The sequence below is a fragment of the Hypanus sabinus genome, chromosome 10 (genome assembly GCF_030144855.1).
Source record: "Hypanus sabinus isolate sHypSab1 chromosome 10, sHypSab1.hap1, whole genome shotgun sequence".
NCBI lineage: Eukaryota > Metazoa > Chordata > Chondrichthyes > Myliobatiformes > Dasyatidae > Hypanus > Hypanus sabinus.
In genome coordinates this window covers 26,845,441-26,917,529 of record NC_082715.1, presented here as the reverse complement: position 1 = coordinate 26,917,529, position 72,089 = coordinate 26,845,441, and the positions used below count along the sequence as shown (strand labels likewise).

The window sequence follows — 72,089 nt, the reverse complement described above, 5'->3', positions numbered from 1 at the left end:
TAGTTATGGAAACTATGATGATTAAAGAAGAGGAAGTACTGGCATTTTTAAAGAATATAAAAGTGGATAAGTCTCCAGATCCTGACAGGATATTCCCTACGGCCTTGAGGGAGGTTAGTGTAGAAATAGCAGGGGCTCTGACAGAGATATTTCAAATGTCATTAGAAACGGGGATGGTGCCAGAGGATTGGCGTTTTGCTCATGTGGTTCCATTATTTAAAAAGGGTTCTAAGAGTAAACCTAGCAATTATCGGCCTGTAAGTTTGACATCAGTGGTGGGTAAATTAATAGAAAGTATTCTGAGAGATGGTATATATAATTATCTGGATAGACAGGGTCTGATTAGGAACAATCAACATGGATTTATGCGCGGAAGGTCACGTTTGACAAATCTTATTGAATTTTTTTGAAGAGGTTATGAGGAAAGTTAACGAGGGTAAAGCAGTGGATGTTGTCTATATGGACTTCAGTAAGGCCTATGACAAGGTTCCACACAGAAGGTTAGTTAGGAAGGTTCAATCGTTAGGTATTAATGTTGAATGTGGATTCAACAGTGGCTGGATGGGAGATGCCAGAGAGTAGTGGTGGATAACTGTTTGTCAGGTTGGAGACCGATGACTAGTGGTGTGCCTCAGGGATCTGTTCTGGGTCCAATGTTGTTTGTCATATACATTAATGATCTGGATGATGGGGTGGTAAATTGGATTAGTAAGTATGCAGATGATACTAAGATAGGTGGTGTTGTGGATAATGAAGTAGGTTTTCACAGCTTGCAGAGAGATTTAAGCCAGTTAGAAGAGTGGGCTGAAAGATGACAGATAGAGTTTAATGCTAATAAGTGTGAGGTGCTACATTTTGGTAGGACTAATCAAAATAGGACATACATAGTAAATGGTAAGGCATTGAAGAATGCAGTAGAATAGAGAGATGTAGGAATAATGGTGCATAGTTCCCTGAAGGTGGAATCTCATGTGGATAGGGTGGTGAAGAAAGCTTTTGGTATGTTGGCCTTTATAAATCAGAGCATTGTGTATAGGAGTTGGGATGCAATGTTGAAATTGTACAAGGCATTGGTAAGGCCATATTTGGAGTATTGTGTACAGTTCTGGTCACCGAACTATAGGAAAGATGTCAACAAAATAGAGTACAGAGAAGATTTATTGGAATGTTACCTGGGTTTCAGCACCTAAGTTACAGAGAAAGGTTGAACAAATTAGGTCTTTATTCTTTGGAGCATAGAAGGTTGGGGTGGGGGGAACTTGATAGAGGTATTTAAAATTTTGATAGAGTTGAAGATAGAGTTGAAGTGGATAGGCTTTTTCCATTGAGAGTAGGGGAGATTCAAACAAGAGGATATGAGTTGAGAGTTAGGGGGAAAAGTTTAGGGGTAACATGAGGGGGAACTTCTTTACTCAGAGACTGGTAGCTGTGTGGAACGAGCTTCCAGTAGAAGTGGTAGAGGCAAGTTCGATATTGTCATTTAAAGTAAAATTGGATAGGTATATGGACAGGAAAGGAATGGAGGGTTATGGGCTGAGTGCATAACTAGGTGGGATAAGGTGAGAGTAAGCATTCGGCACAGGCTAGAAGGGCCGAGATGGCCTGTTTCCATGCTATGATTGTTATATGGTTATATATTACTTCAGGAAGGGTAAGATGAGGGGACACACACCAGTTCTCATCGAGAGTTCAGCAGTGGAAAGGGTGAGCAGTTTCAAGGCCCTGGGTGTCCACATGTCTGAAGATCTATCCTGGACCCAACATATTGAAGCAATTACAAAGAATGATGCCATGTGCCTGCAATGCTGCTGCAAGTAAGTTTTTCATTGCATCTGTGCATACACATACATTTCCTTTAACAATATTATTGTAAATAAAACTTGACTTTGACTTTGAATATCTTTTCCCGATGATTGGGGGTTAAATCTATTTTTATCAAATTGGCCATTGTAGATAAATATGTTTTTAACTTTTATTCCCATGGATAGCCGCTATCCTAGAGCAGACTCGAGGGGCCGAATGGTCTACTTCTGCACCTATTGTCTATTGTCATCTTGAAAGCCACTCCATGAAGAATATTGCAATCAAATGCTGGACAAACCCTATATTCCACCACATCTCAAAAAGCCCTTAGGTACCACTTGGCCTCTAAATTAGCATGAAACTCAATAGTGGCATAATGCACTCTTGACTGGACACTCATAACAGCACCTGTAACATAAACCAGACTGTATCACATTGTAATGGGATTACCGCAGACATGAAAAATAATCAGATCGATTGGGACAAGAGTTTCATATGTAAAATATCTCCCACTTGTTTCCTTCATAAAAATTAAGCAATCTCCACTCACATCTGACCAGGCAGGTGGACAAGCACATTATCCGCATGATTGTTCTTTACCCTGATGCCCTACTGTTAAAGATACCAAATCATTCCTTCACTGATATCTCAGATTACCTCTTTCAATGAGCTCCTACTTTATACATTCACTTTACTCAGCCTGATGCCACGTTGTGCGTGTAAGGTTAATAGCCTAATGTCATGATGGTGATGTAGTGAGGCTAGTGTGTGGAGGAAATGAATTCAAGCAACCTTAATGTACGCTCAACCATGAAGCTATATTGTAATGAAACAATAATGATATGGTGGCCCAAATATAATATTATGTTTGTTAGCACTTAATTTACACTTAATTCATACCTGTATAAAGCAGTCTTGAAAGACATTGATAACAATAATATTGAATTTAAAGAGTTAGGACAGTTTGTGGATTCTTTGCATATTTTGAAGAAAGAAATGAAAAAGGAACATTGCCGAGCTAGTCTTATACCACAAACATATAATCCTATCTATATTCATAAACAGAACTTAAGCCTTGCCATGTCTAGAGGTAATTTTATACTACAATGACTATCAAAGGTAATAAGACCATCTCCTTGTCTTGCTTTCCATTGACATTTCCCTTTTCCTCTCCAAATCCATTTATTTCTGGAAAATCCTCTCTCTCAAATCACTTCCCCATGCACATATAAATTCCCAACTGTTCAATTGCTGATCCTCTCTGATTATCATAACATTTCTGCAGCTACAAATCAACAAAACCACACTCTTCCTTCTGCCTTTAATACACTTGTCACCATGGCAACCATTCTTCTCTCATATCCTTGTCTATCCCGTCATTTCATTTCCTTTGACCAGTTGATACAGACTTGATAGATGGACTTAATTATTCAATACGGCTGCCCTTTGCTAAAACTGGAATGCAAAGACCATTTTCATTTATAATCCCCATCATAAGCCAAATTCTTAAAACACCCTTGTATACTTCCTTTACACTAAGCTCCAGAAATAAGTGCAAGGTACTCATGGAAATATTATTTTCCAAATCATGACTACTCATTGAACTACTTCAGCTTTTGAGAGCCATAAGACACAGAAACAGCCCCTTGGGCAAACCATGTCCATGATATCAACTGGATACACATCTATATTAATCTCAATTGCAAGTATATAGTCTGGGCCCTTCAGTGCCTTAGTGATTCAAAGGCCCATTAGGAAAGTCTGAGTACATGCACTTTGGTAAGAGAAATTTAAATAATGATTCTTATCTAAATGGAGAAATAGAAAATGTAAAAAGTACAGAGGAATCTAAGTGTTCTTGTGCATGAATTGCAAATATTAATAGACAGGTGCAGCAAGTGGTTAAAAGGCAAATGATTTATTGGCCTTTATTAAAAGTGGCTTCAATTCTTGAAGTAGAGAAGTATGCCAGCTGAGGCCTAACCAATTTTTATAACATTGTACCATAAGCTCTCTACTCTTTTATTCTATACCCTAGTTTACCTGTAGTTACTTTCCTATTTCCTGTTGAGCTCTCTTCAAGTTCATGTTGACCTCCTGGCCTCCCCATGGTGCAAATGGAAATTGTGAATGGCTTCTTCTTTTCAAGTACTGCTCAACATCTCTTTGAGTCTGGTGTCATCAGTTCTTCCTTCAAATAAATCCCTATATCCTTGCTAACTGCTACCTGAATTCTAAACACCTTTTCCCACTAATGATCTTAAGCCTGCTGTATCTTTTAAAATGTGTAACTGTATTCCCAATTTCATTTTTAATGATCATTTCTGAGTTTTCAACAGTATGGAAACAAAGATTATAAAGTGACATTCTATCCATTTGTATCTGTGCATGTCATCTTTTATCCTGTACGCAGTCTTTGATACAACTGATCACACCTTTCTCCTCCCGTGCCACTCCTCGATCTTCCAGCAGGTGGAACTGAACTTCCCTGGTTCTGCTCTTGCCTATACACTAAGAAGCAAAGGATCATCTACAGCTGTACAAGCATTTCTCTTACTGATTCCATGCCATTAGCAGAAATATCTTCCAAGGACTCCTTATACTTTTCATCTAAAACTGTCCCTTGACAAAAACACATGAAGTTCTCTGAATATTTGAACAAAAGTTTGTTTTATCTTTCTGTGACATCCTTTGACAATTCAACTGCCTCTGATTTGTCGTGGAGCATTCCAAATATCAGTACTTTTCAATAAATTAATAGTAGTTTGAGGACAATCTGAGGCTGATCACTTGCAACTTTGGTGATGAGCTTTGGGCCACTTGCCCACTGTAGCAACAAGATCATTTGTTTTCACCCCAGAGACTTGCTCAACCCAGATAATGATCCTACCAAAGTCTTCCAGTTTCTGAGGCCATAATCATGCCAATGTTGCCTCCAAATTTGTTTGATCTAATATTCTCCTGCTCGCCTGCATTTTTTAACCTGACGTTAATAATGGCCATCAGAACTTCAGTACCCGTATTGCGCCAAATCCCATTCAGCCACCATTCAGTGTTTATTTACTCTCACATTTTCGGCCCTGCAGTGCCTCAGTTCTAAAGTCCAAATCCTAGCTTTCAGATTCCTCCTCCCACTTCTATCATCTCAACCATCTCTGTACTTCTGCCACATGAATTCCTGTTTTTTATTGTTTCACACCTGATGACTATGCTTTCAGCAGCCCTAAACTCTGCATCTCACTTATAATTAAACAGAAAATGCTGGAAATATTCGGCGGGTGTTAAGACTCATCTTTGACCTGTAACATCAACTCTTCCCACAGATGTGGTCTGATCTACTGGGTACTTCCAGTTTTTTCTGTTTATTTATATCTTAGATTTCAAGCATTCTGCTTCCTTTGTCACCTGCTAACTACTTCTACACAGAAGAATTTATTAGTGAGTGGCTTTCAGAAGGTTAGGGGGATGTAGTTATCATTGGTAGAACAGTATGTGTGAATTATGAGTTATGGGTAAGAGATGCTTGTAATCATTCCTGTGTGTGAGCACGAAAAGAATGAGTTCCAGGCAAACCTAAGATTGGTTCTGTAACAAATATACATATAGAAATATAAATGCATGTAAATATAATTAGTGAAGACATGCTCCGAGTGTCATCAAGGCTGCAAGGCCAAGAAAAATGAAAAGAACAATCTCTGCCCAGTACCTCTCAAAGTTGCCCCTTCTGTTTCCCTACAACAGTGTGTAAAAAAATTGTACCACCAACTCACTTCCTCCTTCTGCCATTTATTTATCAATTAATGTTTTGTCACTGTTGACTAAAAGTCACTGACAGACTAACTGTTTTTACAGACACTAATATCACCAACATTCCTGCTGTCCAGAAATGGCACATGCTTCTTGCCTTCAGACTACAATACAAGCAGTACCCATCTTACCCCTGCACACCTACTTCTGAGCAAAATTGGGTTTCCAGGCTAGATATTTGTAGCTTCAAGTGTGGGCCGCCAGCTGCCCGTCTGGCTGATATATGAATTAATAAAGTAGAAGGAATATAAATAACTTGCTTTAAAATTAAGACGAAGATCCACCGTGCTCCCTTCATCACAGTAAGTCATGTTCCTTGGTTTCTGGTAGTGTCTCCTGTGCAGAGTTGAGGGTGTCCATGATCTGTGGCTTTCTCCTGTAATCAGAAAGAATGGAGTTACAGGAAGCCTGAAGCGGTTGAAAGTTATTACCACTCAACTGCGCAGCTCTTGTCTTCTTTGTGTGCGGCTATGAACTGGTGGCATGCATGGTCACTTATTTTGGATACTGTCATTTATCTGCTTTGTGCATTGTAGGGTAAAGGTGTGTCCTCCATCTCCCAACTAAGATGAAGCACGCTTGTCAAAAACATAATCAAGAACTTCCAAGATAATTTGATGTCATTTCCAGTACCGAATTGCAAAGGAGAACAAAATAATTGCTACTCCGGATCTGAAGCAGCACCAAAAATTACAGTAAGATAAAGAACACAATAAGTAAAAAAAATACGATAAATACATAAGATAGCTTATATATGTAAAGGGGGTTTCTTTTTTCCTTTTGTTACTGTTGGGAAAGGGTTTCTTTGTTTTGTTAAAAGCAGGAATGTTTCTTTGTTGTGAGAGAGTGCTGGGAGAATTGTATTCCTTTGTAAACCAAATGGGGATTAATATTCTTTCTTCTGAGTCTGTAAGCTTTTGTTGACGGGCTTTTGGGCAGATCGGTGCGAGGCGGTCGAGAGAAAGGACGCAATGCTGTAAGCTGGGCGAGGATCGGACCCCAAGCGGGGGTCCGAGGCCGGGAGGTACTCCGAGGAGGGGGGATGAAGCTAGATGTGCTTGGTTGACCTCTCGGACGGTCCTGAGCTGCGAGTCAAGGAGTTTGGAGGGGATCGAATGGTGGCCAGAAGACTTCAGAAATTGAGCTCCAACGGTTGTGCACAAAGTGGTTTGGATTTTGATAAGTTTGGCACCTTTTCTTTATTTTTCTCTTCATATATACTGTATTGTTATTAATCACTTAGTTATAGTAACCTTTATAAATTGTACTCATTTAATCGCATATGGTGTACTGTCTGTTTTTGGGCGAGGCGAGGACATCACACAGCATCCACACCAGCTGATTACCCAGTTTGGCGGGGCCAAAGGCTGCTCCCCCTAGATGAGAACAAGTGTGAGCGAGCCTGAGGCGACCCAGGGGGTTACATATACATAGATTGACTGCAAGTCCATGGAGTGACAATAGCACGGGAGCATCTGTACATAAGGTGACGGATGGGAAATGACGAAGTAGTGATAGTGGGGGATATGGAGAGATGGGTTAGTGGGTGGAGGTGTTGATCAATCTTACTGCTTGAGAAAAGTAACTGTTTTTGAGTCTGATGTTCCTGGTGTAGATGTTATGTAGACTCCTCCCTGATGGGAGTGGGACAAACATGAGCAGGGTAGATGAGATCATTCATCATGTTACTGGCCCTTTACTGGTAACTCGCTGTATACATGCCCTTGATGGTGGGTAGGCTGGTGCCAGTGATGCATTGGGCAATTTCAATGACCCTTTGTAGGGCCTTTCTGCCCGCCACAGGGCAGTTTCTGTACCATGCAGTGATGCAGCATGTTAGGATGCTCTCTACCTCACATCTGTAGAATGACGTGAGTATAGATGTGCATAGAATAGCTCTGTTCAGCCTCCTTGGAAAGTAGAAGCATTGGTGAGCTTTCCTGATTGTGTTAAATATGTTCTGAGAGCATGAGAGATGTGCAGTCCCAGGAGTTTGAAACTGCTCACTGTTTCCACTGCTGTGTCGCCAATTTACAGAGGGGTGTGAGTGGAACAAGTGCTCCTGAAGTCGATAACAATCTCCTTTCTCTTGTTGAAATTGAGGAAGAGGTTACTTGCCTGGCACCAGGCCTCAGCTTCTTCCACCCCCTCTCTGTAGGTTGTCTAGTCGATGTTGGTGATGAGCCCCACCACTGTCATGTCATTGGCGAGCTTGACTCGGGTGCTTTGCTGTGCAATCATGTGTGAGCAGACGGTACAGCAATGGGCTCAGCACACACCACTGGGGGGCACCCATGTTGCGGATAATGGGGAGAGTTGTGCGTCCTGACTATCTGGTCTATTCATTGTGAAGTTCAACACCCAGTTGCGCAGTGGTGTATTTAGACCAAGGAAAGGGAATTGGTTCACCAAGGTCTGTGGGACAACAGTGTTTAAAGGCAAAATGAAATCCAGAAATAGCATTCTGGCATAAGTGTCCTTGTTTTCTAGGTGTGTCAGGGCCAGGTGCATGATAAATGCTATGGCATCTGTCATAGAGCGGTTAAATAGATTGATACGTTATTGATCCCAAAGGAAATTACAGTGTCACAGTAGCATTACAAGTGCACAGATGTACAAATATACAAATATTAGAAGAGAAGTAAGAAAGAATAAAAAATAAGTTTCCTCAAACAGTCCAACAGGAGCAGGGTTATCACTTCCCCGGCTATCGGTTGACTCATTATTGAGCTTAATGGCCGAGGGTAAGAATGACCTCATATAACGCTCTTTGGAGCAACGCAGTTGTCTTAGTCTATTACTAAAAGTGCTCCTCTGTTCAGCCAAGGTGGCATGCAGAGGATGAGAAACATTGTCCAGAATTGCCAAGATTTTCTGTAGGGTTCTTGGTCCTACTTCAGCCTCCAGTGTGTCCAGTTTGTCTCCTATAACAGAGCCAGCCTTTCTAATCAGCTTATTGAGCCTGTTGACATCACCAGAGCTGATGCCATTGCCCTGGCACACCACTACATACTTTACTTTTATTGTCACCAAACAATTGATACTAGAGCATACAATCATCACAGTGATATTTGATTCTGCACTTTGCGCTCCCTGAAGTACAAGTCGAAGTAAATATAATAAAAATTTAAATTAGAAATCATTAGAAAGGCTAACTTTGAGGAGATGCGAAGGGATTTAGAGAGAGTGGATTGGGTCAAGTTGTTTTATGGGAAGGATGTAATAGAGAAATGGAGGTCATTTAAGGGTGAAATTATGAGGATACAGAATCTTTATGTTCCTGTTAGGTTGAAAGGAAAGGTTAAAGGTTTGAAAGCACCATGGTTTTCAAGGGATATTAGAAATTTGGTTCAGAAAAAGAGGGATGTCTACAATAGATATAGGCAGCATGGAGTAAAGGAATTGCTCAAGGAATATAAAGAATGTAAAAGGAATCTTAAGAAAGAGATTAGAAAAGCTAAAGAAGATACGAGGTTGGTTTGGCAAATAAGGTGAAAGTAAATCCAAAAGGTTTCGACAGTTATATTAAAAGCAAGAGGATAGTGAGGGATAAAATTGGCCCCTTAGAGAATCAGAGTGGTCAGCTATGTGTGGAGCCGAGGGAGACGGGAGAGATTTTGAACGATTTCTTCTCTTCGGTATTCACTAAGGAGAAGGATATTGAATTGTGTAAGGTGTGGGAAACAAGTAAGGAAGTTATGGAACCTATGACAATTAAAGAGGTGGAAGTACTGGCGTTTTAAGAAATTTAAAAGTGGATAAATCTCCGGGCCCTGACAGGATATTCCCCAGGATCTTGAGGGAAGTTTGTGTAGAAACAGCAGGAGCTCTGACGGAGATCTTTAAGATGTCATTAGAAACAGGGATTGTGCCGGAGGATTGGCGTATTGCTCATGTGTTTCCATTGTTTAAAAAGGGTTCTAGAAGTAAGCCTAGCAATTATAGACCTGTCAGTTTGACATCAGTGGTGGGTAAATTAATGGAAAGTATTTTTAGAGATAGTATTAATAATTATCTGGATAGACAGGATCTGATTAGGAGTAGCCAGCATGGATTTGTGCGTGGAAGGTCATGTTTGACAAACCTTATTGAATTTTTTGAAGAAGTTACAAGGAATGTTGACGAGGGTAAGGCAGTGGATGTAGTCTATATGGACTTCAGCAAAGCCTTTGACAATGTTCCACATGGAAGGTTAGTTAAGAAGGTTCAGTCGTTAGGTATTAATGCTGGAGTAATAAAATGGATTCAACAGTGGCTAGATGGGAGATGCCAGAGAGTAGTGGTGGATAATTGTTTATCAGGATGGAGGCCGGTAACTAGCAGGGTGCCTCGGGGATCTGTTTTGGGCCCAATGTTGTTTGTAATATACATAAATGATCTGGATGATGGGGTGGTAAATTGGATTAGTAAGTATGCCGATGATACTAAGGTAGGAGGTGTTGTGGATAATGAGGTGGGTTTTCAAAGCTTGCAGGGAGATTTATGCCGGTTAGAAGAATGGGCTGAACATTGGCAGATGGAGTTTAATGCTGAGAAGTGTGAGGTTCTACATTTTGGCAGGAATAATCCAAATAGAACATACAGGGTAAATGGTAGGGCATTGAGGAATGCAGAGGAACAGAGAGATCTAGGAATAACAGTACATAGTTCCCTGAAGGTGGAGTCTCATGTAGATAGGGTGGTGAAGAAGGCTTTTGGAACACTGGCCTTTATAAATCAAAGCATTGAGTACAGAAGTTGGAATGTAATGTTAAAATTGTACAAGGCATTGGTAAGGCCAAATTTAGAATACTGTGTGCAATTCTGGTCACGGAATTATAGGAAAGATATCAATAAATTAGAGAGAGTGCAGAGACAATTTACTAGGATGTTACCTGGGTTTCAGCCCTTAAGTTACAGAGAAAGGTTGAACAAGTTAGGTCTCTATTCATTGGAGCGTAGAAGGTTGAGGGGGGATTTGATCGAGGTATTTAAAATTTTGAGAGGGATAGATAGAGTTGATGTGAATAGGCTGTTTCGATTGAGAGTAGGAGATATTCAAATGAGAGGACATGATTTGAGAGTTAGGGGGCAGAAGTTTAAGGGAAACACGAGGGGGTATTTCTTTACTCAGAGAGTGATAGCTGTGTGGAATGAGCTTCCTGTAGAAGTAGTAGAGGCCAGTTCAGTTGTGGCATTTAAGGTAAAATTGGATAGGTATATGGACAAGAAAGGAGTGGAGGGTTATGGGCTGAGTGCGGGTAGGTGGGACTAGGTGAGATTAAGAGTTCGGCACGGACTAGGAGGGCCGAGATGGCTTGTTTCCATGCTGTCATTGTTATATGGTTATATGGTTATAATTAGAAAATAGAAAAGGGAAAGTAAAGTAAATCTGGGTCAGGATCTGTTCAGCAGTCTTATCACAGTTGGAAAGAAGCTGTTCCCAAATCTGGCCGTATGAATCTTTAAGCTCTTGAACCTTCTCCCGGAGGGAAAAGGGACAAAAAGTGTGTTGGCTGGGTGGGTCGTGTCCTTAATTATCCTGGCAGCACTGCTCGGACAGCGTGCGGTGTAAAGTGAGTCCAAGGATGGAAGATTGGTTTATGTGATGTGCTGGGCTATGTTCATGATCTTCTGCAGCTTCTTCCGGTCTTGGACAGGACAACTTCCATACCAGGTTGTGATGCACCCTAGAAGAATGCTTTCTAGGGTTTACCTATAAAAATTAGTGAGTGTTTTAGGGGACAGGCCAAATTTCTTCAGCTTTTTCAGGAAGTAAAGGCGCTGGTGGGCCTTCTCGGCAGTGGACTCTGCTTGGTTAGACCAAGTCAGGTCATTTGTGATATTCACCCCAAGGAACTTAAAGCTTTTGACCTGTTCCACCTGCGCACCACTGACGTAGATGGAGTTGTGCGGTCCGCTACTCCTTCTGAAGTCAACAACCAATTCCCTTGTCTTGCTGACGTTGAGGGATAGGTTATTGCCTTCACACCAAGCCACCTGGTTCTTAATTTCCTCTCTGTACGCCAACTCATCATTACCCAAGATACGGCCTACAATTGTGGTGCCATCAGCAAACTTATATATTGAGTTCGATGGAAACTTGGCTACACAATCATGGGTGTACAGTGAGTACAGCAGGGGGCTGAGTACACAGCCTTGTGGGGCACCGGTGCTCAGAGTGATTGTAGAGGAGAGCTTGTCCCCTATTTTTACAGCCTGGGTCCTGTATGTGAGGAAGTTGAAGATCTAGCTCCAGATCTGAGTGCTAAGACCCAGGTTCTGGAGTTTATGAATCAGTTTATTTGGAATGATGGTATTAAAGGCAGAGCTGTAGTCAATGAAAAGGAGCATATGCATATGCGTCTTTATTCTCCAGGTGTTCTAAGGAGGAATGTAGTACCAGAGAGATGACATCTGCTGTTGAACTGTTGCTCCGGTAGGCGAATCGCAAAGCGTTGAGGTTGACTGGTAGGTTATGGTTGATGTGTGCCGTAACCAATCGCTCAAAGCACTTCATAGCAATTGATGTTAGAGCCACAGGTCAGTAGTCATTCAGGTATGCCACCTTGCTTTTCTTCGGCACCGGGATTATCGTTGCCTTCTTAAAACATGAGGGGATCTTAGACTGAAGCAGGGAGCAGTTGAAGATGTCAGCAAACACTCCAGCTAGCTCGCTTGCACAGGCCCAGAGAACCCGTCCCGGGACGCCATCTGGGCCCGTCGCCTTCCTTGGATTTATCTACAGGAAGGCCGTTCTAACGTCTTCCTCGGTGACGATGACTCTCGATGCCACCAGGTCCGGTTCATCCGGAGAGGGCGGGACACTCCTCTTCTGTTCGACTCTTGCATAGAATACGTTAAGTTTGTCAGGAAGAGAAGCTCGACAGTTATTGATATTCCCAGCCTTTTCTTTGCGGCCAGTGATCTCATTTAGACCCTGCCATAGTCTACTGGCATCCCTCTGGTTAGCCTGGGCTTCCAACTTGGCTCGCACGGAAGGTTAGTTAGGAAGGTTCAATCGTTAGGTATTAATGTTGAAGTAGTAAAATGGATTCAACAGTGGCTGGATGGGAGATGTCAGAGAGTAGTGGTGGATAACTGTTTGTCAGGTTGGAGGCCAATGACTAGTGATGTGCCTCAGGGATCTGTACTGGGTCCAATGTTGTTTGTCATATACATTAATGATCTGGATGATGGGGTGGTAAATTGGATTAGTAAGTGTGCAGATGATACTAAGGTAGGTGGTGTTGTGGATAATGAAGTAGGTTTTCAAAGTTTGCAGAGAGATTTAGGCCAGTTAGAAGAATGGGCTGAACAATTGCAGATGGAGTTTAATGCTGATAAGTGTGAGGTGCTACATTTAGGTAGGAATAATCGAAATAGGACAGACATGGTAAATGGTAGGGCATTGAAGAATGCAGTAGAACAGAGTGATCTAGGAATAATGGTGCATAGTTCCCTGAAGGTGGAATCTCATGTGGATAGGGTGGCGAAGAAAGCTTTTGGTATGTTGGCCTTTATAAATCAGAGCATTTTCACTTGGGATGTAATGTTAAAATTGTACAAGGCATTGGTAAGGCTGAATTTGGAGTATTGTGTACAGTTCTGGTCACCGAATTATAGAAAAGATGTCAACAAAATAGAGAGAGTGTACAGAGAAGACTTACTAGAATGTTACCTGGGTTTCAGCACCTAAATTACAGGGAAAGGTTGAACAAGTTAGGTCTTTATTCTTTGGAGCATAGAAGGTTGAGGGGGGACTTGACAGAGATATTTAAAATTATGAGGAGGATAGATAGAGTTGACATAGATAGGCTTTTTCCATTGAGAGTAGGGGAGATTCAAACAAGAGGACCTGAGTTGAGAGTTAGGGGGAAAAAGTTTAGGGGTAACACGAGGGGGAATTTCTTTACTCAGAGAGTGGTAGCTGTGTGGAACGAGCTTCCAGTAGAAGTGGTAGAGACAAGTTCAATATTGTCATTTAAGTTAAAGTTGGATAGGTATATGGACAGGAAAGGAATGGAGGGTTATGGGCTGAGTGCACGTCAGTGGGACTAGGTGAGAGTAAGTGTTCGGGATGGACTAGAAGGGCTGAGATGGCCTGTTTCCGTGCTGTCATTGTTATATGGTTATATGATATTGCCTCTTGGCGCCCTTAATGGCTTTCCGGAGTTCACGCCTGGATTCCCTGTAGCGACTGGTATCCCCGGACCTAAAAGCCGCAGCTCTAGCCTTCAAAAGGGACTGGACCTCATAATTCATCTTCTGATTAGGGAATACCCGGATCGTCTTGCGAGACACACAGTCCTCTGTGCATTTCCAGATAAAGTCCATGACAGCTGAGGCATACTCGTCAAGGTTAGCTGCCAAATCCTTGAATACTAACCAGTCCACCGATTCAAAGCAGTCACGGAGGACCTCGTCCATTTCCTCTGTCCAACGTGACACCACTTTTGACACCATGACCTCCCGCTTCAGTTTCCGATTGTAAGCCGGGAGGAGGAGTACAGCCTGATGGTCCGATTTTCCGAAGTGAGGTCGTGGGACGGAACGGTAGGCATCCTAGACTGCTGTGTAGCAGTGGTCAAATATATTCGGGCCTCTAGTGGAGCAGGAGACATGTTGGTATAACCTTGGCAGCGCTTTTCTGAGGTTCGAGGTGAATTCCCATGGCAGATAATAGGGACGACACTTCACCGACAGATGTTCCAGGTCCGGACTGCAGGAGCTTGTCAGTGCCACTGTGTCCGAGCACCATGCAGTGTTGATCAGTAGGCAGACACCACCTCCCTTCGTCTTGCCCAAAGACGCCGTGCGGTCCATCTGATGGAACGAAAATCCCTCTGGTCAGATGGCACAGTCGGGGGTGGCAGGGGAGAGCCAGGTCTCTGTGAAACAAAATACACAGCAGTTCTGCATCTCCCTGCAGTAGGTGAGTCTCCCTTTAAGATCATCCACAGTGTTCTCTATGGCTTGCACATTAGCTAGTAGGATGGTGGGCAGAGGGACCCGAAAGCTCCTCCGCTTCAATCTGACCAGCAGCCCAGCTCTTTTCCCATGCTTCCTCAGTAAATGGTGTATCTTTCCAGGTTTCCATCGATGCAGTGTGTTGTTGGCAGCTCTTTGAGGTTGGTGACGCGTCGCATGGGGATCGATCGGTGGCTCGCGTCGTCAGGTGCTCCAGGTCGGGCTGAGTGATGGGGGAGCCTCTGCTGCCACTTCCAATTGCCGGAGGCTCAGGCTGTCGATCGGGTCGGGCCCCGAAGCCGACACATACAAGATTGTACTGGTAACAACAGACTGATAGAACATCTTAAGGAGAGGCCTGTGTACTTCAAAGGACATTAATCTCCACAGGAAGTAGAGGCGACTCTGGCCCTTCTTGTACACAGACTCTGTGTTAGTTTTCCACTCAAGTCTGTCATCCAAGTGCATCTCCACGTCCTTACCACCAATACTAAGATGGAGCATGAAGCACCATCAATAACTCTCGGAGACGGGAAGTGAACGATAGGCTTTTATTAGCAGCAAAAGGGAGCATGACATCTGGGAGGAGCAGTGCCCCAATCAGCTTTATACAGGGGTCTGTGGGAGGAGTCAGCAGAGGGGCGTGTCCAGACAGGTATACATAGTTCACCACATTCACCCCCCCCCCCCGCCTTTGTTTTAAAAGAGAGTCCCCATGGGGCGAAGTTTCTTACAAGTATATTTACAGGTTAAGTCTATCAGGTGGTTGAATCTGTCGCTGCGATCTATGTAGCACCAGTGGTGATTACACCAGTGATGGTGGTTGTGCTGGCTCCGGCCTGACTTGAGGTGCCAGCCCGTTAAGCGTCACTAATCCCTCATGAGAGTGTTGTGAGGAGCCTGTGAACGGCTTGGTGTGCGCGGTGTCTCGTGGGTATAGACCTCGGTGGGTTCGGGGTTCATAGTCACCGTGGAGTGTTCGGGGTAGGGGTCTGGTGCTCCTGCGGGCACCAGGTTGCGGACAGAGACCGTGTCCTCCCACCCATCAGGTAAGACCATGTAGGCATACTGGGGGTTCGCATGTAGTAGTTGAACCCTCTCAACCATCGGGGAGTATTTATTGCTCCTCGCATGTTTCTAGGGCAGCACTGGCCCTGGGGACATCAGCCAAGCTGGTAGGGTGGTCCCAGTGGCAGACTTCCTGGGAAAAGAAAAGAGTCGCTCATGAGGGGTGGCATTGGTGGACGTGCATAACAGGGAGCGGATGGAGTGGAGCGCCTCAGGGAGGACCTCCTGCCAGCGAGAGACCAGCAATCCCTTTGACATAAGGGCTAAGAGTGTGGCCTTCCACACATTGTCATTCTCCCTCTCCACCTGTCCATTCCCCCGGGGATTATAGCTCGTGATTCTACTAGTAGCAATACCCCGAGCCAGCAGGTACTGGCGCAGCTCATCACTCATAAATGAGGACCCTCTATCACTGTGGATATAGCAGGGATATCCGAACAGAGTGAAGAGCTGGCGCAGGGCTTTTATGACTGACATGGCAGTGGTATCGGGGCAGGGGATGGCAAAGGGGAACCGCGAGTACTCGTCGATTATGCTGAGAAAATACACATTGTGGTTGGTGGAGGGAAGGTGGCTCTTAAAGTCGACACTCAGTCGCTCAAAGGGGCGGGTAGCCTTGATAAGTTGTGCCTTTTCAGGATGGTAGAAGTGCAGTTTGCACAGCGCAGACTTGGCAGTCCCTGGTCATCGTCCTGATTTCCTCAAGGGAGTAAGGCAGATTCCGGGCATTCACGAAATGGTAAAGTCGGGTGACCCCCGGGTGGCAAAGATCTGCATATAGGGCATATAGCCGGTTGAGCTGTGCGCTGGCACATGCTCCCCAGGATAGGGCATCAGGGGGCTCATTGAGCCTTCCAGGCCGGTACAGGATGTCATAGTTGTAGGTGGAGAGTTCTATTCTCCACCTCAAAATTTTATCATTTCTGATTTTTCCCTGCTGTAGTTTGCTAAACATGAACGCAACCGAGTGCTGGTCGGTCAGCAAGGTGAACCTTTTGTCGGTGAGCTGGTGCCTCCAGTGCCTAATAGCTTCCACTATGGCCTGGGCTTCTTTCTCCACTGCAGAGTGCCGAATTTCAGGGCCTCGAAGGGTACGAGAGAAGAATGCTACCGGCCTTCCTGCCTGATTGAGGGTAGCAGCCAGCGCGAAGTCAGAGGCGTCACTCTCTACTTGGAAGGGAATGGTCTCGTCCACCGCATGCATCGTTGCTTTGGCAATGTCCCCTTTAATGCGGCTGAAGGCCACGTGGGCCTTGGCTGAGAGGGGAAACGCAGTGGCTTGACCAGGGTGTGGGCCTTGTCTGCATAGTGAGGGACCCATTGGGCGTAATAGGAAAAGAAGCCCAGGCACCGTTTGAGGTCTCTAAGGGTGGTGGGAAGAGGGAGTTCCAACAAGGGACGCATACAGTCGGGATCAGGGCCAATGACCCCGTTCTCCACGACATACCCAAGGATAGCAAGTCAGGTGGTTCCGAACACACACTTGTCCCTGTAATAGGTAAGATTAAGAGCTTTGGCTGCTTGGAAAAATCGTTGGAGGTTGGTGTCGTGATCCTGCCAGTCGTGACCGCAGATGGTGATGTTATTCAGATATGGGAACGTGGCCTTCAGTTGGCTCTGGTCCACTATCCGGTCCATTTCCCTCTGGAAGACGGAGACACCATTCGTGACACTGAAGAAGACGTGCAGGAAGTGATAGAGCCTGCCGCCCGCCTCGAAGGCGGTGTAGACGCAGTCCTCCGGGAGAATGGGGAGCTGAAGGTAAGCGGATTTCAGGTCTATGGTCGAGTACACCTTGTACTGAGCTATCCGACTGACCATATAGAAACATAGAAAATAGGTGCAGGAGTAGGCCATTTGGCCCTTCGAGCCTGCACCGCCATTCAGTATGATCATGGCTGATCATCCAACTCAGAACCCTGTACCTGCTTTTTCTCCATACCCACTGATCCCTTTAGCCACAAGGGCCAAATCTAACTTCCTCTTAAATATAGCCAATGAACCGGCCTCAACTGTTTCCTGTGGCAGAGAATTCCACAGATTCACCACTCTCTGTGTGAAAAAGTTTTTCCTCATCTCGGTCCTAAAAGGCTTCCCCTTTATCCTTAAACTGTGACCCCACGTTCTGGACTTCCCCAAGATCAGAAACGATCTTCCTGCATCTAGCCTGTCCAATCCCTTTAGAATTTTATACATTTCAATAAGATCCCCCCTCAATCTTCTAAATTCTAGTGAATATAAGCCTAGTCGATCCAGTCTTTCTTCATATGAAAGTCCTGCCATCCCAGGAATCAATCTGGTGAACCTTCTCTGTACTCCCTCTATGGCAAGAATGTCTTTCCTCAGACTAGGGGACCAAAACTACACACAATGCTCTAGGTGCGGTCTCACCAAGGCCTTGTACAACTGCAGTAGAACCTCCCTGCTCCTGTACTCAAATCCTTTTTGCTATGAATGCCAACATACCATTTGCCTTTTTCACCACCTGCTGTACCTGCATGCCCACCTTCAATGACTGGTGTACAATGACACCTAGGTCTCGTTGCACCTCCCCTTTTCCTAATCAGCCACCGTTCAGATAATAACCTGTTTTCCTGTTCTTGCAACCAAAGTGGATAACCTCACATTTATCCCCATTAAATTGCATCTGCCATGAATTTGCCCACTCACCTAACCTATCCAAGTCACCCTGCATCCGCTTAGCATCCTCCTCACTGCTAACATTGCCGCCCAGCTTTGCGTCATCCGCAAACTTGGAGATGCTGCATTTAATTCCCTTGTCTAAATCATTAATATATATTGTAAACAACTGGGGTCCCAGCACTGAGCCTTGCGGTACCCCACTAGTCACTGCCTGCCATTCTGAAAAGGTCCCGTTTACTCCCACTCTTTGCTTCCTGTCTGCCAACCAATTCTCTATCCACATCAATACCATACCCCCAATACCATGTGCTTTAAGTTTGCCCACTAATCTCCTGTGTGGGACCTTGTTAAAAGCCTTTTGAAAATCTAAATATACCACATCCACTGGCTCTCCCCTATCCACTCTACTAGTTACATCTTCAAAAAATTCTTTAAGATTCGTCAGACATGATTTTCCTTTCATAAATCCATGCTGACTTTGTCCAATGATTTCACCTCTTTCCAAATGTGCTGTTATCACATCTTTGATAACCGACTAGCATTTTCCCCACCACCGATGTCAGACTCACCGGTCTATAATTCCGCAGTTTTTCTCTCCCTCCTTTTTTAAAAAGTGGGGTTACATTAGCCACCCTCCAATCCTTAGGAACTAATCCAGAATCTAAGGAGTTTTGAAAAATTATCACTAATGCATCCACTATTTCTTGAGCTACTTCCTTAAGCACTCTGAGATGCAGACCATCTGGCCCTGGGGATTTATCTGCCTTTAATCCCTTCAATTTACCTAACAGCACTTCCCTACTAACATGTATTTCCCTCAGTTCCTCCATCTCACTAGACCCTTGGTCCCTTACTATTCCCGGAAGATTATTTATGTCCTCCTTAGTGATGACAGAACCAAAGTAGTTATTCAATTGGTCTGCCATGTCTTTGTTCCCAATGATCAATTCACCTGTTTCTGACTGTAAGGGACCTACATTTGTCTTGACCAATCTTTTTCTCTTCAGATATCTATAAAAGCTTTTACAGTCAGTTTTTATGTTCCCTGCCAGCTTTCTCTCATAATCTTTTTTCCCTTTCCTAATTAAGCCCTTTGTCCTCCTCTGCTGCACTCTGAATTTCTCCCAGTCCTCAGGTGTGCCGCTTTTTTTTGCTAATTTCTATGTTTCTTCTTTGGACTTGATACTATCCCTAATTTCCCTTGTCAGCCACAGGTGCACTACCTTCCCTGGTTTATTCTTTTGCCAAACTGGGATGAACAATTGTTGTAGTTCATCCATGCGATCTTTAAATGCTTGCCATTGCATATCCACTGTCAACCCTTGAAGTATCATTTGCCAGTCTATCTTAGCTAATTCATGTCTCATACCTTCAAAGTTACCCTTCTTTAAGTTCAGAACATTTGTTTCTGAATTAACTATGTCACTCTCCATCTTAATGAAGAATTCAACCATATTATGGTCACTCTTACCCAAGAGGCCTCGCACGACAAGATTGCTAACCAACCCTTCCTCATTGCTCAGTACCCAATCTAGAATGGCCTGCTCCCTAATTGATTCCTCGACATGTTGGTTCAGAAAACCATCCCGCTTACATTGCAAGAAATCCTCTTCCTCAGCACCCTTACTCAGCGATGCGGGGTAGGGGGTACATGTCAAGCTGCATGAACCTATTGATGGTCTGGCTATAGTCCACGACTATATTTTTCTATGTTTTTCTGCCCGGTCCGAACAACAACCACCTGGGCCCTCCAAGGACTTGTGCTTGGCTCAATGATCCCCTCCCTGAGTAGCCGCTGCACCTCCGACTGAATGAAGGCCCTGTCCCCCGCACTGTATCTCCTGCTTTTAGTTGCCACAGATTTACAGTCGGGGGTCAGGTTGGCAAACCCCGGTGGGGGAAGCATCTTGAGGGTGGAGAGGCTGCAAGTGGTGTCAGTAGCTCGGCTGTCGGCATGGTGCTGGGTGGGATGTGCAGGTTGGTGTGTGTGTGTGGTCAGTAGTGGGGTATATGACGAAGTCCCACAGAACTGAGGATTTCTGACAGTGAGTGGTGGGAGGGGCCCGTCATACTCCATCGTCACACTTTTCAGGTGGCTCTGGAAGTCCAGCCCCAGTAGCACAGGGGCACAGAGCTGAGGCGTGACCAGTAACGCAAAGTCCCGATATTCTGTACCACCAATGTCACTACAACCCCCCCCCCCCCCCACCCGGATGTCTGTGGAATGCGATCCAGAAGCCATGGTGACCCTCTGGCTTACCAGCTGTGTCATGAGTCCGCAGTGTTGCACCGTGTCCAGGTGAATAAAACTCTCAGTGCTGCCCATGTCAAACAGACAGCTTGTCCTGTGCCCCTCTACCAGGATGTCCATCATTGACTTTGCGAGCCGGTGTGGAGCGTTTTGGTCGAGGGTCATGGAGGCCAGGGTTGAATGGTAAGCCTGGTAAGCCTGGTAAGCACCCGTGGGTCAGAGGCGGGGTGAGTTGGCACCGACAAAGATGGCCGCCCCCATGCCTCACACACGGCGGGCAGGCAAGATGGCGGCGACCAAGCTGGCGACCCCCATGCCTCGCACACGGCGTTGCTCGACCCCGCTCGTGGTTTGGACTTACAGGCCTTGGCGAAGTGGCCCTTCTTGCCACAGCTGGAGCAGGTAGCTTCTCGGGCTGGGCAGCGTTTTCGGGGGTGCTTTTCAAGTCTGCAGAAGTAACACGGAGCGTGGTTGATTTGCCGGCGGGTTGCGGGGACTTCACGGACTCGCAACTGGCAGCAGCTGAGGTCAATTCGTCGGAGGGTTGCAGGATCTGCAGCGTCCATGGAGCCGGCGGGAGATCGGGCGCCTGGACAGCGTCAGCGTTGTGCAGAGCGGCCTCCAGTGTGTCGGCCAGCTCGATCGCTGAATGTAAGGTAAGATCAGTGTGTTCCAGCAGCTGCTGGCACACGTACACTGACCTGATCCCCATAACGAAGGCGTCTCTTACTAGCAGCTCCGCATGCTGTTCCACCGTCAGTCTCCTGCAGTCGCAGGCCTGCACGAGTGTCTGTAGGGCCCGGACAAACTCAGCGTTCGACTCTCCGGCCCACTGCCGCCGTGTTGCTAAGCGATGTCTTGCGTAGACGGTGTTCACCGGCTGCTGGTATTGTCTTTTGAGCACATCCATCGCACCCTGGTAGTCCGTTTGGTCCCTGATCATGGAGTAGACCCTTGCACTGACTCTGGAGAGGAGAACCCTGCGCATCGTGGCAGGGTCGGTCACATGAATCTCCTCCAGGTACGATTCGAAGCATGCTAGCCAGAGTTCGAAAGCATTTCTGGCTTCCTGGGATTGAGGGTCGAGATCCAATCTGTCTGGACGTAAAATGCTCTCCATGTTTTAAAATTGCTGCTAATAAAATTGATGCACCATCAATAATTCTCAGAGACGGGAAGTGAATGATAGGCTTTTACTAGCAGCAAAAGGGAGCACGACATCTCTGAGACTTGGGGGGGGGGGAGCAGTGCCCCAATCGCTTTTATACCAGGGTCTGTGGGAGGAGCCACAGGAGCAGTCAGCAGAGGGGCATGTCCAGACAGGTATACGTAGTTCACCACAGAGCAGTACAGGCTTGGTTTTCCTAAAGTTCATCACCATCTCCTTTGTCTTACTGATGTTCAGCTGCAGATGAGTCAGCTTGCACCATTTGACAAAGTCCTCCACCAGGGCCCTGTATTCATCCTCCTGTCCTCCCTTTATGCATCCAACTATTGCTGAGTCTATGGATAGCTATCGATAGGTTCTACTGATAAGCATATTGGTGAGTGGCCAGTGTGGCAGGAATGAAGTTTTTAATACAGTACGTGCCATTAACAGCTGATCAAAGCACTTCACGATGATTGGTGTAAGTGTCACTGGGTGGTAGTCGTTCAGTTCTGAACGTGTAGAATTCTTTGGTACAAAGATGTTATTAGCTGATTTTATGTAGGTGGTGACAGCAGCCTGGATGAGTGAAGTGTTGAAGATATCAGCGATCTGGTGTGCACACTCTCTGAGTACCCAGGCTGGGAAGTTCCCTGGGCTGGCCACCTTACAGCAGAGTCTGTGTCACATCTGTTCCTGTTACAAACAGTGACTGCTTACCTGGGTGTGTGGTTGCCTCTGTAGCCGGTATTGAGTTATATGTCTCAAAGCATGCATTACAGTTGTTCAGAGTGTCAGGAACGGAGGCATCGATGGTACAGTCAACGCTGAATCTCCGTGCACAGTCAGTAATGTCCTTGATGCCCATCCATGTGCTCTGGGGTCCTATTGTTATAAGTCTTGCTCTCAGACACAAGTGTGGTTTGAAGATGCTCCTGCGACTTACTTCAAATAATTTATTACCCTAAAGGTGGAACATAAATGCAAGTTATTGTTTTATCAGCAGAGCTGCAACACAAAGAGAATGAACCTTGATGTAGAATTACTGAAAGAGCCCTGATGAAGGGTCTTGGCCTGAAGCATCGCCTGTTTATTCTTTTCAATAGATGCTGCTCGACCTACTGAGTTCCTCCAGCGCTTTGTGTGTTACTAAAATTGCACTTTGGAATTTATTTACTCTTTTTTTCTGATATTTCATTGTGGTTTCATTGCTTTTGAAAGCATTGTGTATTGTGCTTGGCATGCTCCTGGAGAGAAATTCAATTTTACATTTACATGGGGCTCTTCAAATCTTTGGACCCTGTCGTTAGGTTTGCGTTCGACTGCCTCCCTTGCAAATTACATCCTTTGCATGAAACAATCTTGTCCCGCAGTTCATTTATTGCCTGGATGCTGATGGCAGCACTAATGCAATAAAATATTCTACGGCCAGAGATAATTTTTAAAGTAGCACCAATGTTGGGGAGTTTCCAGACGCTTTTGCTGATGCTTCAAATAGGCTTAGAATACTAGAAAAGAAGAGGGTTATACCCCGATAGGAGACAGAGCTAAATAATACCTAGAGTGTCCCAGCATACACATTGAAGACAGGCAGGAACATGAAAGAAAGCCAGTGAGCTGTTTCAGCAGCACTATATAAAACCAGTATGTTTCCCCAACAGAGCAGAAATAATGTCCTGTTTGGGAATCGAGGACCATATTTTTGGATTTTTTTTGGCCATTTCTAAATAGAGAGTGCCATGGGAAGGTAAAATAGAATTTAGTATCATACGTCAGACTTTAGAATGAAAAAGTTCTGAATTGAAATGACAAGATAGTTATAATATTGATGAAAAAGATTTGATGTTATTTCCCTCAGGGCCAGTAAATAACAAGCAGCTCATTAGTTATTCTTAGCAATCAATGAACTTGTCAAGCCCACTACATTGGGGAGTCACTGTTTTTTTTTTTGATCATGGAAGTTAAAAGTAAAGATGTACAAAGAGGTAGTCAATCAGCTAAACTCCAAACAGAAAGCGATAAGGACAGTTCCTTTCTTTTTACGTTGCCTGGAGATGATATTGCCATTGCCATGGGGGGAAATAGATTTGGGTTTTGTCTCCAATGTTAAATGAGTGCTATTGCTCTGGCTGCCAACTGCAGTTACCTCCTGCACAGTTGATTTCATTGGAACTGGAATTACAGCTGAAGATTACATTTGGCAGCTGGTGTTCTCACCTTTAGTGCCAGAGAGAAAAGACACATTTCTTCCCCAGAATTCCTCCTTTCCCTCATCACTGTTCAGTGACAGTATTGATGGAGTGACATAGGCCATAGCTTCTAAGCACCAACAAGATGTTCCCATCCCTGAGTGTCATAGAGTCACAGCATGGAACAAGGTCCTTCAGCCAACAGAATCCATGCTGAGTACCAAACACCCAGTCATATTAATCTTACACAAATCCTCCTTTACCATACCCATATTCCTAGTTCCCTCTTGATCCTACCACTCTGCTACTCGCCAGAGGCCATTTTATTTGACAAATTGATCTGTCAACCAGCGCGCCATTGGAATGAGAAAGGAGACTGCTCAGAGGAAACTCATACAGTCGCAAGGAGATTGAGAAAGCCCCACACAGTCTGCTGGAGCTATGAGCCAGCAGCACTACCACATCATTGTACCATTCTTCTTTGTAGTTCTGAAATTCCCAAATCCTTTGGTTTCTTTTCTGCCTCCATCATCACCACCAAGCAAAAGCAGCAAATAAGTCTATGCTGAAGTCATATGACTAATAGGAGGAAAGCTTCAAAGAGTCGAGAGGCCGGTTTGTAGAATTCCTCCTGAGCAGCTCAGCTCAGAAGATTTTCTAACCACTTCAGTCAACGCTGATATTTCAGGCTGAGCTGTCAAGTTTTCTGAACTCAGCCGCTCATTGGTTTGGCATTTTGTGCAGATTTCTTACTTGTCTATTTTGTAAGATTACTTTAAGTCATGTGTATTTTCTGGTGTAAATGGGAGAATTCCTGGGTCAACAGCTTTCGCCATATCATTTACAAATTGACACAACTTTGGGTCTGAGCTCTAACTCCAGCAGATGTTCAATGCAAGAGTCTGAAAACAGTATAAATTTCATATACTGAAGATCACTGTTGCTTGGGAATTCTATTTCCCATGCTCTCATAACCGTGGTAACTCTGGACCATCTGAACTACATGACAAGATCTAAAGCATGACTCAAACAACATTGCTTTCCTCCATTATTCCTTGGTCCTTAGATCTGTATTAATGGATATTAATTTAATAATATATATATACTTTTGCTTAGAATTCTGTAACTGGCCTTTTGTACTATTTCTATTTCTAGTACTATTTCTCCATTGTAACCCTTCCTTATCACTATTCTCAAATGGACAAAATATTTACTTAGACAAGGCCTGACTTGGGATAGTCAACATGGCTTTGTGCATAGTAGGTCATATCTAACCAATCTTATAAAGTTTTTTGAGGAAGTTGCTAGGGAAGTTGACGTTTCCTATAGGAATGGCAGTGGGTGTTGTCTTTATGGACTCCAGCAAGGCCTTTGATGAAGTCCTTCATGGGAGGCTGGTCCAGAAGGTTCAATCACTGGGCATCCAGGTTGAAGCAGTAAATTGGATTTCCCATTGGCTTGGCAGGAGAAGACAAAGAGTGCTAGTAGATGGTTGCCTCTCTGACTGAAGGCCTGTAACAGGTGGTGTGCCACAGGGACTGGTGCTGGGTCCATCATTGCTTATCATCTATATTATTGATTTAAGTAATGTGATAAAAAGGATCAGCAAATTTGCAGATGACACAAAGATTGAGGATAGCAAGGAAGACTATCAAAGCTTGCAGTGTTATCTGTGCCAACTGGAAAAATGAAATGAAAGATGGCAGATGAATTTAATGCAGACAAGTATGAAATGTTGCACTTTGGGAGAACAAGCCAGGATAGGACTTTCACAGTGCACAGAGGTGTGCAGTACAGTAAAGGGATCTGGCAATACAATTCCTTGAGAGTATTTTCACAAGTAAGCCAGGTTATGAAGAGAGCTTTTGGTACATTGGCCTTCAAAAATAAGGGCAATGAGTACAGGAGTTGGGATGTGATTTTGAAGTATGCATATTGTTTGCTGTTCTGGTAACCTCCCTACAGGAAAAATACCAAAAAGCTTGAAAGAGCGCAGAGAAATTTTGCGAAGATTTTGCCAGGACTTGAGGATCTGAAAATCAGGGTAAAGGTAAATAGGTTAGGACTTTATTCTTCAGAGAATAGGGGAATGAGGGGAGATTTTATAGAGATATACACAATTTTGAAGAGTAAGGTAAGTGAAACTAAATGAGACTAGAACTAGTGGTCAAAGAAATGAAAGAGTTGACTATCTTCTAAATGGAGGGAAAATACAAAATAAAACTGAGGTACAAAGCGATTTGGGAGTCCTTGTGTAGGGTTTCCTAAAGGTTAATTTGCAGGTTGAGTCTGTGGTGAGGAAGGCAAATACAGTGTTAGCATTCAGTTCAAGAGGACTAGAATATAAAAGCAAGGATGTAATGTTGAGACTTTATAAAGCACTGGTGAGGCCTCACTTGCAGTATTGTGAACAGGTTTCAGCCCCTTATCATAGATAGGATGTGCTGATCCTGGAGATGGTTCAAAGGAGATTCATGAAAATGATTCCAAAATTGAATGGCTTGTCATGGGAAGAGCATTTAATGGTTCTGGGCCTGTATTCACAGGAATTCAGTAGAATGATGGGTGACCTGATTGAAAGACCTTGATAGAGTTGGTGTGAAGAGGATATATCTCATGGTGGGAGAGTCTAAGACCAGAGGACACAGCCTCTGAATAAAGGGGTGTCCTTTGAGGATGAAGAGGAATTTCTTTAGCCAGAAAGTGGTGAATCTGCGGAGGTCAAGTCTTTATGTATATTAAGGTGGAGGTTGATAGATTCTTGATTGGTCAGGGCATGAAAGGATACAGAGATTTTTGATTAGTCAGGGCATGAAGGGATATTGGGAGAAGGCAGGAGATTGGAACTGAGAGGAAAATTGGATCAGCCATGATGAAATGATGGAGCAGATTCAATGGGCCAAATGGCCTAATTCTGCTCCTATATCTTATAGTCTTATGGTCATAGGTTAAGGGTGAAAGGTGAAATACTTAGGGCTACCTGAGGGGAGGAACCTCTTCACCCAGAGAGTGGTGCGAGTATGGAATGAGCTACTAGTAGGAATGGTAGGTGCATGGTGAACTTTAGAGAAGTTTGGATAGGTGCATGTATGGAGGGTTATGATCTGGGTGCAAGTAGATGGATTATGCAGAAGGCAGAGTCAACACAGACTTAATGGGCCAAAGAGCCTGACTCTATGCTGTTGTTTTCTGTGCTCTATGACTCTAAGTTACAATTCATTCTCAGATCCTCACTTAAATGCTTCCGTGTGTGTTGTGTCAACCACTGTAACAAAGACAATTACATTAATCAGCATGCAATTATGATTCATAGTCAGCATTGCGAAATTGAAGTTCAGAGCAACAACTGGTACTCTGTCTTAACCTCAAACAACTGAGTATGCATTTAGTGACAGGATGAACCTAACTCTTCTCCAGCTGATCAAGACTATTTAAAGCAGGGGTTCCCAAAACCTTTATTATGCCATGAAGCTCTACCATTAACCATGGGGTCTATTGTACCCCAGGTAGGAAACCCTGATTTAAAAGGACCAACAACTTCTTGCAGGCTAGTTGCTGATAGGTTTCTGCCAGCTGTTGCTATCTTTCTACATTATTTAAGATTTTCTACATTTCTGTGAATATGCCAACCTCAAAGCATTGGGTGCAGAATGACTGTCTTGCCTTCAAAATCTTTTGTGTGAACCAGTTAGTGAATTGCTGTCAGACATTGTCTCATTAACTGGCTTTTCACTTAGAATACAGCATAACTTCAAGTATGAGCAGAGAGCAAGACAGCAGTTAGAAAAATGAGGAAGACAAGTGAGGGGGAAGGGAGGATGCCCACCTGGAATTCTTATATCAAAACTGTTTACAGAGTCATTCTCCAAAATGAACTTAGGTGTGGAACAATATGTAAAGATAGTCTCAAATGTAAAGTATCCTCTGCTCCAGTTGAAGCACAGTGTTTAAAACAGAGTAAGGAATACTTTGTCAGTGGTTATTAAGGTCACTGTGGTTGTGAAGAAGCATGTGGCTTTAGCAGGCCTTCCAAGGCTAGGGAAGAAGGAAAAATGTCACATTACAGATGCTGCATACTGAACTACAACCAAAGGGAATTCATAACTATCTTCCGTACATAGGAAGAAATATGATATTCTGTATTATTTGGCATTTGCAGAAGACAATGACTTCTATTTAAATAAGCATGCCCTCTTCTCACTGTTACTGTCAGGTAGGAGGTACAGAAGCCTGAAGGCACACACTCAACGATTCAGGAACAGCTTCTTCCTCTCTACCATCCGATTCCTAAATGGACTTTGAACCGGTGAACACTACCTCACTTTTATTATTTCTGTTTTTGCACTGTTTTTAATTTAACTATTTAATACACATATATATACTTACTGTAATTGATGTATTTATTTATTCCCCTATATTATCATGTATTGCATATGGGAGGCAGGTTTTAAGGGTCGGCTCAACATTGTGGGCCGAAGGGCCTGTAATGTGCTGTACTATTCTATGTTCTGTGTTCTATTGTGCTGCAGCTGCTAAATCAACAAACTTCACAACATGTGCCGGTGATACTAAATCTGATTCTGATACTGAACTTTTAAGATGGGGAAGGACCTGGAGCCCTTTTCCCAACTCTTAAATAACTACTTGCACTATTTTCATTTGAGTCCTTGTGAGAGCAGATGGCCAGTGAGAATATCCAAATTTTATATCAAGTCATTCATCATCTGCTTTTGTTTTCCAGAGTTTCTACCCAAATAGACCCAAAAGAACAGAAAGATTCGTGCTGGCATCGGCCTGTTCAGGACAGAGGATCTCAAAAGCTGATGTTAAAATCTCAAGTACAATGCACTCAATATGTTTGGAGGACGGAAGAGAAGAACTGGAGTACCTGGGGAATTTGGGTGAGTTTGATTATAGCTAATCAAACGTCCTTGCAAATGGTATTAGTGATAGTCTTTAAGACTTGCAGCATCACCCAAGTTTCTTTAAGTGATGCTCCCAGTTGTTCAAGTTTCTGATCAGTCCGTTAATGTTTCCATCATCAGAGTGATATCTAGTGTTTATCCACGCAAGTGATCTGAGTTAAGATAGACTGCAAGGTTTAGCTAAATTTAAGCCAGAGGGCCTTTAGGTATGTTTCAGCCATTCTAAGCTGGGTTAAGAAAAGTTGTGGGTGGGGAGGGGTAGTTGAGGAAAATTGGCTCAAGATCTCAGTCACTAGACCTACAGGGTCAATGTAAATCCCTTTGATGTTCTTGAATCTGAAATTAAACATGAGTGCATGGTCTGGAAGGGCACAAACTGGTGTTTCTCATATTATCTTTCTGTCATTGTTGGGATTTGCTGATCTTCAATTGCTGCGACCCCTTCATGGACTGTTAAGAACAGTTAAAAGCAATCTTACTTGCCCCATATTCCAACTTTAAGTGTCATGGCTGGACCTGCACCAACGTCCTGGGATTTACACTGACCAAAACGTTGTAGACAAGTCAGAATAATACAAGAGCAGGTCAAAGGCCAAGTGCCTTATCTCCTAACATTCCGAAGCCTTTCCACCATTGAAACAGCACACATCAGGAGTGCAATGGAATATTCACTAACAACAGAAAAGGCTTGATAACAGCAGCCTATTGGTAACCCATTCACCACCCTAAGCATCAATTCCCTCCATTACATGCACAGTGGGTGCAACTGGTGCAATCTACACAACAGACCGCATCCCTGATTTAAGTTGCTTAAAGCCCTGAAAAAGAAAGCGGCAGCAGGTACACCACCACTTGCAGGTTCCCCTGTGATTCAAGCTCCGTTTTGAATTGGAAATGTATCACAGAGCTAAATCCTGGGATTCCTTACCTAAAAGCACTGCAGAAGTACTTTGGCCAGAAATACTGAGATACTTGAAGTAGACAGCTCACCACCACATTTGAAATAATCATTAAATTCACCAACCCACAAAGAAAAGGAAAGACGAATTCAGTTCTTGGTATTTTGTGTTTTGATAAGACTGTACGTTTATTGTTTCGTAAAACAAGTTTTAAAGACTTTGGAAAGACAAGTATCATAAAACATTGCTTTGACATGTAGAATTACTGTATTAAAAAACACTTACATTTACCTGGCATGTCATGGCAGTATTTGAATGCCCAGTGTGGCTCTAATTCCTCAACATTGTGTATTGTTCCTACAGAACTCAAAACTGATTGGAATTTAGAACAAATTTCATAACAGATGAACAGATATCTGATTGGATGCCTTCATCATATTACCAGATTGCTTCAATTAATTCCTTCAGTCCATAGGGACTGTCACTTAGATTGGGAGTTAGGAAAAACATGTCACTTATCAGAACAAAGTTAATATTATTCCAAAAGGCTGCTTGGATAAATGCAGTTTTTGGGAGGAGAATGCTATACTTTGTTGAAATGTGAACCATGTTTTCACTTTTAGCAACAAAGATTCAGCATGGACTCGAACATCCATCCCATCTTATTACCTTATTGAATTTGACAGACAGATTTCACAGCTTTCCTTGATCACTTAATCCCGTCACTCTAAAATGATTACCTATTAAAATGCAAAGAAAGAAAAAGCAAATTTGATGCTATTGACACTGTTTGCTAGCATTGAAAAAGCTTTTTCTTTGACAGAATGTTTACATGGCGATAAAATTCAAGGCCACAGATACAAAGGTATTTATTGTGCATTATCTTTTGTTCTGCGTTGAATAATCTGAATTTCGGTTCTGGGATGAAGACGGTACGTCGGCTGTTTTAACATTACTGTGCTGTTGTTTTGTTGCATTTCTAAAATTTATTACATATAAATTATTGCATTTGATTTAGAATATATGTCAAAATTAATTAGTCTCTCTTTGAAGATTTTTAATGAACCTAACACCTCACTTTTTCTGTTTGGCTTTGGTAGACTGTTCTCCTACAATTACTGCTGTGTCTGACAATCTTCTATGCTGTGTATTACGTTATAGGCATCATATTATTTGGAGCTTTCAGGTGAGAATTTAAATTCCTCTGGAGACATCTGCAGATTCAGTTTCAGAGTCAACTGTCTCAAAGAATGATTCTATTCACTGTTCTTCTTTCACCCTTATACTTTGCTCAAGTGGCTATTTAAGATCTGAGTTTTATATAGAAAATCAGATAGCTTACGAAATCAAAAATGTAAACCTACACAAACGTCTAGTTCCAGATTTGATGTATTTATGGATTAATCAGTAACCACCAATATGAATGTTGGTCAAAGGCAATATATGGGTTTCTTCTTCATTTTATTGTGTTACGTACCCGTGACACGTGACAGTGGTGTACTTGTCATGTGACTGGGGTTGAAGCTATACTGGACTTGAGGTAATGGTCTTGTGATGGTGGAGTGACGTCATTTTCCCACCAGTAGAGGTCATGTGACAGGTTTTTTTTACAGGGTATAAAAGGAGGACCCCTCCCTGTGAGGAGGGGCAGTTCGTGGCTGGATTTGCCATGTTGACTTCATGCCACTGCGTGATTTAATGTTATGATGCAGTTTAGTTGAAAGATGAAGTTTTATCTAATGCCTAAAGTTTAAAAGGTCATTGCCAGCAGCTTCTTTATAACACTGCTAGTTGAGAATCAGTGGAGAGTGAAGATCAGAGTTTGGGAGATAAAAGATCGAGGAGAGTTGTTTTTGACGGTGGAACAGGTTCGACCTTGTTTGATTCAGAAGGAATTCGTTGACTGTTCTCATGTTAATCCTGTGAATATCAGAAAGGATTGGGAACAGTGTTGTAAAGGAAAGGTCAGTGCCTTTAAGCCGTTTCATTTCATAAATTCTTCATGGGAAAACACAAGAGAAAAACCACAAACTGACCAATTCAAAGAATATTCCTAATTTTCTTCAGGTATTTTTTCACCAATTTGCTGAGAGTACAAAAAAAACTCACATGAAGTGATCCAATTTCTAGGGATCCTAAGACACACTTTGTCACTCAACAAGGCTTCCCACGTCCAATGCTTAGTTAGTAATGTACTAATACTTGAAATTAGTTAGTTTATTTGCGGAGGTTCTTATTTATATTAACCATACAAGTAAAAAGGTCTAGCACCGTTTTCTTACTTATGTGGTTATGTAAACACCTTCTTTTCAAAATTACCTCAAGAGCAATATTGCTTGTTTGTGTTATAAAGGTTAAAAGAAAGCAAAAATTCTTTTACATATGAATTTAAATCAAGTCAAGTTAGGTCAAGTCACTTTTTATTGTCATTTTGACCATAACTGCTGGTACAGTACACAGTAAAAGTGAGACAACATTTTTCAGGACCATGCTGCTACATGAAACAATACAAAAGCTACACTCAACTGCGTAAAACAACACAAAAACTACACTAGACTACAGACCTGCCCAGGACTGCATAAAGTACACAAAACAGTGCAGGCATTACAATAAATAATAAACAAGACAATAGGCACAGTAGAGGGCAGTAAGCTGGTGTCAGTCCAAACTCTGGGTATTGAGGAGTCTGATGACTTGGGGGAAGAAACGTTACATAGTCTGGTTACGAGAGCCCGTATGCTTCGGTGCCTTTTCCCTGATGGCAGGAGGAAGAATAGTTTGTATGAGGGGTACATGGGGTCCTTCATAGCGCTGTTTGCTTTGCGGATGCAGCATGTGGTGTAAATGTCTGTAATGGAGGGAAGAGAGACCCCATGATCTTCTCAGCTGACCTCACTATCCGCTGTAGAGTCTTGCGATCCGAGATGGTACAATTTCTGAACCAGGCAGTGATGCAGCTGCTCAGGATGCTCTCAATACAACCCCTGTAGAATGTGATGAGGATGGGGGGTGGGAGATGGACTTTCTTCAGCCTTTGCAGAAAGTAGAGACGCTGCTGGGCTTTCTTTGCTATGGAGCTGGTGTTGAGGGACCAGGTGAGATTCTCCACCAGGTGAACACCAAGAAATTTGGAGCTCTTAACGATTTCCACTGAGGAGCCATCGATGTTCAGTGGAGAGTGGTCATTCTGTGACCTCCTGAAGTCAACAACCATCTCTTTTGTTTCGTTCACATTCAGAGAAAGGTTGTTGGCTCTGCACCAGTCCATTAGCTGCTGCACCTCCTCTCTGTATGCTGACTCGTTATTCTTGCTGATGAGACCCTCCACGGTCGTGTTATCGGCGAACTTGATGATGTGGTTCGAGTTGTGTGTTGCGGCACAGTCATGGGACAACAGAGTGAACAGCAGTGGACTGAGCACGCAGCCCTGGGGGGCCCCTGTGCTCAGTGTGGTGGTCTTGGAGATGCTGCCTCTGATCTGGACTGACTGAAGTCTATGATCCAGTTGCAGAGGGAGGTGTTCAGGCCCAGCAGGCTCAGCTTTCCAGTCAGTTTCTGAGGAATGATTGTGTTGAATGCTGAACTGAAGTCTATGAACAGCATTCAAACGTATGTGTCTTTTTTGTCCAGGTGGGTTAGGGCCGGGTGGAGGGTGGTGGCAATGGTGTCGTCTTTTAAACGGTTGGGACGGTACGCAAACTGCAGGGGGTCCAGTGAAGTGGGCAGCAGGATCTTGATGTGCCTCATAATGAGCCTCTCGAAACACTTCGTGATGATGGATATGTGTGCAATAGGACAGTAGTTATTGAGGCAGGACACTGAAATCATCTTCGGCACGAGGACGATGGTGGTGGCCTTGAAGAACGTTGGAGCTACGGCACTGCTCAGAGAGATGTTTAAGATGTCAGTGAGAACACCTGCTAGCTTGTCTGCGCATCCTCTAAGCACTCTGCCAGAAATATTGTCTGGTCCAGCAGCCTTCTGTGGGTTGACCCTGCACAGGGTTCTTCTCACATCGGCCACAGTGAGACACAGCACCTGATCATTTGGAGGAGGGGTGGACATCCTCACCGCCACATCATTTTCAGCCTCAAAACAAGCGTAGAAGTTGTTCAGTGCATCTGGGAGGGAGGTATCACCTCCCAGATGCGCTGAACAATGAGGATAAGTTGAGTGAGCTAGGGCTTTTCTCCTTAGAGTGGAGGACGATGAGGGTGACTTAATGGAAGTGTGCAAGATGGTAAGGGCATAGGTCAAATGGATAGACAGAAAGCTTTTCCCAGGGCACAAATGACTGATATCAGGGGGCATGTTTTATGGTTTTACGGTGATTGGTGGAAAATATAGGGGGATGTCAGAGGTACATTTTCCACACAGAAAGCGGTGAGTACATAGATCACCCTGCCAAAGGAGGTGGTAGAGGCAGATACATCAGAGGCATTTTAAAAAGCTCCTAAATAGGCACATGGATGATAGACAAATGGGGGACTATATAGCAGGGAAGGGTTATGGTGGATTAAGCTTGGATTAGGGTAAAGGGTCAGCATAATATTGTGGGCCAAAGGGACAGTCCTGTGCTATTGTATTCTATGTTCTTAAAATAATCAAATGCAGGGCAAGGAAATAATAAGCCCAAGCTGTTGCATTTGCAGTCCTATTTGCTCTATGTGAGACTATAGGAGTTCAAAGAGATTTGGTAGGTCACCAAAGATTTCAAAAAATTTCTACAGATGTTCCATGGAGAGCATTCAAACTGGTTGCATTAGCATCTGGTGTGGAAGGGCCACTTCCCAGGATTGGAAAAAGCCGCAGAAATTTGCAAACTCAACTAGTTCCATCGTGGGCATTAGCCTCCCAGTAACAAGGACATCGTCAAAAGGGAGTGCCTCAAAAAGACGGCATCCATCACAGCCGTCACCCAGGACATGTCCTCTTCTCATTGCTACCACCAAGGACCAGGTACAGGAGCCAGAATACACACATTCAACATATTAGGGACATCTTCCTCCCCTCCACCATCAGATTTCTGAATCAACAATGAGCACACATACAAAATCTCACTATTGTTCTCTTCTTTTGTCTCTTTTTGCACTACCTATTGAACTTAATTTTAATGTATATTTCTGACTGTAATATTTAATATTTTGCCATTATGTACTGCTACCACAAAGCAACAGACTTCACAACATTATGTCCGCGACGTTAAACCTGATTCTGATCTGTGATCCCTGAGTGAAACTTCCCATTGTGTGAAAATGGACTCTATTGTGTGCTGCAATGCCACATGTACTGGAAACTGGCCTGGGGCGTGTATGTGTTAGTCTGGGGATTCTCAATTTATTTCTCATAGAATCCTTATTGCCACCTGAGAATTTTGCCATTTTAGGCCTTGGAGCTAGTTTGAATTCAAGTACCTACAAGAGGTTTGTGTATAAAATCCCAATTTAATCTGAACAATAAGATCAGACCGAAGGTTGGAGATTTGTCTATTTTAACACAAGGAGTGTTGTGAACAAAGCAGATGAGCTTAGAGCATGGATTAGTACCTGGGGGTTTGATGTGGTGGCCATTACAGAGACTTGGATGACTCAGGGACAGGAATGGTTACTTCAAGTGCTGGGTTATAGATGTTTCAGAAAGGACATGTGGGGGCATAAGAGGTGGGGGCATGGCATTGTTGATCAGAGATCAGGTCACAACTGCAGAAAAGGTGGATGCCATGAAGGGATTGTCTACGGAGTCTCTGTGGGTGGAGGTTAGGAACAGGAAGGGGTCAATAACTTTACTGGGTGTTTTTTATAGGCTGCCCAATAGTAACAGGGATATCAAGGAGCAGATAGGGAAACAGATCCTGGAAAGGTGTAATAATAAAAGAGTTGTCGTGATGGGAGATTTTAATTTCCCAAATATCGATTGGCATCTCCCTGGAGCAAGGGGTTTAGATGGGGTGGAGCTTGTTGATCTCTCAGTGGGAGAGCATTTTGGAGATAGTGATCATAATTCTATCTCATTTACAATATTATTGGAGAGAGATAGGAACAGACAAGTTAGAAAAATGTTTAATTGGAGTAAGGGGAATTACAAGGCTATCAGGCAGGAAATTGGAGACTTAAATTGGAAACAGATGTTCTCAGGGAAAAGTATGGAAGAAATGTGGCAAATATTCAGGGGATATTTGTGTGGAGTTCTGTATAGGTACATTCCAATGAGACAGGGATATTATGGTAGGGTACAGGAACCGTAGTGTACAAAGACTGTAATAAATCTAGTCAAGAAGAAAAGAAAACCTTACAAAAGGTTCAGAGAACTAGGTAATGTTAGAGATCTAGAAGATTATAAGGCTAGCAGGAAGGATCTTAAGAAAGAAATCAGGAGAGCCAGATGGGGCCATGAGAAAGCCTTGGCGGGCAGGATTAAGGAGTACCCCAAGGCATTCTACAACTATATAAAGAGCAGGAGGATAAGACATGAAAGAATAGGACCTATCAAGTGTGACAGTGGGAAAGTGTGTATGGAACCGGAGGAAATAGCAGAGGTAGTTAATAAATACTTTACTTCAGTATTCACTATGGAAAAGGATCTTGGTGATAGTAGTGATGACTTGCCGTAGACTGAAAAGCCTCAGCATGTAGATATTAAGAAAGAGGATGTGCTGGAGTTTTTGGAAAGCATCAAGTTAGATAAGGCACTGGGGCTGGATGAGACAAGGGAGGAGATTGCTGAGCCTCTGGCGATGATCTTTGAACCGTCAATGCAGACGGGAGAGATTCTGGAGGATTGGAGGGTTGTAGATGTTGCTCCTTTATTCAAGAAAGGGAGTACAGATAGCCCAAAATTTATAGGCCAGTGAGTTTTACCATAGTTGTTGGTAAGTTGATGGAAAAGATCCTGAGAGGCAGGATTTATGAACATTTGGAGAGGTATAATATGATTAGGAGTAGCTTGAGGATGCGACTAAACACATTTATGAAGGAAGAGCAGTAGCTGTAGTCTATATGGATTTAAGCAAGGCATTTGATAAGGTACCCCATGCAAGTCTTATTGAGAAAGTAAGGAGGCATGGGAACCAAGGGTACATTGCTTTGTAGATCCAGAACTGGCTTTCCCACAGAAGTCAAAGAGTAGTTGTAGATGGGTCATACTCTGCATGGAGGTTGGTGGTGTGCCTCAGGGATTGGTTCTAGGACCCTTACTTTTTGTGATTTTTATAAATGACCTGAATGAGGAAGTGGAGAATGGCTTAGTAAGTTTGCTGATGACACAAAGTTTAGGGGTGTTGTGGATAGTGTGGAGGGCTGTCAGAGGTTACAGCGGGACATTGATAGGTTGCAAAACTGAGCTGAAAAGTGGCAGATGGAGTTCAACCCAGATAAGTGTGAGGTGGTTCATTTTGGTAGGTCGAATATGATGGCAGAATGTAGTATTAATGTTAAGACTCTTGGCAGTGTGGAGGATCTTGGCGTCCAAGTCCATAGGACACTCAAAGCAGCTGCGCAGGTTGACTATGTGGTTAAGAAGGCATACGGTGTATTGGCCTTTATCCTTTATCAATCTGTTTTATTAAGTTTCAAAAGGATAAACATAACAATGATAATGAAATGAAGAGATCGGGATTACATTAATAACGGTTAATATGTACATAAAGAGACTCTGAGTAACATGTGTAATCTAAGCCTCCCAATCTCTTAGTAACTAAATATGAGAAAGATTCAAAGAAAACAAAATTCACAAGAAAAAAAATCCCCTTAAACTAACAAAAAAACAGAATAAAAACAAAACAAAACAAAGTCTGGGCTGCCATGTTTTATTGGTTAAAATTGTTATTTGTCATTAACTCCACTCCTCAGTACACAAACAAAAAGTTATTGAGAAGGATTCAGAAAAGGTCAGCTTACATCATATGAAAATGTTGAATAATTGGTGTCCAAGTTTCTTCAAACTTAACCGAAGAGTCGATAGTGCCTCTCCTAATTTTTTCCAAATTTAAGCATGTTATAATTTGGGAAAACCATTGAAATGTAGTGGGGGGATTAGAATCTTTCCATTTAAATATAATGGATCTTCTGACTATTAATGTAACAAATGCAATCAAACAGCAAGCTGAAGGGGATAATTGAGTACAGTCCATCACTGGTAGTCCAAAAATTGCAGTAATAGGATGAGGTTGTAAATCAATATGCAAATCTGCTGAAATAATATCAAAAATATCTTTCCAATATTTTTCCAAAAGAGGACAAGACCAGAACATATGTGTCAAGGAAGCTACCTCAGACTTACATCTGTCACAGACAGGATTTATATGGCAATAAAAATGAGCTAACTTATCCTTGGGCCCTAAGAACAACTTTAAATTGTATCAAAGCGTGTCTAGCACACATTGAGGAAGTGTTTTTCTCCCATTTCTCTGTAGGTAAAAATACCTGAAGTTCTCTTTCCCATTCATTCTTAATTTTATCAGATGTACCTAGGCATATTTTTGTAATCAGATCATAAATAATTGCTATTAAACTCTTCTGATAGGGGTTTAAACCTAAATTTTTTTCTGTAATTTCAGTTTGATGTGATACCAGAAAAGTAGGTAACATAATATTCAAAAAGTTTCTAATCTGTAAATATCTGAAAAATATGATCTAGGCAAACTATATTTATTAGACAACTGCTCAAAAGACATGAGATAGTTATCCTTGAATAAGTCAGGAAAACATGTTATTCCCTTCATTCTCCATAAAAGGTTGATCAATTCCGGAAGGTTGGAAGAAAAAATTAGATATAATAGGACTTGAGAGAATAAATTTATTCAATCTTCAATTACAATTTCAATTATAAAATTGAAACCATATTCATATTGTATGTTTAGTTATTGGATTAGTCATTTGTTTATTCAGTTTAGTAAGTGCAAAGGGAAGCAAAGCCCCTAAAATAGAAGCCAATGAGAACCCCTCTACAGACTCATGTTTGAGGTTCACCCATCGTGGACAATGAATTTCATCCAGATCTTGTGTCTAAAACGATAAATATCGAATATTAATTGCCCAATAATAGAACCTAAAATTTGGCATTGCCAAAACGCCCTCCTTTTTTGATTTCTGTAAATATTTCTTACTTAATCTAGGATTTTTATTCTGCCATATATATAAAGAAATGTTAGAGTCAATAGTATCAAAAAAGGATTTAGAAATAAAAATTGGTTCCACCTGAAATAGATACAGAAATTTAGGTAAAATAATCATCTTAGTAGTATTAATTCTACCAATCAACAATAAGGACAATGGGGACCATTTAGTAAGCAGTTGTTTAACATGATCAATTAAGGGTAAAATGTTAACTTTAAATAGATCCTTATGCTTCTTAGTAATTTTAATGCCCAATCAGTAAAAAGTAATCAGTAACCAGTCTGAATGGTGATTGTCTATAGATTGGACCTTGCATATTTAATGGGAAAAGCTTACTCTTAATAAGATTCAATTTATAACCAGAAAAAGTACTAAACTGAGCAAGTAGTGATATTATTGCAGGGATGGCTTTCTCTGGGTTAGAGATATATAGTAACAGGTCATCTGCATGTAGTGATACCTTACGCATCCCATTCCCATGAATAATGCCAAATATATTGGGTGAATGATGAAGAGCGATTGCCAAGGCTCCAATGCAATATCAAATAGTAAGGGACTTAAAGGACAGCCCTGTCTAGTACCTCGAAAAAGCCTGAAAAAGGAGGATCTCTGATTATTGGTAAATACAGAAGCCAAAGTTGTATAATATATCAATTTAATCCAAGATATAAATTTTGGGCTAAAGTTAAATTTCTCAAGCATATTAAATAAATATTCCCATTCAACTCTATCAAACGCCTTCTCGGCGTCAAGCGAAATAATACATTCTAGGGTTTTAGATGAAGGAGTATATACAATATTCATTAACCTCCTAACATTAAAATACAAATAACGATTTTAATAAATCCTGTCTAGTCATCAGAGACAATTTGTGTCAATACATTTTCCAATCTAATTGCCAATATTTTGGAAAAGATTTTGGAGTCCACATTCAACAAGGATATAGGTCTATGTATTGGCCTTTATCAATCATAGAATTGAATTTAGGAGCCAAAAGGTAATGTCGCAGCTATATAGGACCCTGGTCAGACTTGGAGTCTGTGCTTAGTTCTGGTCGCCTCACTAAAGGAAGGATGTGGAAGCCACACATAGGGTGCAGAGGAGATTCACAAGGATGTTGCCTGGATTTGGCAGCATGCCTTATGAGAATAGGTTGTGAACCTAGCCTTTTTTCCCTTGGAGTGACGGAGGATGAGAGGTAACCTGATAGAGAAGTACAAGATGATGAGAGGCATTGATCGTGTGGATAGTCAGAGGCTTTTTCCCAGGGCTGAAATCGTTGCCACAAGAGGACACAGGTTTAAGATGCTGGGGAGTAGGTACAGAGGAGATGACAGGGGCAAATTTTTTACTCAGAGAGTGGTGAGTGCGTGGAATGGGCTGCCGGCAACAACGGTGGAGGCGGATATGGTAGGGTCTTTTAAGAGACTTTTGGAAAGGTAGATGGAGCTTAGAAAAATAGAGGGCTGTGGGTAAGCCTAGTAATTTCTAAGGTAGGGACATGTTTGGCATAAATTTGTGGGCCAAAGGGCCTGTATTTTGCTGTAGGTTTTCTATCTTTCTTTGTTTCTAAAAACTGGATCACATATTGACTTTAGTCCTTATTTAAAGTTCTGGATTCTGTAGGACTTGGTATAAATAGTAAAAGTTCAAAGCTTACAGTACATTTGTTACCAAATAAAGGGCCTCGGCCCGAAATGTCAACTGTTTACGCATTTCCATAGATGCTGCTGGCCTGCTGATTTCCTCCAGCATTTTGTGTGTGTTGCTTGGATTTTCAGCATCTGCAGATTTTCCCATCTTTATTATCAACATATATATACATTATACAAGCTTAAGATTTGTATCCTTACAGGCAGCCCAAAACAAAGAAACCCAAAAGAACCCATTTAAAAAAGAGACTGTCAAGCACCAATATGCAGAGAGAATAAAAACATGTAAGCAAAAAGAGAGAGCAAATAGCCTTCGGAACTGAAGTCCACAAAGAGAGTCCATCCACAGACCCTTAATCAGCACAGACCCAAGTAAGCATCGCAGAGCAGTGAGCTAGCTGAACTGGCCCATCCCTCACCTCAGGCCCCAACACCCCAAACTTTTCAAACTAGCCCAGTGCTTAAATTGTTGTCTGAACACCAGGTTCAGTCGCTTCAGTACATTCTGGGGCCTGGACCCCGCTGCCTCGATTTGGCCAATGCCCAGCCTTCAACATGAAACCTGCCTCTTTAGTGTCAGGAGTTTAAAAAAAAGAAGTAATATCCTGATTTCCTGATTGTTTGAGCTGTGTTTATGTTAAATTTCAGCTGTTTTAACCTGATCTGCTATAGTCAGCAGGCAGATCACTGTGAAACTCCTTTACAATGTGAGATAGACCAGACCCTGAAAATCTTCTTCTTTTGTTAACCTGAAGGCTGCTGGAAAGAATACGGTACCAACAGCAATGTGTTTTTGAAAGATTTTTTGATGAATACTATTACAAGCCTGGCTCTGATGCTTTGTGGTTACCTGCAGCTGTAGTACTTCAGGTGTAGGTGGTGCATTTACCTTGTTGATGTGAATACAAAGATACCTGAAGTGTTGTAAAATGAATGGGCTTTAAAGTTGCCTTTGAGTTTTGGGAGTATTCAGAGAAAGCCAGATTTTAAACCATCTTAGCTTCTATCATGTTGACTGCTAGAAATGATTCATGCTGCAGTAGATCTTGTGCTCGTTATTGTAGAGAGAAATTCCGTGATAAGATTCTCACGCATTTTCCTGAAACTTAAACAAAAATAATTTCTATTAGCGCATGTTGTTATATTAATCAACCATTTCATTTTTCCATATCCTTTCTGTATTTAGTCATGATAAACAATTCCAAAGGCTTTTACCATGGCAACGGTATTTTCGGAATAGAGTGAAAGATGTCTAGATATATATGTAATGAGCTGCAATAAAATGAGTGATCATTTCAAATCTAAGATCTCTTCACTGATATGGTGGGTTTCTTTTCTTGATAATATCTACATCTGTGAGTAAAGCAATGAACTAGTATTATGATTGTGTACTATATCGGTTCACTCATTTGTGACATAGAAATGGATTTCAGAAAAAAATGATGTTCAAATATGTGTCACTGTCGGAATCAAAGAAACCCATAGAATGTGCTAGTCCTCACCACATTCTTATAGGTTCTGTCAATTAAATGGTAGAAGTGTAGGAAGAAATTCAGCCTGCTTTCAATTAGTCATATTTGACAAAGAGGAAGAAGGATTTCAACAGAGCCTTCCTTTAGAAACCTTGCAGTGAAGGTACACCATAATGCTAGTCTTGAGGCCCTCTGGGCCGACCATGGAAGTTGTGTCCTGGCTGATTATGTGATACGCAAGTTGGTATGCAAGCCAGGGCAGTACGATATGGAGCGCAAGCTGTTGCCCATGTAGCAAGTTCCCCTGTCCACACATCTGAGGGATCCAAAGGAACCGCAGAGGCTGAAACAGTATATCACCAGTGGCGTCACAGGAGTTGCCTCTTAGCATTGAGCTCAATGTAGAACTAACTTAGGTATTCCAGCTCTAGACTTTCCCCTCAAAGCCTTCCCCATGAGTGGGTCTATCCACAAGGCAGTGGAGGTATGAGATCAGAGCTTCCCCTCTCCGAGACGAGCTGCTAAGCACAGCTGTTGAGCCTCATCTGCCAGAAGTGACTGGTTTTAAGGCGCATTTAACCAGCCTTTGCCCCTTCTCCTGTCAGTAAAAATGATTCTGCCAGAATAGTAATTAAGCCACACGTGAAGGCCAGGAGCAGGACTTGGTTGTGAGAAGCTATTTGAGAACACACACCATTGAGAGCATTCAATAGGTAGTAGGAGTTTATCCCCATTACCACTCCCAGCTACAGCAATCTTAAGGAACCCATTATGCTATTATAAAGAGAGTTTTAAGATATTGACTCAACACTCAATGAAAATCTGCTCCACTCAGAGTATCATACAAGTTGGAGGGAATTTGCAGGTAGTGGTAGAAGCAAATAGGTGTTAATTAACCTGGGTTTGAAAAGTCCCATCAAAAGTGGTGTATAGAGTCATAGAGTAATACAACTTTGAAACAGGCCATTCAGCCCAACTGGGCATGCTGACCATAGCATCCTTCATGCTATTCCAAGGATTATCCTGGGACTTTGCATGTTCTCCCTGTGGTGGTGATTGGCATCTGCCTGCCTCGACGGACAATGAGTGATGATGGTCATCATCACAAGCCTAAGCGGAAGGTATGGAGATCCTGAGATCCCCCTCTCAGCCTCACCAGTGTAGTCCAAACAAAAGTTTATGAAGCCATACATTTGGCACCAGGAGCTGCCGGAAGGATGTTCAATGATGTCCAGCTGCCTCAGAGACTCCACTCTGGATTTGCTCCCATAGCCATAGCTAAAAATATTCCTCCTCTTACTTCTGTTCTAAAGGGTTGCCCCTCAATTTTGAGGCTGTGCCCTCTAGTTCTGGGTAACCCCACAAAAGGAAACATTCTCCCCACATACACCATATCTAGTCCTTTCAACAGTCATTAGGTTTCAATGAAAGCAGCACCCCTCGCATTCCTCTAAATTCCTGTGAGAACAGGCCCAAAGCTGCCAAACACTCCTTGTATGTTAATCCCTTCATTCCAGAATCATTCCTGTCAACCTCCTCTGGACTCCCTCCAATGTCAACACACCCTTTCTGAGATAAGAGGCCCAAAACTGTTTACAATACTTCAATTGCGGCCTGACCAGTGTCTTATAAAGACTCAGCATTCTGTCTTTGCTTTTATATTCTCTTCCCTTTGAAATAAATGCCAGCATTGTATTTGCCCTCTTTACCACAGACTTAATCTGTAATTTAATCTTCTGAGCATTTTCCACGAGGGCTCCAAAGTCCCTCTGCACCTCAGATGTTTGAACCTTCTTCCCATTTAAATAATAGTCTGCACTATTGTCCCTTTTACTGAAATGCATCATCGTACATTTCCCTACACTGTATTCCATCTGCCATTTTTTGCCCATTCTTCCAATTTGTCTGAGTCCTGGTTCAATCACATTGCTTCCTCAGCACTACCTACACCTCAACCAATCTCAAACCAGTCTAATTCTGCTCCTATGTCTTATGGTCTTATATTGGGGAGGCAAAAAATAAGGGTAATACTCCAGATAGAGCCTAACCAGAGTGCTATAAAGCTGGAAAGTAACTTTCAATGTAACAAAGTAACAAAGTAAAGTTAGTCCTGACGAAGGGTCTCAGCCTGAAACGTCAACAGTGCTTCTCCCTATAGATGCTACCTGGCCTGCTGTGTTCCACCAGCATTTTGTGTGTGTTCTAAAGTAACTTTTTGTTTAGCATTGACTCTGTGGACTGAAGGGCTTGATAGTCTTGTACCTACTTATTTTGACTCGTATATGATGTCAAAGGCAAAGTTTCATCAGGGGAGGTCTTTGAAAGCTACTTCCAGTGGTTTATCCTTGGTTATCTCTCCTCTATTCTTGGCTTTTAGTAATATGGACTCGAGTATTTGAGCCCTAGATGGTTTGGAGCAGGTGCTCCCAACCCTTTTTATGGCATGGATCAAGGCCACAAAGCAAGGTGTCCATGGACCCCATTTTGGGAACCCCTGTCTAGACAAAGCTGAAGAATCTATGTAACATGATTATCAGCTGGCTACAATTTCTGGTCCACCACTTGCTTTTAAATCAAGGGCTTTTGTTGGATGTTTGTCTTCTTGTGTTTATAATCTTTTTTTGCCCTGCCTTTAACACATGATGATACTTCCAATCCTTGCACGTTATAGTTAATTATTTGCTATTCCTGGTGGGTCTCTGAATCAATCCTGATGCTTTCTGGTAGAGAAGCTAAGAGCCTCTTCACGGGTGCTAATTACAAAAGACTTCAGAGCAGTCCAGAAGCTGTGGGCACTCTGTAGCTCCCACTGGTGAGGAGTTGGTTTCGGAGTCCTTCAGCATTGATTTAATTATGCAGTATTTCTGTTGCTGTCACTGTTTAGAAGACAAGCTGATGCAGATGAAAGATTGGCTTAGGCGATGGCTAGGCCCACAGCTATTGTTTCCAGTCTCATGCTATTGATGCAGATGTTTTTCTGGTCCCTCACTTTGACAATGATGCTTGGAATTTTGGAGTTGTTATATCTTGCACTTGAATCTCCGATGAAAACAGGTGTTCATTATGACAAGCAAGGACTCCTCTGTCAGTCATGCCTTTACAAAGGTTTATATCCTTCCTGACTCTGACGTTGAAGTGATCAAGGAGGATCAGCTTGTCTCCCACTGCAGTTCAGGCCAGAGTTTGCTCAGGGCTGGAGTAGAATTCCTCTGGCCTCTTTTGTTACTTCCAGCCTCGGAAAGGTGCACTGAGAACCATACTAGTTCCAGGTTAGGGTGAGCTGCAGAGTCTTGATATGTTCGTTCTAAGTCATCAGGAAATGTTCTGAGATGGCAGATTATACCACTCCTGAGAGTACAAGCCACTTTGTGAAGACCATAAGACATAGGAACAGAATTAGGCCTTTTGGCCCATTTAGTCTGCTCCACCATTCAATCATGGCTGATCCTTTTTTACCCCTCCTCACCACCACTTCCCTGCCTTCTCCCCATAATCTTTGATGCCGTGTCCAATCAAGAACATATCAATCTCTGCTTTAAGTACACCCATGACCTTGCCTCCACAGCTGCCTGTGGTAATAAATTCCACAAATTCACCACCCTCTGGCCAAAGAAATTTCTCTGTATCTCTGTTTTAAATGGACGCTCCTCTATCCTGAGGCTGTGCCCTTTTGTCCTAGACTCCCCCGCCACTGGAAACATCCTTTCCATGTCTACTCTGTCCAGGCCTTTCAACATTCGAAAGGTTTCAATGAGATCCCCCCTCATACTTCTGAACTCCAGTAAGTACAGACCCAGAGCTATCATATTCATCATATGATAACCCTTTCATTCCCGGAATCATCCTTGTGAACCTCCTCTGAATCCTCTCCAATGCCAGCACATCTTTTCTAAGATGAGGAGTCCAAAACTTCATAATTCTCAAGTTGAGGCCTCACCAGGGCCTTTTAAAGCCTCAGCATCACATCCCTACTCTGGCATTCTAGACCTCTTGAAACAAATGCTAACTTTGCATTTGCCTTCCTCACTACTGATTCTACTTGCAAGTTAACATTTAGGATGTTCTGCACAAGAACGAAAAGAGAGCATGGCCTGGGTGGTGGGGATCCTATGGCAGCATTTCATGAAGATGTGCACAATACATTAAAAAAACTAAATTATAATAAGAAATATATATATATTTAAAAGTTTTATATGAAGTAAGTAGTGCAAAAATAGTGAGGTAGTGTTCATGGGTTGATTCATTGTCCATTCAGAAATCTGATGGCCGAGGGGTAGAATGGCCAGAATACAGCCTTTCCACTTTTATTAATAGTAGCATGACCTTCAGTACTGAGAAATATCAGTAGGCAATATGAGGAAAAGAGAATTATCTCTAACATATTGTATATCTAATTGCAGCATTCTTGTTTCAACTACAACTGGCCATTTAAAATGAGGAGGAGACCATTCTAGACTTGGTTCCCATATCGTATGTTGTTACTGTAACTTTGTGGCACTGCATAGTTACTAATGTTCCATGAGGTATTTTTCGAGCGAGTTGTACATTGCTCTATACCCTCCCCCCGATGGTGGCAATGAGAAGAGGATGTGTCCTGAGCGATGAGGGTCCTTAATGGTGGATAATTAGGTCTGTTTGCACAATCCAGATTGAGAAGTTGCAGAACCTGGGCCTCTGTACCCCCTTCTGTAATTGGATCCTCGACTTCCAAACCGGAAGACCACAGTCCGTGCAGATTGGTTATAACATATCCTCCTCGCTGACAATCAACACTGGCACACCTTAGAGCCCACTGCTCTACTCCCTCTATACACATGACTGTGTGGCTAGGCAGAGCTCAAATACCATCTATAAATTTACTGATGATACAACCATCGGTAGAATCTCACCTGGAGATGAGAGGGCATACAGGAGTGAGATATGCCAGCTAGTGGAGTGGTGCCGCAGCAACAACCTGGCACTCAACGTCAGTAAGACAAAAGATTGGGGACTTCAGGAAGGGTAAGACGAAGGAGCACATACCAATCCTCGTAGAGGGATCAGAAGTGGAGAGAGTGAGCAGCTTCAAGTTCCTGGGTGTCAAGATCTCTGAGGATCTAACCTGGTCCCAACATATCGATGTAGTTATAAAGAAGGCAAGACAGTGGCTATACTTTGTTAGGAGTTTGAAGAGATTTGGCATGTCAGCAAATACACTTAAAAACTTCTGTAGATGTGCCATGGAGAGCATTCTGACGGGCTGTGTCACTATCTGGTATGGAGGGGCTACTGCACAGGACCAAAAGAAGTTGCAGAAGTTTGTAAATCTAGTCAACTCCATCTTGGGCACTAGCCTACAAAGTACCCAGGACACCTTTAGGGAGCAGTGTCCATTATTAAGGACCTCCAGCACCCAAATAGGAGGTACAGAAGCCTGAAGGCACACACTCAGCAACTCAGGAACAACTTCTTCCCCTCTGCTGTCCGATTCCTAAATGGACCATAAAGCTTTGGACACTACCTCACTTTTTAAAAAATATACAGTATTTCTGTTATTGCACAATTTTTAATTTATTCAATATATGTAATTGATTTACTTGTTTATTTATTATTATTGTTTTATTTTAATTTTTTTCTCTCTGCTAGATTAGGTATTGCATTGAACTGCTGTGGCTAAGTTAACAAATTTCACATCTCACGCTGGTGATAATACACCTGATTCTGATTTATAGAATGATTCCTGTACTGTTTAGCTTTCGTTGACCTCAGTGAAGCCAAACTTCAGAACATGTCCCTGCTTCTAAGTTGTTTGTCTAGAGCAAACAATTAATGACAAATTTTGACTCCAACATTCTTCTTTATACTTCTGAAGTTATAAAATGAAGTAGTCACTAAATGACTAGTTTATTCTTCAGAGCAAACACGAGGAAATCTGCAGATGCTGGAAATTCAAACATCAACACACACAAAATGCTGGTAGAACACAGCAGGCCAGGCAGTATCTGTAGGGAGAAACATCGACAGTTTATTCTTCATATCCATTTCTTCCAAGCCAGCTCTGAGAATTAAAGTGTGGTACCAGACTGCATTGAAACACAAATTGAGGTTAAAAAGCAACATGTGTGGACACTGGTGTCAAATATTCTTTAGTTCTTAGATACACATATAGAAAAAGGCAAGCCAGGTCTGCAAAGCCTGAAGTTCAGAGTATCTTGAGTCAAAAAAACTCTAAAATTATATCTGTCTGAATTATAATTGCCTCCCTTGTTTCAATTCACTTTACACTTCATATTTCAGCCCTGAAGGTAAGATATGACACCTGTCATCGACTACAATGCCAGACATAGTAATTACACACACTGGTGCACCCACAGTCATACGGCGTGGCAGCAATAAGGCCTTTCTAATTTTATTAATAATAGCACGACCTTCAATTATGCAAAAATCAGTAGGCAATATAAGGAAAAAGAAAAATATCTCTGACATATTGTGTACCTAATTGTAACATTCTCGTTGTACTACAACTGGCCATTTACAATGAGGAGCAGTCCATTCTAGACTTGATTCCCATATGGTATGTTAATGAATAAAGTTGTTATTGTAACCATGCGGCTGTTCACTGCATGCAGTTACTAATATAGAGGCAATGATCCATGAAATGCTATAGGCCGTGTGCTGCACGTTGTTAGTTCTACTTATTATTACTAAGTAGAATATCTGTCTGAATAAGACAAGATTCTGCTGCTTTATTTGTTCAGCATGTAACTCTTTTTAAATAGTAAAGCTGAAGCTTTGCAGAGTTATTATACGTCAACTTATTTTCTAGCGTACCCTGTCCATACATAATCCATCGCCTGCAAGAATAATTGCATGTTCAGGAATGTAACACTGATTGGGTGGAAAAGCTCACACAATTCCTGAAGGTTTTGATGTTTGTTTTAGAGGATTGATTTTTGAAATTTACAATGTTGGCTAGTGTCTTTTTATTCCAAGTTTACAAACCATTGGTGGCACAATTTTCCATCCATTAATTTTCCTCCAATGCGATCCCAGCGGGCAAGCCCTCCCTGGGGAGACTGTACATTTGTAAAATTGGCTCTTGGGTATAGGGTACTTAGCAACAAAATGTTAAACTCGCACCTGTTAGGTGATTAAGCTGGATGCACAACTCTCTGACATTTAAAGCATCTGTTTTATTGTAAATGTGGCCTGGTTCCCAATTATCAGAGGTTCTGGATGAAAACAGCATCAAACAAGGGACACCATCATATTAAGCATTTGATGCAACAGAAGTTAATTATAATAAGTTAAAATTAGAAATTTGAAGAGGGTGTGCCCAGGATTTCTTTGCACTCTGTTCTCTTGGAAAACATTTTTGTCCTTAAAGTAAGCTCTTGTAATCAGATCCATGCATGCAAATTTTTTGAGGTTGTGAATAAAGATCTCTCCATGGATCCAATTCTACACAGCCCCTGATAAAACTGTGATGGAATAGTCTTTGTATGTTTTGCTGGAGTATTTTCAGTCTATTTTTAAAATGAATGGCATTGAATAACCACATGCCCGGGAATTATGAATCAAAGACAATACCTATGAGGCACTGGAGGAACTTGGCAGATCAGTCAGCGTCTATGGAGGGAAAGCTTCTTTTTGTTGCTTCAGTTTGTGGTTTCTGCAGTCTCTTGTTACTCACAAGACAAAATGCTGATGTTGATGTTGTGACCATTGTGGGTGCAGTGACAACAGAGAAGCCTGCTTTGTCAACCCACCATGAATCCTGAACCTGTCTGAAGTCCAGCTTTCATTAGTCGGAGCCTGGACACTGAGAGCATGGGAATAGGGCCAAACCCTGCAGTGTTGGTGTGAGCAGATGAGAACTGGGCTAAGGATTTTTGGTGGAATCTCAGGATATTCCAAAATTAACTTTGCTGGATTTTGACAAAGTCTTCAGTTTTAAGAATGTCTAAATAGGTTGCCCAATCAATGGTAGAAATGAGCACAGTAGGAATTCAACATTTCAGCCAATTTAAACCTGACAGTTACAATCAGGACCAACAAGTAATATATACTCCTAGTTTGTCTAGGCATATACTTCCCACTTAGTTTTTCATCACTTGTTGGCAAGATAATTGTTCAGTCATTATGTGCCATGTCATATGACATGGGCGATCATAGTCTTGACCATGATTGTTCTTAGCAAATTTTTCTGTAGGAGTGGTTTGCCATTGCAGTCTTCTGGGCAGTGTCTTTACAAGATGGGTGACCCCAGCCATTATCAATACTCTTCAGAGATTGTATGCCTGGCATCAGTGGTCGCATAACCAGGACTTATGATTTGCACTAGCTGCTCATACGACCGTCCACTGCCTTCTCCCACGACACTGATCAGGGAGAGGCTAAGCAGCTGCTACACTTTGCCTAAAGGTCACCTGCGGGGGCTAGCAGAGGGAAGAAGTGCATTACACCTCTCTTTTTAGAGACATTTCTCTATCCTGACACCCACTGAGTTGTGTCAGGCAGCAAGTGAGTAGCAATTGAATACTGCCAGTTCCTGCACAACCACTGGTTAATTCATGTCTTCCAGTTAGAAACATTCAGTAGGAAATAGTAAATTTTCTACAGTAAGTGCAACATGTATGAAAACTGACAGAATATATTACAGACACAAGAGATTCTGTGGATGCTGGAAATCCAGAGTAACACGCGTGAAATGCTGGAGGAACTCAAAAGGTCAGGCAGCATCTATGGAAAAGAGAAAACAGTCAATGTTTTGGGCCAAGACCGTTCATCAAGACTGAAAAGGAAGGCAGAAGATTTCAGAATAAAAAGGTTAGTGGAGGGGAAGGAGACCAGCTGGAAGGTGATAGGTGAAGCCAGGTGGGTGGGAAAGGTAAAGGGTTGGAGAAGAAAGAATCAGACAGGGGAGGAGAGTGGACCATATGAGAAAAGGAAGGAGGAGGGGTAAATAATAGACAGGTGAGAAGAGGTAAAAGGTCAGAGTGGGGAATAGAGAAGGGAAATTTGTTTACCGGAAGGAGAAATTGATATTCATGCCATCAGGTTGGAGGCTACCCAGACAGAATATAAGGTGTTGTTCCACCACCTTGAGGGTGGCCTCATCCTGGCACAAGACGTCATTGAGCAACATGTCAGAATAGGAATGGGAATCTGAATTGAAATGTTTAGCCACCAGGAAGTCCTGTTTGTGGTGACTGGTGCAGAGATGCTCGACAAAGCAGTTCCCTAACTTACGACGTGTCTCTCCAGCGTAGAGGAGGCCATATCAGAAGCACTGAACACAATAGACAACCCCAGGAGGTTTGCAGGTGAAGTGTTGCCTCAGCCTGGAAGGACTATTTGGGGCCACGAATGGAGGAGAGGGAAGAGGGGTGTGGGTGGGTGTAGCACTTGGGACACTTGCATGGATAGGTGCCTGGAGGGTAATTAGTGGGGAGGGACAAAAGAACAGGGGAATCGTGGAGGGAGTGATCCCTGCTGAAAGCGGGGGTTGGGGTGGGGAAGAAGGAGGTAAAGGTACATTTAGTAGTGGGATCCCTTTAGAGATGGCGGAATTTGTGGAGGATAATGTGTTGGATGTGGAGGCTTATGGGGTAGGTAAGGATAGGAGGGACTCTATTAAGGCAGCAGAAAGATGGGGTGAGCACACGTGCACAGGAAATAGAAATGTGAGTGATGGCAGCATCAATTGTAGAGGCAGGGAAACCCCAGTCTTCAAAAAAAGAGGGCATCTCTGATGTCCTGGAATGGGAAGCTGCATCCTGGGAAGTCTCCTCAGCTTGTTTTCTCCAGTCCTGCTGAAGGGTTTTGGCCCAAAGCGTTGTCTGTACTCTTTTCCACAGAAGCTGCCTGGCCTGCTGAGTTCCTCCATTTTGTGTGTGTTGAAAGGGAATAGCATTTTTACAATCTGCAGACTTTCTCGTGTGTGTCATCTGCAAAATAGTATTTATTTATTTATTTGGCAATACAGTGTGGAATATACCCTTCCGGCCCTTCATGCTATGCCACCCTAGCAACCACCAACAATGCCAATTTGACACTAATCTAATCACCGGATAATTAGCAATGACCAGCTAACCTACCTGGTGTGCTTTTGAACAGTGGAAGGAAACCGGAGAAAACCTGCACCTTCCGCCAGGAGGATGTACAGATTTCTTACAGATGATGCTAGATTTGAACTCCAAACCCTGCACTCCAAGCTGTAATAGCACCGCGCAAACCACTCTGCTACTAGGGGACAAGAAAGATCTTGGGACAAGAAAGCAGATGAAGAAGTGTTCTTCTGAAAAATAAATCACATCAAACTTACAAGAACCTGTTGCCACGTGCAGCTGTGGAGGCCAGGTCATTGGGTATATTTAAGGCAGAGATTGATAGGTTCTTGATTGGACACGGCATCAAAGGTTACAGGGAGAAGGCTGAGAACTGGGATTGAGGAGGAGATAGAAAACAAGGATCAGGCATGATGGAGTGGTGGAGCAGATTCGATGGGCCAGATGGCTTAATTCTGCTCCTGTGTCTTGTGGTTGAAGTACATAACAGTTTCTGCTTACTAATCTGTGTCATCGGCATGGCATTACATTATGCATGTTGTAAGGTTCCAAGAGGGAAGTTATTAAGCTCAGAGAACTGTGAACAGGAAGGTTTGGGAGGTAAGAATCAAAAAGCTGAAATAAAAATTTTATCCTTTGCTCGCCTAGCAATGGTGAAAGTTACACCACCACTCCTCTCCCTACCCACTGCTGAGACCCAACATTCTATACTATATATGAATCATCTAGACATAGAAATGGAGAGGAGTATACTTACATTTGTGGATTATGAGCAACTGATGCATATCAGAAGTCCGAGTTACATGACCACGGATGCCAGGCAGACAATCTCTGAAGAGTATTGATAAAGGCTGGGGTCATCCGTCTTGTAAAGACACTGCCCAGAAGAAAGGAATGGCAAACCACTTCAGTAGAAACATTTGGCAAGACCAATCATGGTCGTAGAAAGAGCATGATCGCCTATGTCATGTGACACAGCACATAATGAATGAACATATTTGATATACATAATGAATAGAAAAGAGAAGGCAACACAGATAGGTTAAACAAATGGAAGAACTAATGGCAGCTGCAGTTCTCTGAAACCAAAGAATGAGAGAAAATTAGACAGATGAAGGCTTGAAATAGAAAAAACCATGTAAAGATAAAAAGTGTCTGGCAGTTTAATTAGTACCATGTTGTCTTGTAGAGAAGAGGCACAGGAATAATGGCTGTATTACCAAGTTCTATCATGGTTCAGTGTTGGCACGTGGCCTAGTGGACAAGGCATCGGTCTAGTGATCTGAAGGACCATGGTTCGAGCCGCAGCTGAGGCAGCGTGTTGTGTCCTTGAGCAAGGCACTTAACAACACATTGCTCTGCGACACCAGTGCCAAGCTGCTTGGGTCCTAGTACCCTTCCCTTGGACAACATCGGTGGCGTGGAGAGGGGAAGGCCTGCAGCTTGGGCAGCTGCCGGTCTCCCATACAACCCTGCCCAGGCCTGAGCCCTGGAAACCTTCCAAGGCGCAAATTCATGGCCTCACGAGACCAAAGGATACCTACTATCATGGTTCAGTGGTGGTATAAGTGGGGAAAACTGATGCATTGATTGGACAAAGAAATTTGTACATCAAGATACAGAAATCATTAAAGGATATGTCACTAGTGTAAATGGGTGACATATGTTGAGCGTAAGAGTGAATAATTCTCACTACGGTTTTACAGGATCTTAATCGGACCCCATTCGGAATCTTGGGGGTGATTGGCTGTTTATAAAGCCAGATGCTGCAAAAGCTCTTTCATGTTGACCATGGGATTAGTAGTTACTTCATGTGTGGTCGGGTAAAATTTTATTGAAGCTAACTTAAATATACTTGCAAAACAAAGTGGTTAGATCCTAAAAATTCATTAACCTGAGCTCAGCTGACCTAGTGCTGCAGGCCATGTGTCAGATTCAAGCTTCCTACTCAGAGTATTGACCTCAGCAGTGGTAACTGTACTCACAGTTGCTTTAGTGAATCCTGCCCCAAATTTTACAGTTGGTTAGGGAAAATTTAAGCTTGCTTGTGCTGCTTAAGGAAAGGCTGCACTTCTGAGGTAGGGTGGTTCATAGCTGGAATTAATAAGGGAAATCATTTTAATTGTTGGCTAACTGAAATTCATGGCTGAAAACAAAGATCTCAAAATAAATCAGGCATTAAGTTTTTGATATGAGAAAATCTGCAGATGCTGGAAAGCCAAAGCAACACAGACAAAATGCTGGAGGAACTCAACAGGCCAGGCAGCATCTATGGAAAAGAGTCAACATTTTGGGCCAAGACATTTCCTGGAGCCCTGATGAAGGGGCTCGGACCGAAACGTCAACTGTTTGCTCTTTTCCGTAGATGTTGCCTGGCCTGCTGAGCTCCTCCGGGATTTTGTGTGTGTTACTAGATTTCTGATGCAATGCTGGAGAAGAGGGAGAGGTCTGCAGCCCCCTCCTGATGTATCCCCAACTTGGCAGTAGGAGATGTCGATATGTGTATCAAATTTGTAGCTGCAATAACATGGAGGCTGAACTGTAACAAATTAATTTATACATGCGCTCAAGGTCAATGTGTGCATCATCAAGTGCTGTATTCCACCAACCTCCACTACCTCATTGCTATTGCTCAACTACCTTCGATCTCTAATGTTGAGGAACTGTGCCTAGTTCCTAACTGCCCCAACAAACCCTTACATGTGACCACTTGTCCCAGCATGTTAACATCTCACAGGTTGTATACACTGCTATTACTTAGCCACAATCGGCAGACTAACTGAGAGCACTGCTCACCCACTGTTGGCTTATGACCATCCTGGTGCTCAGAGTATGTGCACACTCCAAGAGAAGAACTTCATGCAGATGCAGAACACCTCGTTGTCCATACATGGCACTCTCACGGTGCTGGAAATATATTGTGCCTTGAGAAAGTATTCAGTCCCCACAACTTTTTTCACATTTTACTGTCTCATTTTCTAAATTTAACATATATTGACGTAGAATTTTTTGAGCTAATCTACAAAACATTGTGCATCATGTCAAATCAAAAGAAAAATTCCCAAGCCTGTCAACAATTTACTAAAAATTAAAAACCAAAACTGAAGTATTCATCCCCTTTGTAAGTACTATGCTAACTTTCCTCAGGTGCAATGGATGGCATCGGTTAGTCTCGCAAGACCATGGATCCGCGCCTGGAAAGTTTTGCTTCAGCCTCTCCAGGGTGCAGGCCTGGGCAAGGTTGAATGGAAGACCGGCAGTTGCCCAAGCAGTAAGTCTCCCCTCTCCAGGCCACCGATGCTGTCCAAGGGAAGGGCAAGGGCCGATACAGCTTGGCACCAGTGACGTCACAGGAGTTGCCAGAACGAGGTGGAAGACAACATCGGACTGCCTTAGGGACTCCAGCTCTGGATTTGTCCTCAGGGTTTACTCCCGAAGCCTTTCCCTTGAGTGGGTATGGCCGCAAGGCAGTGGAGGTTTGAAATCGGAGTTTTCCCTCTCTTAGATGGACTGCCTTCCCAGGCTGACGAGCTCCATCTACCCAAAGCACTGGTTTTAAGGTGCCAGGACCCGCCTTCATCCCTTCTCCTGTCAGTAGAAACAGTTCCACCAGGCTTAGAGGCTAAGCCACATGAGAAGGCCAGGAGTTGGACTCGGTTGTCAGAGGCTATTTGAGGCGCATGCTGTGAGGAACACTTTTAGGTAGTGGGAGCTTGTCCCCACTACCACTCCTCGGCTTGACAACCTTGGAATATTACCTTGCCAACTCACCCAATTTGTTGAAAAAGAAAATAGGATGATCAGTTGTTTTCAAAGAATTCATAAAAATAAATACCCACTCTGTCTGTAAGGTCAAATGAAAATGAAGGCAAAAGAGCATTCAAGACAAGTCAGAGAAATGATAACAGAGAAGCACAGATCAGAGGAAAGGTACAAGACCATCTCAAAGGCATGGAACATACCTCAGAGCTCAGTGTGGTCTATAGTGAATAAGTGGAAAAAATATAAAACCACAACCACACTTTCTAGGTCAGGCTGCTGCTCTAAACTTAGTGACCAGAGAGGAGCGGCACTTGTAAGAGAGGCGACTGTGATGCCAACATTCACTCTGAGGGAGCTGCAGAAGTCAGCAGCTGTAACTGGAGATGAAGTTCATGGCTCCACGATCTCTAAGGCTGTGCACGAAAAGGGTATTTATGGAAGAGTGGAGGAAGAAACCCTGGTTCAAAAAAAAAAGCATATCCTTGCCCATAACGCGTTTGCAGAGCGTCACTTAAAAGATACTATAAAGACGTGGAAGAAGGTCTTGTTGTCGGATGAGACTAAAATGGAACTTTTTGGCCTCAACACTAAGCAGTATGTGTGGTGTAAATCTAATACTGTGTGTCAAACAGGTAACACCATCTCTGCTGTAAAGTACGGTGGGATAGTATGAGGGTGGTCAGGAATGATGGGAAGATGAATGCTGCTAAACACTGAGAGATCCTGAATAAAGACCTGCTAGCCTCTTCCAGAAAGCTTAAGCTAGGTAGGAAGCTTGTCTTTCAGCAGGACAACAACCCAAAGAGCACTGCCAGAGCAACCATGGAGTGGCTTCAAATGAAAACTAATGTTCTTGAGTGGCCTAGAGTCCTGACCTTAACCCAATGAAACATCTCTGGCAATACCTCAAGATTGCTGTCCAACTAATGTGGCACAGCTTGAAAAGTTTTGAAAAAGAGGGGAGTGCAAATCTTGCTCTATCGCATTGTGCAAAGTTCATTGAGACTTAACCAAAAGTCTATTGGCTGTAAAACCTGTAGCTTCAAGAGGTGGTTTGACTAAGTATTGAGCAAGGGAAAATGAACACTTTTGAACTGCTGGCATTTCACTTTTTGAATTTGTAGTTTTTCATGTTTTACAAATTTCCCTGTTTTCATATTGTTTATTGGGTGTTTTCAGGGCTGCATCATTGCAGCTACATTTTCACACCTACTAGATTTAAGTTCTGAAAAAAAATCCATATTTGGACTGCTACTCATATCTACAAATTGTCAGCCTAGTAATTTAGTATTTGCCATGTATCCGGTGTTGTTATAATGGTAGGGTATGAATTCTTCATTACTTGAACTTCAGCGTATCAATCACCCATTATTTAAATAGGAGCAAAGCAGTTTTCTGTTATGAATGAGAATTCATCAAGTGTGAATTCATGGAAGTTTCTTTCAAGGACTCTTTATCTCCTGTTTATTGCTTATTTATTTATTATTATTAAATTATCAAAGGTTCAAAGGTGCAGTTTAATGTCAGAGAAATGCATACAATATACATCCTGAAATGCATTTTTCTTCACAACCATCCATGAGAACAGAGGAGTGCCCCAAAGAATAAATGACAGTTAAATGTTAGAACCCCAAAGTCACCCCAGCTCCCCCCGCCATGTGTAAGGGGCAGCAAGCAACGATCCCCACTCCACCTCTCACTGGCGAAAAAAAGCATTGACGCCACCACCGAGCACTCAAACGCGAGCAAAGCAACAGCAAAGACACAGACTGCAGCTACCCCAAAGACTTCGCGTTTCATCCAGTATTCAACATACCACAGGTTCTCTCCGTCCCTAATAAGGGGGAAAGAGATGTCTCCATTTTCCCAGCGAGCGGGGAGACATAACAAACAACTCGCTGGTTTACGATGTTAAAAGTCTGCCACGTTGCTTTTTTCGAGCTCTGTGCCTGAAAAACTGGGCACGCAGTTGTAGATATCTGAACTCCCCCGACAACACATGGGTTTCCTGTCGTGACACCGACCCTCAAATCGCCTGACTCCAGGGACTCAAGGTCCTACGCTTCTGGGTCCGAGCCAGACTCTTAGGCCGAACCTTGGCATGCCATACAACAACGATCAGTTGTGAAACCTCCAGAAATATTATTACTATTTCCTTGTGGTTGTACGGACTGTTGTCTTTCTCACACTTTTTTCTCTGCTCCCTGTCGGATGCAATATTTCATTAATTCTATTATGGTTCTTAGATTTACAGAGCACGCCTGCAAGAAAACAAACCTCAGGGTTGGATATGGTGACATATTTGTACATTAGTAAGTATAGTCAATAACACCCATCTCGGGCCTGGGATATTTACATGTTCTTACTATCTTGATGCCCAATCCAAGAGAGAAAGAAATCAATTCTGCTCAGTACAGGAAGTGTGAAATGTTGCAGACTTCTCTGCAACAGCTTAGACAATGGAAAGTGAATACCACTACAACTTCTTGGTGAAATGAAGCCATTGTTTTTCACTGAGCAACAGAACTGGTCTCGAAGCACAGTGTGGCTGGTGAGGGCCTCATCTGCTATTACTATGTCCTGTTCCATGCAGCCTCTCCTCAACCTCACTGTGGCATTGCATTCTGTGTGCCTTGGAGAAACATCATCTACTGACACTCGAAAGTTAACAAAGCTTCATATCCTCTGCAAAGCCTGCCAATATCTGGAAAACCAACAATCACTATGCAAGAGATCAATGGTGGATCTTCCTACTTGTCCTCACTACAGGTCGAGGTTAAATTTGATAGCACTGCAACAGCGTGATCAACAGCTCTCTGTAGCTACCCTGTATATTTCTGGTGAGCATGTGCTACGCTTTTCCTACTGTTCTGAATCTGGTAGACAACATAAGTTACACTACAAACTGGTACCTACACATTGAGCAGAAAATTGGCAGAATTTTGACACACGCAATACTCAAGAAACAGGAGTCTTGTTTGTCCTTGCTTGCTATTAAGAATAAAATAAATTCAGAAATTAAAATGATGTAAGCATATTTTTGTGGTTCCAAATTATTCTCTTTTAGGTTGGCAAATCTTCTTCAAGTTCTGCCATTGCAACTAATGTTTTATTATTTTTAGGCTTGAAACATATGATGAGTTCATGCCATTCGACTTCAAAACAGAACCATTGTACTCAAGCTCAGAATACAAGGGTAAGCAAGTATGAAAGTGATGCCATTATACACACAAAAATGCTGTAAGCCACGGCAGCCAGGCAATGTTTATTCTTTATCTGCAGGTTAAGGACATGTCTTGACATTTTAAAGTTGAATGTTAGAAAGAATATTTGAAATTAAATTTCCTGTTAAATGGACAATACTAGATTGACCAACATCCCCTAACTTCATTTAGGGACTTAAGTGATGTACGTACAATGGCAATTGAAATAAAAAAAAATTGATATGGCAAATCTGAAATACAACAAACATGCTGAGGATATGGAGAGCAAAATGGAATTAACATATCAAGTCATTGATGTCTCAACTTTAATTTAGAGTTAACGGCATCTTCAATATATTTGAAACATTTCACTATCAATAAATTTCCTTTTAAACGCTACTATTGGTGATTTGGAAAATGACATAATAGTTATGTTGCACTAATTCAAAGACAATGACTTTCCGCCTCTTCTGTGATCAATTCTACTTCTACATTTTTCACAATAGTTTGAGTAAGATCTTGTGTATGCCATTATTTACAAATTTTACATCCGTCCCATGCTTTATCATACAAACAGATTTGGAAAGATAAAATTATTATCATCAATATAACTAACTGTCATTGGAGGCCTTCCATCAGTCAGGGTCAACAATGGATATTGCGACCTAGCAAGCCAGTATGTAAGCCAGGACAGTACAATATGGAGACCAAGCTCCTCCTCTCCATGCGGCGATCGATACAGTTCGGCACCAGCAGCACTGAACTCAATGTACAACTGCCTTAGGCTACTTCAGCTCTGAATTTTCCTCAGGGTTTACTCCTGAAGCCTTCTCTACGAGTGGTTATAGCCACAAGGCAGTGGAGGATTGCGATTAAAGATTTCCTTCTCCTAGATGGACTGAGAACCAAGCCTGATGAGCCCCATGAGCCTGAAGCACCAATAACCTGCCTTTGCACCTTCTCCAGCCAGTAGAAACAGTTCCACTGGACTTAGTAGCTAAGCCACACGTGAAGGCCAGGAGCTGGACCTGGTTGTCAGAGGCTATTTGAGGTGCACACCATTGGGAGCATTTAATAGGTAGTGGGAGCTTATCCCCACTAACTTGTCTGGCTATAACAACCTTAAGGAACCTTGTGTGATGTATAACATCCATTAGTCTCGTGAGACCATGGATTTGCGCCTGGAAGGTCTTCTTCAGGGAACAGGCCTGGGCAAGGTTGTATGGAAGACCGGCTATTGCCCAAGCAGCGAGTCTCCCCTCTCCACGCCACCGATGTTGTCCAAGGGAAGGGCAAGGGCCAATACAGCTTGGCACCAGTGTCATCGCAGGAGTTGCCAGAGTGAGGTTGAAGGCAACGTCGGACTGCCTTAGGGACTCCAGCTCCGGATTTGTGCTAAGGGTTTACTCCCGAAGCCTTTCCCATGAGTGGGTATGGCCGCAGGCAGCAGAGGTTTGAAATCAGAGTTTTCCCTCTCATAGATGGACTGCCTTCCCAGGCTGATGATCTCCATCTACCTGAAAACCTTAACTCCCATAAATACAAGAGACGCTGCAGATGTTGTAAATCCACACATAAAATCGTAGAGAAAATCAACAAGTCAGGCAACATATAATAAGAAGAGTAAAGAGCCAACACTTCAGGCCAAGACCCTTTATCAGGACCTGAAAGGAAGGGGATAGAAGCCACAATAATGAGGTGGGGAGGGGAAGGAGTAAAAGGTAGAAGGTGAAGGGGAAGGAGGGTGGTTAATGAACTCTCATTTTGTCCAGTCTGATAAATGGCCATCCAGACTGTTAGTGAAACTGTGGAATATTTCAAAAGAGTGAATACAATCATTTGAAAGCTTTACAGAATGTCCACTTTTTAATTAGAAGACCATGAATAAGTTATTTGGACTATAAGACATAGGAACAGAATTGGGCTATTTAGTACAATTTAATGGCACCATTAAATCTTACGCTATTTTACTCATTGTTGTAAAGACTCCAATGGGCCAAGTTGTTCTCTTTGGTTCATATAGGAAACTGAGTGATAGTGTCAATAGTGATAGATAGGAGGTAATAGATAGGAGCTACAAAGAAGTAGTTACCCCTAAGTTACAGGAAGCAGGTAACTGGGTGACTGTCAGGAGAGGGGAAGGTAATGGTCAGCTATTGCAGAGTACCCCTGTGGCCATTCCTCTCAAGTATTCCGCTTTGGATACTGTTGGAGGGGTGACCTACAAGGGGGGAGCTGCAGCAAATGGGTTTTTGGCACTGTGTTTGGTGTTATGGTTCTGAAGGGAAGTGGGAGAGAAGTGAATTGCAGTAGTGATAGGGAATTCCCTAGTTAAGGGAGTATACATCAGAGTCTGTGTACATGATACAGACATCCAGGTGGTAGTTACCTCCCAGATGCCAGGGTCACAGATCGAGTCCATGGCATTCTGAACAGCCAAGAAGTCTTGGTACATATTGGCACCAGTGTCATAGGTGGAAAAAGGGAGGAGGTCCTGAAGAAAGAATTTAGGGAGGCAGGTAGAAAGCTGAAAAGTGGGACTTATAGGGTTGTAATCCTTGGATTGCTGCCTGTGCCATGTGCCAGAGCAGGTAAGAATAGGATGATGTGGCTGAGGAACTGGTGCAGAGCGCAGGGCTTCAGATTTCTGAAACATTGGGATCTCATAAGGCTCTAAAAGTAATCTGGGAAATTATAGGCCAGTAAGTTTGATATCGGTAGTAGGTAAATTATTGTAAGGAATACTAAGAGATAGGATCTACAAGTATTTAGATAGACAGGGACCTATTAGAGAGAGTCAACATGGCTTTGTGTGTGATAGGTCATGTTTAACAAATCTATTAGAGTTTTTTGAGGAGATTACAAGGAAAGTGGATGAAGGGAAGGCAGTGGATGTTGTCTACATGGACTTCAGTAAGGCCTTTGACAAGGTCCCGCATAGGAGGTTAGTTAGGAAGATTCAGTTGCTAGGTATACATGGAGAGGTAGTAAATTGGATTAGACATTGGCTCAATGGAAGAAGCCAGAGAGTGGTAGTGGAGGATTGCTACTCTGAGTGGAGGCATGTGACTTGTGGTGTGCCACAGGGATCAGTGCTGGGTCCATTGTTTTTTGTCATCTATGTCACTGATCTGGATGATTGGATCAGCAAATTTGCTGATAATACAAAGATTGGAGGTTTAGTGGACTGTGAGGAAGGTTTTCAAAGCTTGCAGAGAGATCTGGACCAGCTGGAAAAATGGGCTGAAAAATGGCAGATGGAGTTTAATACAGACAAGTGTGAGGTATTGCACTTTGGAAAGAAAAACCAAGGTAGAACATACAAGGTAAATGGTAGGGCACTGAGGAGTGCAGTAGAACAGAGGGATCTAGGAATATAGATACAAAATTCCCTAAAAGTGGCATCACAGGTAGATAGGGTAGTAAAGAGAGCTTTTGGTACATTGACCTTTATAAATCAAAGTATTGAGTATAAGAGTTGGAATGTTATGGTGAGGTTGTATAAGGCATTGGTGAGGCCGAATTTGGAGTATTGTGTGCAGTTTTGGTCACCGAATTACAGGAAAGATATTAATAAGGTTGAAAGAGTGCAGAGAAGGCTTACAAGGATGTTGCTGGGACTTGAGAAACTGATTTACCGAGAAAGGTTGAATAGGTTAGGACTTTATTCCCTGGAGTGTAGAAGAACGAGGGGAGACTTGATAGAGGTATATAAAATTATGATGGGTATAGATAGAATGAATGCAAGCATGTTTTTTCCACTGAGGCTAGGGGAGAAAAAACCCAGAGGTCATGGGTTAAGGGTGAAGGGGGAAAAGTTCAAACGGAACATTAGAGGGGGGCTTCTTCACACAAAGAGCCGTGGGAGTGTGGACTGAGCTACCAGATGAAGTGGTAAATGTGGGCTCACTTTTGATGTTTAAGAAAAACTTGGACAGGTACATGGATGAGAGGGGTTTGGAGGGATATGGGTCAGGTGCAGGTCAGTGGGGCTAGAGAGAAAAATGATTTGGCACAGCCAAGAAGGGCCAAAAGGCCTGTTTCTGTGCTGTAATGTTCTATGGTTCTCTTCTGGGGAAGTTATTAATTGTACAAAAGGAATGGGTTACACTTGAACGTGAAAGGAACCAAATGCTTGCAGGCAGGCTCTCTAGAGCGGTAGGGAAGGGTATGGGAACCAGAGTGATTGGGCTGAGGATGGGGCAATTGGTATACAAGCTGGGGCACTGTGCAGTAAGACTGTCAGGAAGGACATGTGGATGATAGGGCAAAATTGCAATTAGTGGGATTAGCTGCAATGTTACAGGGGGACAAAATTGAAAAGGGCGATGAATACATGACTGAAGGTGTTATATTTGAATTCATGCAATATATGGAATAAGTTAGATCTTGTAGCACAGTTAGAAATTGGCAGGTGTGACATTGTAGGCATCACTGAATATTGGCTGAAAGAAAAGTATAGTTGGGAGATAAACATCCAAGGATAAACATTGCATCAAAAGGGCAGGCAGGAAGGCAGATGGAGTGGCATGGCTCTGTGGGATGAAAATGAAATCAAATCCTTAGAACGAGGTGATATACAATTGGAATATGCAGAATCCTTGTGGGTAGAGTTAAGGAAATGCAAGGGTAAAAATATCATGAAAGGAGTTACATATAGGCATCTGAACAGTAACCAGGATGTGGGCTACAAATTACAATGCATGTCAAAAGGGAAATATTATGATAGTTATGGGGTTTTCAATATGCAGGTAGATTGGGAAAATCAGATTGGTGCTGACTTTCATTCCCAAGAGAAAGAATTTGTAGAGTGAGTATGCAATGGCTTTTTTAGAACAGCTTGTGATTGAGCTCACTAGGGGATCAGGTTATCTGAATTGGATAATATGTAATGAACCAAATTTGACTAGGGAGCTTAAAGTAAAGGAACCCTTAAGAGGCAGTGACTATAATAAGATAGAATTCTCCCTGCAATGTGAGCGGGAGAAGCTAAATTAAAATGTATCAATATTACTGTGGAGTAAAGGGAATTGCAGGGGCATGAGAGAGGAGTTGGCCAAAGTTGATTGGAAGGGGACACTAGCAGGGATGATGGCAGAGCAGCAATAGCTTGAGTTTCTGGAGCAATTCAATAGACAATAGGTGCAGGCGTAGGCCATTTGGCCCTTTGAGCCAGCACCGCCATTCAATGTGAACATAGCTGATCATCCACAATCAGTACCCCGTTTCTGCCTTCTCCCCATATCCCTTGACACTGCTATCTTTAAGAGCTCTATCTAATTCTTTCTTGAAAGCATCCAGAGAAGTGGCCTCCACTACCTTCTGAGGCAGAGCATTCCACAGATCCACAACTCTCTGGGTGAAAAAGTTTTTCCTTAACTCCGTTCTAAATGGCCTACCCTTTATTCTTAAATTGTGGCCTCTGGTTCTGGACTCCCCCATAATCCCTTAATAATCTTATATGTTTCAATCAGATCCCCTCTCATCCTTCTAAATATACAAGCCCAGTCACTCCAACCTTTCAACATATGACAGTCCCACCATCCCTGGAATTAAGCTTGTGAAACTACGCTGCACTCCCTCAATAACAAGAATGTCCTTTCTCAAATTTGGAGACCAAAACTGAACACAATACTCCAGGTGTGGTCTCACCAGGGCCCTGTACAACTGCAGAAGGACCTCTTTGCTCCTATATTCAACTCCCCTTGTTATGAAGGCCAACATGCCATTAGCTTTCTTCACTATCTGCTGTACCTGCATGCTTGCTTTCAGTGACTGATGAACAAGGACACCCAGATCTCGTTGTACTTCCCCTTTTCCTAACTTGACACCATTTAGATAGTAATCTGCCTTCCTGTTCTTGCCACCAAAGTGGATAACCTCACACTTATCCACATTAAACTGCATCTGCACAGGATAGATACATCACAAAAAAGAAGAGGTATCCTAAAGGCAGGATGACACAACCATTGCTGACAATGGAAGTCAAAATCAACATAAGAACAAAAAGGGGGCATATAATAGAGCAAAAGTTGGAGAATTGGAAAGCTTCTGAAAACCAACAGAAAGCATCTGAAAAAGCCATAAAGAGGGAAAAGATAAAATAGGAAGGTAAGCCCAACTGAAGAGATTGTGAAGGCATTAGTAATGATCTTTTAAGAATCAGTTATTCTGATGTAGTTCCTGAGGTCTGGAAAATTGCAAGGGTCACTCAACTCTACAACTAGGGAGAAAGGCAGAAGAAAGACAATCATAGGCCAGTTACTCTGACCTCAGTGGTTGGGAGTTGATAGTTATGGATGGGATTTTGGGGTACTTGGAGGCACATGGTAAGATATGCCAAAGTCAACATGGTTTCTTTAAGGGAGTTCCTTGAGGAAATAACAAGCAGAATAGGCAAAGGAGAATCGGTAGATGCTGTGTACTTGGATTTTCAGAAGGCCTTTGACAAGGTGCTGCACATGAGGTTGCTTAGTAAGATAAGATGGCATAGTATTACAGGAAAGATACTAGCATGGATAAAACATTGGCTAATTGGCAGGAGACAAAGAATGGGAATAAAGAGAACCTTGTCTAATTGGCTGCTGGTGACTAGTGGTGATTCACAGGGATTGGTGTTGGGACCATTTTGTTTTACATTGTATGTCAATGATTTGGATGATGGAATTGATGGCTTTGTGGCCAAGTTTGTGGATGATAGGTAGATAGGTGGAGGGGCAGCTAGTGTTGAAGAAGCGGGGGGGGGGGCTGCAAAAGGACTCAAACAGATTAGAAGAATGGGCAAAGAAGTGGCAGATGGAATTCAGTGTCAGGAATTTTATGGTTATAGTCTTCAGTAGAAGGAATAAAGGTCCAAACTATTTTCTAAACAAGGAGAAAATACAAAAATCTAAGATGCAAGGGGATTTGGGCATCATCATGCAGGATTTTCTAAAGGTTAACTTGCAGGTTGAGGAAGTCAAATATAACTTAGATCTTTCTAGAAGTCTGGAACATAAAAGCGAGGATGTAATGTTGAGCACTGGTGAGGCCTCTCTCAGAGTTTTGGCCACTTACTTACAAAAGGATATGCTAACCTTAGAGAGGGTTCTGAGAAGGTTGAGGAAAATGATTCTGGGATTGAAAGGCTGATCATATGAGGAGTATTTGAAGGTTCTGAGACTGTAAGCACTGAAACCTGCAAGAATGAGTGGGGATTTCATCAAAACCTATCGAACGAGAAAGGCCTAGATAGAGTGGACGTGGACAGGATATTTCCTGTAGTGGGGGAGTCCAGGTCAGAGGGCTGTTCTTGGACTACAGTTCAGCATTCAATACCATAGTTCCATCCAGACATGACAAGAAGCTCAGAGAACTCAGCCTTGACCCTGCCTTGTGCAGCTGGATCCTGGACTTCCTGTCAGATTGCCAGCAGGTTGTAAGAGTGGACTCCCTCACCTTCAACCCTCTGACTCTCAGTACAGGAGCCCCTCAGGTTGCGTACTGTGTCCCCTCCTTTACTCCCTGTATACCCATGACTGCATCGCCACCCACAGCTCCAATCTGCTAATTAAATTTGCCAATGACACTACATTATCTCAAACAATACCGAGGTGGCCTACAGGGAAGAAGTCACCTCTCTGACACAGTGGGGTCAAGAAAACAACCTCTTCCTCAAAGTTGCAGAAACAAAGGAGCTGGTTGTGGATTACAGGAGGAATGGAGATGGGCTAACCCCTATTGACATCAATGGATCTGAGGTTGAGAGGGTAAACAACCTCAAGTTCCTCAGGATCCACATGACCGAGGTCCTCACGTAGCCTGCACACACCAGCTGTGTGGTGAAAAAGACACAACAGCGCCTCTTTCATCTCAAACGGTTGAGGAAGTTTGGTATGGGCCCCCAAATCCTCAGAACTTTCTACAGGGGCACAACTGAGAGCATCCTGACTGGCTGCATCACTGCCTGGTATGGGAACTGTACTTCCCTCAATCTCAGGACTTTACAGAGAGCGGTGCGGACAGCCCAGTGCATCTGTAGTTGTAAACTACAGAATCAACTTCCATGATTCAGGAATTTACAAGGACAGGTGTGTAAAAAGGGCCCGTTGGATCATTGGGGACCCAAGCCATCCCAGCCACAATCTATTCCAACTGCTACCATCCGGGAAGCGGTACCGCAGCATAAAATCCAGGACCAATAGGCTCCAGCACAGCTTCTTCCACCAGGCCATCAGACTGATGAACTCACACTGACTTGAGTGTGCTCTGTATTATATTGACTGTTCTATTTATTATAAATTATTATAAATTACAATGATTGCACATTGCACGTTTAGATGGAGACGTAATGTAAAGATTTTTACTCCTCATGTATGTGAAGGATGTAAGAAATAAAGGCAATTCAATTCAATTCAACCTCAATATAGAGAGACTCCATTAATAATGGAGATGAGCAGGAATTTCTTTATGCAGAGGATGGGGTATCTATAGATTTGTAACCATGTTCAGCTGTGGAGGCCAGGCCATTGGGTGTATTGAAGGAGAAAATTGATGTCAGGGCATGAAAGGTTATGGGGGAAGGCAGTAAAAAGGGGTTGAGAGGGAATTGGATCAGCCATGAACAAATTTTGGTAGAGCAGACTTGATGGGCAGAATGGCATCATTCGCTGTTATGTCTTATGGATTTGTCCTGTTTCAGCCAAGAGTGCACACAGGCCATGTCTCAAGTTTTCAGTTGTGTGTTACTGTCGTTGTTATACTTGAATAAGATGGTGCGTAAATTCTTAGCATGTCAGCTGGGATGTTGTGTGAGATGAGATGGACAGCTTGCTCTAGCAAACACCACTGTGACTTACATTAGCTAATATTGATGATGCTTGAAATGGGAGTCGCAGTGTATATTGGAATATGCTTATTTTATTGGGTATAACATTAGAGAAAATATGGAGGGGAACTTCCCTCAGTAAGTCTTCACTCGTCCAAGAAGCATTGCTGGAACATTGTTTTCTGGATACTTAAATCTGCAGTATCAACTGTTAATCCTAATTTCCCCCCAAAATGGTGCTCTACTATTTTAACACCCCAGATACCAATCTTTGGTACCCATGTCCTGGAGGAAGAAGAGCAGTCAGGAGATATTGAATTCCTAGGGGATGACAAGAAAATCTAATTTATTGTCATGTAGCAAAGAAAGTTAATTTGAATCATACCAATTTTATTAATCTTAAATATGAATATATAATTATGTTAAACCAATACTAAAATCTAAAATTTAAAAAAACAGAAAAATATGATTTATCTGAACTTAAAATGACATTCAGGTCCAATGATTGACCTTTCGGTATATTTCTTAACGTTTTCTGTTTTGATTTGGGCCAGTTCTGTTCTTAGTCTGTGACGGTCAAGAACGATCCAGTCAGGTGAGTCCCAGCTTCCAGCGCTAGATGAAAGCTCTTTAATTACACATTCAAGTATGGTTCAAAGGTGATGAGTGTTTCTGCCTCTAGCACTCAACTGGGGAATGAGGTCTGCATCCATACCACCATCTGAGTAGGGGTAGGGATTTGACTCCCCATTTTGGATAAAGTTTGCCACTGTTCCTGTCATGCACAGTTACAGCTTTGAAAGACTTATCATGGAAGGGCTTGTTTTAATAAAAAAGCTTTGCTGAAATCCATGTAGACTGATGCACCATTCTCACTGATCCTTCTTATTACCACTTCAAATAGTGAAATCAACTCAGTCAGGCTTGGCACTCCATCCTGTTTCTTTTTGATAAATCTGTAAACTTCTAAGCAGAGTTACATTGTCCCAGAGTATGGATTCTAATAATATCTCCAATGCTAAATTTGACCGAACTGGCTTGTGATTACTTTAGTTTATACTTTCACTGTTTTAAACAATGACACAATGTACTGTAGGTATCCTCCAGTCCTCTGGTACCATTGTTATAATCAGGAAGGACTGGAGAAAGGTGATCAAATCCTCCTCTCCTGCTTCTTTAACAGTCAGGTATATATATCATCCAGGCCTGGTGAGTTGTCCATTTTTAAAGCTGCTAAAAGCCCTTAATTCATCCTCTTTTAGCATCTACTTGACAATCAGAATTTCACTACTGTTCTTTCTAACCATGTTGACAAAATTCCCCTCTTCTCGGAGAAATTTACAAAGTATTCAATTGGAATCTTATTCATTGTCTCCACCTCCACACATAGGTCATCTTTCTGGTCCCTAATAGGCCCTATTGTTTCATCTCATTCTAAATCTTTGAATTCAATGTAAAACATACTTAAATAATAAAAAATATTTTCAAATCATTAAGAGCCTTAACACTATGTTAAGGCCTGCCATGTCCTGCCATGTGGTTAATTGTTTCACAGCTCAGCACTTTGATTTATCTAGGACCAATAGATGATTTAAGTTGGTTCCATTAATCTGCTGATTATCTACTATGTATGATACATACCTTGATACTGTCATTAAAGTCTTAGATTGAAATTTTCAATTCTTTTGCCGAATGATGACCTGTAATAAATTCTTACATTAGTGAAATGAATTGCCTTGATCTTCCTACATCAAACTCCGAGAACAAATTTCCTCTACTTCATTACATTACAATGCCAAATGATTATGTTTGCTTTTAATGTGACATAAATAGCTGAGTTACTTGGCTTTCTTGTCTTTTAGTCAATCTGATCTCAATGGAGTTGACCTACTTTGTGTGTGGGCTGCTGTTTGCTGGGGTAGTTAAAGAACAGATATGGGATTATGCGATTACAGTCACTGTGATTCATGTTGCAGTTACGTCAACAAGTAAGTAGCCTTTACCTTAAGTAAGTCATGTGTTCTTTAAAGACTTCACATATATTCAGGCATCTTAAGGAGATATTAAATATTCATTCATTCTACCATAGGATGTTGGTTATGCACAGTAACGTACTGGTTAGTATAACACTTTATAGTACTAGCGACATGGGTTCAATTCTCCCCTGTGACAATGTAAATCTGCTCCGGGAGCTCCAGTTTCCTCCCACAGTGTAAAGACATAGAAACATAGAAAACCTACAGCACAATACAGGAGCTTTGGCCCACAAAGCTGTGCCAAATATGTCCTTAGCTGAGAAATTACCTAGGGTTACCTATAGCTCTCTATTTTTCTGAGCTCCATATACCTGTCCAGGAGTCTCTTAAAAGACCCTATCGTTTCCACCTCCACCACCGTTGCCGGCAGCCCATTCCACGCACTCACCACTCTCTGCATAAAAAAGTTACCCCTGACTTCTCCTCCGTACCTCTTAAAACTGTGCCCTCTTGTGCTAGCCATTTCAGCCCTGGGAAAAAGCCTTTGACTATCCACACAATCAATGCTTCTCATCATCTTATACACCTCTATCAGGTCACCTCTCATCCTCCGTCACTTCAAGGAAAAAAGGCCGAGTTCACCCAACCTATTCTCATAAGGCATGCTCCCCCAATCCAGGCAACATCCTTGTAAATCTCCTCTGCACCTTTTCTACGGTTTCCACATCCTTCCTGTAGTGAGGCGACCAAAACTGAGCACAGTACTCGAAGTGAGGTCTGACCAGGGTCCTATATAGCTGCAACATTACCTCTCAGCTCCTAAACTCAATCCCACAATTGATGAAGGTCAATGCACCGTATGCTTTCTTAAGCACTAGCAGTTAAGTTGTACTGGTTGGCAGGTTAATTGGTCATTGGAATTGTCCAGTGACTAGGCTGGGATTAAATTGGAGTGCTGATGGGCTGCATGGCACAAAAGGCTGGAAGAGCCTATTCTGTGCGTATCCCAATAAATAAATAAATAAATAATCACCATGAATATATGGTGAGAGTATCTACAATAGGACAGGAGTATGCAACCAGGCCCCATTTCATATGATCGTCGCTGATCTTTACTGGTCTCTGCTCCTCTTCTATGTCAGTTCCCGATAATGTTCAATTCTTCAAGTCTTCAAATATTTATCTATTTGCACATTAAATGCACCAAATAATTGGGCTCTCATTGCCCTCAGGGCCAGAGACTTCCAGAGATTCACTACCCTCTGAGAGATGGTATTTCGACACTTCTCAGTTTAAATGACAGTCACTTACTTTGTAGCTATCTCCTGTTGCTGACTGTCTCACTTGCGAAAACGTCTCCAGGTATGGATGCCCCCCCCCCCCCCCCAGGATCTTGCATGTTTGAATAAATTCACCTCTTATTCTTCTAAACACAAGGGAATACAATCCCAAAATAGCTGCTTTCTTTGATAGGGCAAACCACTCATCCCTGGAATTAACGTGGTGAGTCTCCTTTGGGCTGCTAAAAGACGAAAGAAGACGAAAGCTGTAAACAGTTGTCCAAGTGTACAGAAGCCTCATCAACACTCAGTAAAACCTCCCTATCCTTAAAGTCTAATCACTTTACAATAAAGGTCAAAATACCATCTGTCCTCTGTCGGACCTGCCTGCGAAATATTAGTGATTTATGCACTAAAACACATAGCTTACCTGGACATCATTCTTTTGCTTAGTAATCTGCCTTTTGGAGAATGAGGAGGTGATAGGCAGGAGATACAGGGAGGTGGTTACCCCTTGTTTGCAGGGCATAGGTAACTGTCAGGAGAAGGAAGGGAAATGCACAGACAGTCCAGAGTACACCTGTGGCCGTTCCTCTCAATAATAAGTATATAATTTTAGATACTATTGAAGGAGACGACCTACCAGGGGGAGCCACTGTGACTGAGACTCTGGCACTGCGTCTGCTACTGTGGCTCAGATGAGCAGAGAGGTGAAGTGTTGGTAGGTTGGTCTGTGGTGAACTACACATACCTGTCTGGACACTCCCCCTGCTGACTGCTCCTGTGGCTCCTCCCACAGACCCCTGTATAAAGGTGATCAAGGCCTGAACCCGGCCTCTCAGTCTCCAGGATGTAGTATGGTGGTCACTCACTGTTTGTTCCTTCTTCCAGTCAATAAAAGCCGATATCTCGCCTTACGTCTCAGAGTGAGTTATTGATGGCGCATCATGGTCCTTAGTCAGAAGAACAGAGACAAGGTTCTGTGAGCATGATAGAGATAACTGGATGGTATGTTGCTTCCCTGGTGCCAGGATCAGGGATGTTTCCAATCATGTCTATAGTGCTCTCAAGGGTGAGAGTGAGCAGTCAGAAGTC

At 42.7% G+C, this 72,089-nt stretch overlaps 1 protein-coding gene across 1 annotated transcript; it reads left to right on the top strand.

Moving 5' to 3' along the window:
- Positions 1 to 30,513: 30,513 nt before the first annotated feature.
- On the top strand, positions 30,514 to 69,734 carry tmem244 (transmembrane protein 244). The gene is made up of 4 exons (XM_059981353.1): positions 30,514 to 30,546; positions 30,782 to 30,867; positions 58,852 to 58,925; positions 69,601 to 69,734. The coding sequence occupies exons 1-4, from the start codon at positions 30,514 to 30,516 to the stop codon at positions 69,732 to 69,734; spliced, it is 327 nt and encodes a 108-aa protein (XP_059837336.1).
- The last annotated feature ends 2,355 nt before the right edge of the window (positions 69,735 to 72,089 follow it).

What these genes read in the sequence shown, in the direction of transcription:
- tmem244 (XM_059981353.1), top strand. Translation starts at nt 30,514, where the DNA reads ATGGCGATAAAATTCAAGGCCACAGATACAAAG. An exon ending in TCAAGGCCACAGATACAAAG is followed by an intron (nt 30,547 to 30,781) that starts GTATTTATTGTG and finishes TGGCTTTGGTAG; the next exon opens with ACTGTTCTCCTACAATTACT. An exon ending in CTCAAGCTCAGAATACAAGG is followed by an intron (nt 58,926 to 69,600) that starts GTAAGCAAGTAT and finishes CTTGTCTTTTAG; the next exon opens with TCAATCTGATCTCAATGGAG.